The sequence below is a fragment of the Salmo trutta genome, chromosome 27 (assembly GCF_901001165.1).
Source record: "Salmo trutta chromosome 27, fSalTru1.1, whole genome shotgun sequence".
Lineage (NCBI taxonomy): Eukaryota > Metazoa > Chordata > Actinopteri > Salmoniformes > Salmonidae > Salmo > Salmo trutta.
Window position 1 is genome coordinate 30,899,522 of NC_042983.1, and position 72,089 is coordinate 30,971,610.

A 72,089-nucleotide genomic window follows, 5' to 3' on the forward strand; every position below is an offset into this window, starting at 1 on the left:
TTTATCAACCCATGGAGGTCTGGATTTGGAGTCACACTCAAAATTAAAGTGGAAAACCACACTACAGGCTGATCCAACATTGATGTAATGTCCTTAAAACAAGTCAAAATGAGGCTCAGTAGTGTGTGTGGCCTCCACGTGCCTGTATGACCTCCCTACAACGCCTGGGCATGCTCCTGATGAGGTGGCGGATGGTCTCCTGAGGGATCTCCTCCCAGACCTGGACTAAAGCATCCGCCAACTCCTGGACAGTCTGTGGTGCAACGTGGCGTTGGTGGATGGAGCGAGACATGATGTCCCAGATGTGCTCAATTGGATTCAGGTCTGGGGAACGGGCGGGCCAGTCCATAGCATCAATGCCTTCCTCTTGCAGGAATTGCTGACACACTCCAGCCACATGAGGTCTAGCATTGTCTTGCATTAGGAGGAACCCAGGGCCAACCGCACCAGCATATGGTCTCACAAGGGGTCTGAGGATCTCATCTCGGTACCTAATGGCAGTCAGGCTACCTCTGGCGAGCACATGGAGGGCTGTGCGGCCCCCCAAAGAAATGCCACCCCACACCATGACTGACCCACCACCAAACCGGTCATGCTGGAGGATGTTGCAGGCAGCAGAACGTTCTCCACGGCGTCTCCAGACTCTGTCACGTGCTCAGTGTGAACCTGCTTTCATCTGTGAAGAGCACAGGGCGCCAGTGGCGAATTTGCCAATCTTGGTGTTCTCTGGCAAATGCCAAACGTCCTGCACGGTGTTGGGCTGTAAGCACAACCCCCACCTGTGGACGTCGGGCCCTCATACCACCCTCATGGAGTCTGTTTCTGACCGTTTGAGCAGACACATGCACATTTGTGGCCTGCTGGAGGTCATTTTGCAGGGCTCTGGCAGTGCTCCTCCTTGCACAAAGGTGGAGGTAGCGGTCCTGCTGCTGGGTTGTTGCCCTCCTACGGCCTCCTCCACGTCTCCTGATTTACTGGCCTGTCTCCTGGTAGCGCCTCCATGCTCTGGACACTACGCTGACAGACACAGCAAACCTTCTTGCCACAGCTCGCATTGATGTGCCATCCTGGATGAGCTGCACTACCTGAGCCACTTGTGTGGGTTGTAGACTCCGTCTCATGCTACCACTAGAGTGAAAGCACAGCCAGCATTCAAAAGTGACCAAAACATCAGCCAGGAAGCATAGGATCTGAGAAGTGGTCTGTGGTCTCCACCTGCAGAACCACTCCTTTATTGGGGGTGTCTTGCTTATTGCCTATAATTTCCACCTGTTGTCTATTCCATTTGCACAACAGCATGTGAAATTTATTTTCAATCAGTGTTGCTTCCTAAGTGGACAGTTTGATTTCACAAAAGTGTGATTGACTTGTGTTGTTTAAGTGTTCCCTTTATTTTTTTGAGCAGTATATGTCTATCCAGTTCTTTAAAACATGATTTTGCTATAAAGAAGGGAATAGTCTAAAACAGATACAGGAATCTTGGCATGATGACCATCTTGACCGAGTTGACTCTGCCAGCGAGTGATATGGGGAGTGTCGATCAGCGATTGAGGTCTTGCTTAGCCTTCTCCAAGGCTGGCTTGAAATTATAATTTAACAGGTCTTTGAATTTCCGAGTCACACAGACCCCCAAATATGTCAAAGTATTGAGAGCTACAATAAAAGGAAATTAATCCAACGATAGATCTATTGCTTGCTTATTGAGCAGAAAGAATAAGCTTTTAGTGAAATTGATTTTGTAACCTGAAACATTGCCAAATTTGGAGATGATATCAATAGCGATCGGGATAGATGTGATGGGGTCTGAGATATACAGTAGAAGTTCGTCAGCATACAGAGACAGTTTGTAGACTGTCATCCCCGCGCCGCCTCTCAGGGAGATGGCTACGGGTTCGATGGCTATATCAAACAGGACAGGACACAGTGGACAGCCCTGCCGATTTCCTCTATGCAGGGAGAAATATTGTGAGAGAGTGCTGTTAGTACGAACAGATGCTTGAGGACATGAATACAGGGCCTTTATCCAAGAGACAAAAGTAGGGCCAAATCCAAATCTTCAAGTGCAGTAAAAAGGTATTCAAATTCAATGCGGTCAAAGGCCTTCTTGGCATCCAGAGAGATCAGGGCTTCTGGAGTGGGGGAAGAATTTGGTGAGTAAAGAATATTGAATAGGTTACCGAATTAATGTCTGCCTGTGATAAAGCCTGTCTGATTGGGGTGAATAATTGTGGGCATAACCGCTTCTAATCGGATAACCAGAGCCTCAGTAAGTATCTTATAGTCACAGCAAAGCAGGCTAATGGGTCGATAGAACTCACATTTCAGCGGGTCTTTCCCCTTTTTCAGGACGACTGATATTACAGCTTGTGACATGGTTGGGGGTAGTGACCCCTGCTTGAGTGCCTCAGCATAAACATCGTATAAAAAAGGTGTCAGCTTAGATCATCTTTTGTAAAACTCAATTGGGTAACCATCGGGACCCGGGGCCTTACCGCTTTTCATTGATTTTATTGCCAGGTCAATCTGCTACAGAGAAAGGCTTCTCAATATCTGATTTGTTTTCCGGATCTAGTTCAGGAATCCCAAGATCGTAAAAAAATTGTGTGGTTAGAGATCTATCATTTGTTTCTGATGAGTAAAGGTCCTCGTAGAAATGTCTGAATTGATCATTAATATACTTTTGGTCTGAGGTGGTCACACCTGCCGAGGTTGTGATTTCAGGTATTAGGCCAACTGCTGCCGATTGACTCAGTTGATGGCAAAGAAGTTTACTGGCCCGTTCACCACATTCATAGTGGTTTTGTCTGGATTTTAAGTGGAGGTCCTCTGCTAAACCGGTCGATTTAATATCAAATTCAGTCTGTAATGTAATTCTCTCCTTATAGAAGTCTGCAGATGGCGTGGTTGAGTGCCTCTGATCAGTCGTTTATAAGGTCTGTAAGACGCGCTGATCTCTTCTTATTCACTCCGGCATTATATGATATGATCTGGCCACGTAGGTATGCTTTCACGTAGGTATGCTTTCAGAGATTCCCATAGAATGCACACACTTGTCTCTGGTAGCCGATTGATCTCAAGGAAAAAATCGATTTGGGCCGTTTATATGTGTTAAATTCTTCATCTGAGAAGAGACGTGGATTGAGTCGCCAAGTGCGTTGTGGGAGAACGTTATCAGTAAAACACAGTACCATTACCACTGGGCTGAGGTCTGAGATGACAATACCCTCATAATCAGTGGACTTTAGTATCGGGAGCAACTTGTTGTCTAGGAGAAAAATATTGATTCTGGAGTATGTCTGATGGTCTGGGGAAAATAAAGAATATTGTTTAGATGTCTGATTTTTAAATCTCCAGGGGTCTGTTACACCATATGCCTGATTAAAATAATTAATAACATGTGCTGATTTAGAAAGGGACCCTAATACCGCTTTAGAGCGGTCTAATGTGGGTGAAGGACACAGTTCAAATCCCCTGCTAGTATAAGTTGGTGAGTGTTCAGATCTGGGAGGAGTGAGAAAAACTCAGAGAAAAACTGGTCATTGTCCCAAATAGCGGCATAAATATTGGCTAATACCACTGGCATGTTGAATAGTTTGCCCTACACAATAACAAAACGACTATTTCTGTCCTATATCACCTTCGGCTCTACGAACTGAACATCTCTGTGAATCAAAGTAGCAGAGCCACGGCATTTAGCATGAAACTTGGAATGGAATATATGTGAGAATCCTCCCCGTTTTAGTCTAGAATGATCCGTAATGCAAAAATGTGTTTCCTGGAGATACACTATACCTGCCTTTAATTTCTGTAAATGGGAAAATACCTTACTACATTTGACTGGGTGGTTCAAACCGCACGTGTTCCAACTGACAAATGCAGTTACTGCCCTGCCTAGCCTATTTGGCATTGCCATAGTTAAGGGTAAGGACATTTAAAACCTTTGAAAACCTCTGCAAGGGGGACAGGGAGGTGGGGAGGGGAAGAAAAAAAAGAAAAAAGTAATTATAATAAAAAAATACAATTAAAAACATACATTCACATTGAGGAGAACTAGTATGAACAGTAACACCCCAGTACTGTCCTCTCCCCAAATAAGAGGCTGCACTAACCCCTAGTACATATTTACACCACATACCGATAACAGCTTACATAGAGAGACTGAGCCTCACCAGAACGTGTCCAAATACACACGCACACACGCAGTGATTAGTGAATTCCTTGCCAGACGGCATAACATACAAACTTTCAATGTACATTTTTATGTAATTTATAATGTCTGAGTCTGAGAGTAAATATCTCAGCATGGTTACCCTGTTACTTTTGTGTTCTGTACCACTTCAATTATGTATGTTAATTTAAGATAGCCTGCTGACTGTGTAATTTGAGGTTATTAAAAGGAGAGGAAGCAAAACTCCCTTAAAAATATAACAATAACACACATATTTGGGTATAGTGTAACGTGCCGCAATTCACAATAGCCCCTTTCAAATCACCCAGTTCAACCCGCTCTTATTGCTAAAATAGCAGGGCTATGCAGGTCAATAATCATACCGTTAACTGGTATGCCCTCTAGTGAATTTAGTTGGTATGACATGTAATGCGAAGATTTGTATAAATGCGGAGGGGAATTACGAACTCGAACTAAACCAATGAAAGTAGAGATCCCATGATCTACAATGATAGCTTAAGCAAAAGACCAGCATTAAACCAAAAAAATGGAAACCCTTTGCTGTAAATTATACGTCAACTAATGGTTGCCTCAAAAAATGACAGCTAAACAAACTAGTGAGATCCTTAGATGTACATAATTTTCAATATATACTCTACTAGGTAGCCATCTAAGCAAAATAACAAGATTACTAAAGTATTATTTCACTTTTGGTCTAAGCATCATGAATATTAATGCTGATATGCTCTAGTCTGAATTATCTGAGATTGAGAACAAGTGCTGTCAGCTAACGTTAGCTTAAAAGGTCAGATCTGTAACATAAATGTTAGCTAACAAACTAATCTGGCATTAACATGGGCCGTCATAATAAAAAATAATGATTACTGGAAAAATTCACATAAGTCATAGCTAGTTACCCATCTTCTCCAGGTGGAGTTACAGTCCCTTGCAGCACAAGTAACCAGTCCATTAACAGATCAACAACAGTAACGTCCATGCAGCTGGATGGCCCGGTTCAGCCCTTAAACTGGCTAGCATAGTTTACCTCCAGATTGCCAAATAGCCCATTGCTTCCTAGCTTGGTTTGTTAGGCTAGAATTTCACCCAACATTGGAAAGAGAACTGAATTACTGTTGTGTTTGATCTTCACTTGTGTCAAATTCTTCAGAATTAAATCCTTAGCTAGCACTGGTTCTGAGATGCTTTTCCGAACGCCATTTGGGGTTGTTATCCTCAAATCCGCAGGGTACCACAGGCCATAACGGATTCCCTCACAGCCCCTAATCATAGCCCTCACCTCCCCGAAGGCAGCCATCAGCTTGGTAACCACCCGAGTGTAGTCAGGGTAGATTCGTATCCTAGTGTGGATATCACTTGTTTGACCTCGGCTGCTTTGCGGAGGATTGCTTCTTTCTCTTGGTAGTAGTGGCATCTTATCACGAATGCTTGTGGTGGCTGGTCACCCCCCGGTCTCTCTCGTAGAGTGCGATGTGCGTGGTCTAGCAGTGGGGGTTTATCCAGGCCGAGTGCCTGTTGTAGCATCTCTGCCATGAACTCTGTAATGCGCTTGCCATCCTCTTGTCTCGCTCTCACACCCGCCACACGTAAATTCGTACGACGGGATCTAGCCTCCAAATTTTAGTTATTCTCTTTAAGTTCCTTAATTTCCTTTTTCATTTGGAGAACATTCCTTTGCAGTGTGGTGATCGAGTCTGAGTGGCCATTAGCCGCGGTCTCCAGGCTGGTCATGCGGATGTCCAGTGCCTCATGGTTGGATCTAGCCTGTTCAGTGGCAGTTTTCAGCTCCTCTCTCAGCTGGCTAACCTGAATTTGTAACTCTGCCAACTGCATCTCTGCCTTTTTGTCCATTTTGTCAATTAATTCCTGCTTCATTTCAGTTAATACCTGTAGAATAGCTTCTTGTCCAGTCACCTCGGATGTGTATTGTTCAGCCGTTGGTGTAGCCTCATGGTCCTTGGCTAGGATAGCTGGTCTGTTAGCATTAGCCTTGGGCTGATTCTTGCGGTTGGTGCCTGGCATCGTCAACAAAAATGACAAAGATGTGACAGTAAGGCATTTTGATCAAAATTACAATATGCCCATATGTTTTGGAACAAACCAATCAAATATTTAAATGTTCTGGTGAGGAGCTCCACCCTTGAGCCTTTGGAAAGCAAATATTGCCCTGATTTTGTTGACTTTGTTAACTTAGGGACTGAACATTAGCTTGTAAAATACAGTACTCGGAAGCGGTGGGTGGTGGGCACGCATCCGAAGCCTCACTAGAAGACCGGTCCGGCACCCTCTCCTCCGGCGGCGTTGTTTTGGGTCGGCCTCTGGAATCAGTTCAAATGGGTCCGCTTCGGGAAAGTCATATTCCTGGTCATTGTGATGGTAAGTTGCGTCTCTAATATTCAATAGTTCTTCCCGACTGTATGTAATAACACGTAAGGTCATCTGGGCTAACAATGTAAGAAATAATACACAAAAAAACAAAGTACTGCAGTTTCCTAAAGATTAGAAGCGATGCTGCCATCTCTATCGGCGCCATCTTGGTAGTAGTGTATATGAGTATTCAGACCCTTTCCCTTTTTCCATATTTTGTTACATTACAGTCTTATTCTAAATTGGATTAAATTACTTTATTTCCCCTCATCAATGTACACATAATACCCCTTAATAACAAAGTAATGTATTTGTTCCTTGTTCTTTCAGTAAATAACCAGAAATGTATATTCCCATCCAGAACACGTGTACATAGTTTACATACCCGACTGTTGAGGGGACTGCTGACACCATGATGCTCAACTTCCGGCCAATCAGGTCATTCAGAAGCATGGCACCAAGTCCTCCTGCTGCAGCCCCCAGTGTGAAAATAGACTAATAAAAGAAAGAGTCACTGCACAGTCAAATAGGGACATGCTTAAAACTAAAGAGGAATGTTTCAGGACATAGTGCTACTTACACTTACATCTTACACTTTATACTGAATGGGTCAAGTATATGGATTGTCTGATTGACTTTTATTTTAAAAAAGAATGCATTATCATTGAGGTAAGGCATTATCTTATTGGCTGTCATCTGACAACATTCTCTTATTGAAGGAGACACTGAATGAATGAGAAGACATCTGTTGTTTTTCCCACTCTGTCTCACTCACCCCAAACCAGGCTATCTGTTCTGTGTCCATCCTCAATTGAGGGTTATCACTGTTTTTGAGTTGAGGGATCACTGGGGAGGGGAACACCAAGGAATAGCCGAAATTGAAATTCCCCAAAACAGCAGAAAAAACAGCGAGGTATAGCCTGGCATTGCTGTGAATGAAAAAAAGGAAGTGATACGATTAAACAACATATTTATATTAAATAGCATTTGGTCAGAATCTCTGATGCCTTTGATAGAAAGCAGCACATAAATTATATGATTGTAGCCTACCTTGTGCGCGATGTGGGCTTGATTATTAGCGGTGTTTTCTCGTCCATTTTCCTTGTAGCAACCTGTCCGAATAAGTCTTAAACTAGTTCTAATGCTATTGTCATTTAACAAGCTGAAAGTGAAACTAGAGTTTTGTAATCACAACCAATTCCATTGGGTCGTCATAAGAAGGAAGGAGAACATAAATCCCCAGTCTGTGGCAAGCTGTACAATTGTGTGTCATATGATCATAATTCCTTTGTTGAGCAACAGAACTTAACGTGTGAAAGGTTGTCCTATCTCATATAGCACACACATTGTTCAGTCATTACAGACTTGTCATTTACCAACAAATTATTTTTGTTTTAGTTTTAGGGGGTAGATCAGCTTTAATATAGCAGATATATTATAGCTTCCATCAATGTAATTGTCTGCATCATATATTTTCTTTGTAAATATATATATATATATTATTTGTAAATAATACTAATACGGGGCACTAGTGAGCACCACATGGAGTAGACGCTTCTCCGACTACCTTCTCCTCACCCTTGCTTAAATTGGATTTAAATTCTACTTTTGCCCGACCAAAATGCTACAATGAGCAACTCCATGAGAAACAAGGCCAAGGGGAAACTAATTAATCCAAAAACAGAAATGAAAGACGGCAAAGTCCCCACCACAGCACAAGACGATGATGGCGATGCTTGCGTTAGCCTGGCCGTAAAGGCTAGCATGGCTAACCCCGACTCGGAGCCCTCACCGACTATTATATTAGCAGCTATCAAGAAAATCGAAGAGGACATGAACACTCGATTTAATCATCTCGACTCAGCCTTACAGTCAGTGCAAGCCTCCCTAGCTGAACATACAATCCGCCTTATTGATCTGGAAGGAAACGCAGGTGACCACGAGACACGCATCGCCACTCTCGAGGGACAATAGGAAGAGTTACTAACAGCAAACAAAGCTATGAAACTCAAGCTAATTGACCTTGAGGGATGTTCAAGGCGTTCAAATATCAAAATCACAGGCTTGGAAGAAAAAATGAGAAGGGCAGACCAACGCAGTATTTATACCAAAACTGTTAGGGATTGACCATTTCCCCCAAGGCCGAAAGTAGCTCTCCGCTGCGCTGCCCGCGTCATGATTGCCAAAATACACCACGACCCCGAGGGGAAAAGATTCTGCGCCTGTCCCGCCAGCAATTCCCCATGTCCTTCAACGGAGCTCGGGTTAACGTGTACCCAGACTACACTGCTGAGGTAACCAAGTAGCGCCAGGCCTTTGATGGAGCTCGGAAGAAACTCAGAGAAGCAGGAATCAATCCTCTTCCCTGCTCGGCTGATTCTTACCCATGGTACGGTAGAGAAGGTGTTTTAAAAACCACAGGATGCCGAGTCTTTCATTGACAGGATTACTACTATAGCCACCAACGCCTAGAACCGTTAGGGCCGGCCAGAGCAGCTGTTCACAGTGATCAGTAGGCCGGTTTATCCCGCCGTTTTCAGATATGACAGCCCTGTCATAGTCCTACAGCGGGTAAACTGCACCTGACCGATTTCCCTGTTCCAGTTGGGACATATTGACAACATTGTTTGGCTCAATTCAGTTATTTTATAAGAGCAATTGTTATAGACATAAGGGTGAGGGGGCCCAGTCGGACCACCTGAAGGTACGCTAATTTAGTTTCACTATACATTGGTTAGCAAACCTATGTATCCCTGTAGTGTCCAGCTGTTCCACAGTGTTTATGTGGGAATTTATATTCCACTTCGTTTGGGGAAGTGGCTCAATTCTTGCGGTTGGTACCTGGCATCGTCAACAAAAATGACAAAGATGTGACAGTAAGGCATTTTGATCAAAATTACAATATGCACATATGTTTGCTCTTTACATGTTGCACCAACCCTACTGTTACAATTATAATGTATTTGAGGACCTAATAATTATTTCTTATGACTACTGATAACTCTACTTCTTCGCCACGTTGTGGCGACGTTACCCTTCTTTCGTGGAATCTACAAGGTTTGAGAACGAATTTGAAAAGAGGAAAAGTTTTCTCACATTTGAAATCTTTATCTGGAGATATTGTGTTTCTACGAGAAACTCACATAAAGCATACAGAGCAATGGAGATTAAAATGTAGTTGAGTATCACAGATTTATCAATCAACTTTTTCATCCAAGGCTAGAGGTGTAGCCATATTATTTCGAAAAACTGTCCCATTCAAACATATTCCAACTATAAGCGACCCCAATGGTCGCTTTATTATAGTAATAGGCCATATTCTATCACAACATGTAACATTTTTAAATCTTTATGCACCGGACCTCGATGACCCAGGGTTCTTTCGGAATGTCTTCAGTCTCTTACCAGATTTATCAACCACACATTTAATTACAGGCAGAGATTTTAACTGCATTTTGGATCCTTATATGGATAGGCTTCCTACTCGCCCTACCACTTCACTGAATTCCACTACTCTCTTGGATGATTTCATTGGAACAATGAACTTTGTCGATATGTGGAGATTACAACACCCTACGGATAAGGATTATTCTTTCTTCTCACAAGTGCATAAATCATACACAAGAATTGACTACTTTTTAACAGGCTCTAAATTGACATCTAACGTCACCTCTATAATATAATAACTTCCCGATCACAGTCCCATTTTATTACAAATGGATTTCGGCAGAACAAGGCCTCAGTTCAGTTGGCGATTTAATCCAACATTACTTAATGATGAATCCATTTAGAATCCCACCGTACCTTCTCCGCTCTGCAATCTGGTTTCCCGAGCTGGTCATGGGTGCACCTCAGCCACGCTCAAGGTCATAAACGATATCATAACCGCCATCGATAAGAGACAATACTGTGCAGCTGTATTCATCGACCTGGCCAAGGCTTTTCGACTCTGTCAATCACCACATTCTTATCGGCAGACTCAACAGCCTTGGTTTCTCAAATGACTGCCTCGCCTGGTTCACCAACGACTTCTCAGACAGAGTTCAGTGTGTCAAATCAGAGGGCCTGTTGTCCGGACCTCTGGAAGTCTCTATGGGGGTGCCACAGGATTCAATTCTCGGGCCGACTCTTTTCTCTGTATACGTCAATGATGTCACTCTTGCTGCTGGTGATTCTCTGATCCACCTCTATGCAGATGACACCATTTTGTATACTTCTGGCCCTTCTTTTGACACTGTGTTAACTAACCTCTAGATGAGCTTCAATGCCATACAACTCTCCTTCCGTGGCCTCCAACTGCTCTTAAATGCAAGTAAAACTAAATGCTTGCTCTTCAACCAATCGCTGCCCACACCTGCCCGCCCGCCCGTCCAGCATCACTACTCTGGATGGTTCTGAATTAGAATATGTGGACAACTACAAATACGTAGGTGTCTGGTTAGACTGTAAACCCTCCTTCCAGACTCATATTAAGCATCTCCAATCCAAAATTAAATCTAGAATCGGCTTCCTATTTCACAACAAAGTGTAACCGATGTGAAATGGCTAGTTAGTTAGCGGTGGTGCGCGCTAATAGCGTTTCAATCGGGTGACGTCACTCACTCTGTGACCTGTAGTAGTTGTTCCCCTTGCTTTGCAAGGGCCGTGGCTTTTGTGGTGCGATGGGTAACGATGCTTCGAGGGTGGCTGTTGTCGATGTGTGCAGAGGGTCCCTGGTTCGAGCCCAGGTAGGGGCGAGGAGAGGGACTGAAGCGAAACTGTTACAAAAGCATAATTCACTCATGCTGCCAAACATACCCTCGTAAAACTGACTATCCTACCGATCCTTGATTTCGGCAATGTCATTTACAAAATAGCCTCCAACACTCTACTCAGCAAATTGGATACAGTCTATCACAGTGCCGTCCGTTTTGTCACCAAAGCCCCATATACTACCCAGCACTGCGACCTGTATGCTCTCATTGGCTGGCCCTCGCTTCATATTTGTCGCCAAACCCACTGGCTCCAGGTCATCTATAAGTCTTTGCTAGGTAAAGCCCCGCCTTATCTCAGCTTACTGGTCACCTTAGCAGCACCCACCCGTAGCACGCGCTCCAGCAGGTATATCTCACTGGTCACCCCCAAAGCCAATTCCTCCTTTGGCCGCCTTTCCTTTCAGTTCTCTGCGGCCAATGACTGCAATGAACTGCAAAAATCACTGAAGCTGGAGACTCATATCTCCCTCACTAACTTTAAGCACCAGCTGTCAGAGCAGCTCACAGATCACTGCACCTGTACATAGCCCATCTATAAATAGCCCATCCAACTACCTCATCCCCCATACTGTTATTTATTTTATTTATTTTGTTCCTTTGCATCCCATCATCTCTACCTGCACACTCATCTTCTGCACATCTATCACTCCAGTGTTTAATTGCTATATTGTAATTATTTCGCCACTGTGGCCTATTTATTGCCTTACCTCCCTTATCCTACCTCATTTGCACACACTGTATATAGACTTTTTCTAATGTATTATTGACTGCGTGTTTGTTTATTCCATGTGTAACTCCGTGTTGTTGTTTGTGTCACACTGCTTTGCTTTATCTTGGCCAGGTCGCAGTTGTAAATGAGAACTTGTTCTCAACTAGCCTACCTGGTTAAATAATGGTGAAATAAATAAATAAAAATGTTCCTTCCCTAATGGAAAAGCGGCTGGCCCTGACGGCTTTGGTATCGAGTTTTACAAAGCTTATTCAGAAAAGGTTACTCCTCTTATGTTGAGAATGTTTAAACACTCTATTGAAACTCGCAGGCTCCCAGAATCTTTATACTCCGCTAATATCTCCCTAATATTAAAGAAAGATAAAGATGAAACAGATCCATCTTCATATCGTCCTATTGCCCTCCTCGGATGCGATCTCAAGGTTTTTACTAAAATACTCGCGAACAGACTAAATAAATGCATTTCGACTATAATTCATCATGACCAAACTGGTTTTATCGCAGGCAGATTTTCATTTTCCAACGTTAGGCGACTGATGAATATCATGTATTCCAAACATGACAAAGATTCTAAAGTTGCAATACTTTTAAATGAGTTTGGTCTGGGCGAGAGTTTTGTCTCTTGGGTTGAAGTACTATATGCGTGCCCGATGGCTTCAGTTCTCACTAATTACAATAAATCACCTCCGTTTTCACTTCAACGTTCCTGCCACCAGGGATGCCCCTTGAGTCCGTTGCTATTCGCCGTTGCTATGGAACCCCTGGCTATCAGTATCAGAATCCATTCTGCCATTGCTCCGCTAAACATAGGCAAGGTTGATCACAGCATCTCGCTCTATGCGGATGATAGCATCTTGTTTGTCTCACGCCCCAAAGAGTCACTTCCACCGCTGTCGGGGCTCATCGAATCATTTGGAGAACTCTATGGGTACACCATAAACTGGGATAAAAGTGATTTTATGCCTCTTAAACCCAGAGTTCCTTAAAATTATTCATTTTAAAGTCACAGGAGACAAAATTAAATATTTAGGGGTTGTCATCCCTAAGGACCCTAAATTGATTTATAAATTGAACTACCTCGACATGATAGGGAAGTTGAAGCGCAACATTGAGATCTGGAGAGTGTTGCCTCTATCTATGATAGGCCGTGTTAATGCTATTAAAATGGTTACACTCCCTAGATTCTTTTATCTCTTTCAAAATCTGCCTATATTTTTTAAGTAAAGCTTTTTTCAAATCCTTGGATTCTATTATCTTGCCTTTTGTGTGGGGATGCAAAGTACACCGTATCTCTAAAAAACAAAATCAAGCCCAAAGAATTAAGGGGCCTGAGTCTGCCAAATGTTCAGCATTATTATTGGGCAGCAAATGCTAGAGCACTGGTTTATTGGCAGGATGCATACTCTGGTGTGGTGGATCCCTTCACCCCTTCATGGCTCGCTACTGAACAAGATATACAGAACACCTCTCTTCCAGCACTTCTCTTTTCATCAGCTAAATCCCCTACATGTATTCCTGGCAATAACTTTATGCAAAAAATGGATAAAATATTAGGTATCAAATAAGGAAAATATTTGGTCTCCCGGAGACTGCTGTCTGTACACCTATTTGCCATAACCATGCTTTCCCCCCCTCACTAACAATTTTTTATGCTGGAAGAGAAAGGGCATTATTACTATTGCAGACCTTTACATCAATAACATTTTTTGCCACATTCACACAGTTGAGGGAAATGTACGATCTCCCGCATCTAACTTCTTCCGATATCTTTAGATAAGAAACTACTTTTGCTTAAATATACCACATTGAGGCAATTACACCAGCCAGCGAATTGTATATTTTCATGAACCTCGCCCCTGGCTCCAAGAGTTTGATCTCCAGATTTGTAGATCACTTTACAGCATATTACTCTGTATGCACACAACATTTGAAGTAGACCTGGAAGGAAGACCTTGGTATGGAGATTACTGATGACTGTTGGGCTGGTTGCCTTCGAGATATTCACTTGTGCTCGATAAACTTCCGACACCGATTTAGTGATTCACAGACTACAATATTCCTGTACCAAATTACACTCGTTCTACCCCTCGGTCTCTCCGATATGCCCTACATGCACATCTGCAGAGGGTACCCTGGGTCACCTCTTCTGGTCATGCCCCAAACTGCACACACTCTGACAGGATATTTTTAAGTGTTTCTCACGTGTATACAGGTTTAACATCAAACCAGCCCTGGACACTGCAGTTTTAGGCAGACCACATCATCTAACAACTTTAACCAACTGGGAACAGAAGACTGTACAATATGGCATGGTTATTGCAAAAATAAACATTTTAAGCCTTTGTAATAAGGAGACAGTACCTGTTTTTAAAACCTGGTTAGCTGAAATCCCCAGCTTGCTACATATAGAAAGGATTCAACATGATATCTCTGGCAGATATAATACAGTTGAAGTCAGATGTTTACATACACCTCAGCCAAATACATTTAAATTCAATTAGTATTTGGTAGCATTGCTTTTAAATTGTTTAACTTGGGTCAAATGTTTCGGGTAGCCTTCCACAAGCTTCCCACAATAGGTTGGGTGAATTTTGGCCCATTCCTCCTGACAGAGCTGGTGTAACTGAGTGAGGTTTTTAGGCCTCCTTGCTCGCACAGGCTTTTTCAGTTCTGCCCACAAATGTTCTATGGGATTGAGGTCAGGGCTTTGTGATAGCCACTCCAATATTTTTACTTTGTGTTCCTTAAGCCATTTTGCCACAACTTTGGAAAAAAAAAAAAATACTTGGTGTCAATGTCCATTCGGAAGACCCATTTGTGACCAAGCTTTAACTTCCTGACTGATGTCTTGAGATGTTGCTTCAATATATCCACATAATCCTTCCTCATGATGTCATCTATTTTGTGAAGTGCACCAGTCCCTCCTGCAGCAAAGCACCCCCACAACATGATGCTGCCACTCCCGTGCTTCACGGTGGGAATGCTGTTCTTTGGCTTGCAAGCCTCCCCTTTTTTCCTCCAAACATACCGATGGTCATTATGGCCACACAGTTCTATTTTTGTTTGATCAGACCAGAGGACATTTCTCCAAAAAGTACGATCTTTGTCTCTATGTGCAGTTGCAAACCGTAGTCATGCTTTTTATGGCGGTTTTGGAGCAGTGGCTTCTTCCTTGCTGGGCAGCCTTTCAGGTTATGTTGATATAGGACTCGTTTTACTGTGGATATATATACTTTCATACATGTTTCCTCCAGCATCTTCACAAGGTCCTTTGCTGTTGTTCTGGGATTGATTTGCACTTTTCGCACCAAAGTGCGTTCATCTAGTTGCATTGTCGGAACTAGAAGCACAAGCATTTCGCTACACTCGCATTAACATCTGCTAACCATGTGTATGTGACAAATAAAATTTGATTTGATCTCCAGGAGACAGAACAAGTCTTCTTCCTGAGCGGTATGACGGCTGCGTGGTCCCATGGTGTTTATACTTGGGTACGATTGCTTGTACAGATGAACGTGGTACCTTCAGGCGTTTGGAAATTGCTCCCAAGGATGAACCAGACTTGTGGAGGTCTACAATTTTTTTCTGAGGTCTTGGCTGATTTCTTTTGATTTTCCCACAATGTCAAGCAAGAGGCACTGAGTTTGAAGGTAGGCCTTGAAATACATCCACAGGCACACTTCCAATTGACTAAAATTATGTCAATTAGCCTATCAGAAGCTTCTAAAGCCATGACATAATTTTCTGGAATTTTTCAAGCTGTTTAAAGGCACAGTCAACTAAGTGTATGTAAAATTCTGACCCACTGGAATTGTGATACAGTCAATTATAAGTGAAATAATCTGTCTGTAAACAATTGTTGGAAAAATTTCTTGTGTTATGCACAAAGTAGATGTCCTAACCGACTTGCCAAAACTATAGTTTGTTAACAAGAAATTTGTGGAGTGGTTGAAAAACAAGTTTTAATGACTCCAACCTAAGTATGTAAACTTCCGACTTCAACTGTACATTTGTTAGGATATGGCAGCCCTTTATCGTGTGTTTCCCATCATCATGTGAAAGATACAACACACAACCTGCAACCAACCCTGAACCACAGTAATTATTTTTAATGCCGAGCATAGTCCTTATGCTGTACAGTAGGTCAAATATCAATGAAGCAAGGTGCCAATTCCTTATTTTTATTTTTTTCAGGTAAGTGGGTATTCTCAATGTATTGTTTTCTGTCATTATCTGTATGTTTGTAAAACCGAAAATTCATTAATAAAATATTTATATATATATATAAAAATAATAATAATAATCCGAAAAATATATATAATAATACAAAATGTGCATTCGGAAAGTATTCAGACCCCTTCCCCTTTTCCACATTTTGTAACGTTACAGCCTTATTCTAAAAGGGATTAAATTACTTTTTCCCCCTCATCAATCTACACATAATACCCCATAATGACAAAGCAAAAAGAGTTTTTAAATGTTTGCAAAATCATTACAAATAAAAAACAGATATACCTCATTTACATAAGTATTTAGACCCTTTGCTATGAGTCTAGAAATTGAGATCAGGTGCATCCTGTTTCCATTGATCATCCTTGAGATGTTTCTACAACTTGATTGGAGTCCACCTGTGATACATTCAATTGATTGGACATGATTTGGAAAGGCCGGGTTTGGCTGGGGTAGGCCGTCATTGTAAATAAGAATTTGTTCTTAACTGACTTGCCTAGATAAATAAAGGTTTAATAAAAATAAATAGAAGGCACACACCTGTCTATATAAGGTCCCATAGTTACCAGCGCCTGTCAGAGCAAAAACCAAACCATGAGGTCGAAGGGTTCGGAACAAGTCTCTGAATGTTCTTGAGTGGTCCAGCCAGAGCCCAGACTTGAACCTGATCAAACATCTCTGGAGAGACTTGAAAATAGCTGTGCAGCGATGTTCCCCATCCAACCTGACAGAGGTTGAGAGGATCTGCAGAGAAGAATGGGAGAAACTCCTCAAATACAGGTGTGCCAAGCTTGTAGCGTCATACCCAAGAAGAGGCTGTAATCGCTGCCAAAGGTCTTCAACAAAGTAGAACTAGAATAAGAAATGAAAACAATTCCTTCTAATTCTATGGGTTCTATGGATTTCAGGTCCAGGCGAGGTGTTGTCTGTCTGTCTGTCTGCCTGTCTGTCGCTGCCATGGGGTAGCCTTAACATTCCAAGGAGGGTCATGTGACCCCCTGAGTAGCATTATGGGTAATTATTAGCACTGTGTCTGTCATCCAACCTCATCCGAAGTTATGTCTCGCAATCGCCAGCGGAAAAGTAAAACAAACAAAAAACATTACTTAGTTTTAGTTTTTTGCAAGGCAAGATATGGTGTTCTTAACATTTACTGTATCTTAAGCAAAACAACCGCAAACCCTTCCAAAAAAACATTTGAAGAAGGTTTTGAAGTTTACAGTCTTAACAGAAAGCAAAACTCTTCAGGTCTATATCTTAAAGGACTGGCTTTTTGGAAGAAGAAAAAACATGACTTATTTTTGGTAATTTGTTATTTTTTATGGAAGAGAACTAATCTGAAAGCTCACTGGGTTTTTCCACCACTATAATCATACAAGAAATCATGAGAGAACTACAAATCATATTTACTGTGTCTTCACTTCTTATTACGTGCCTTCTAATCTAATGTGTTCATAAAGGTTTTAGACAGCGTTTGAAATGGCTCCCTATCCCCTAAATGGTGCACCATATCCCCTACTTTACAGTAGTGCACCATTTAGAGAATAGGGTGCAATTTCAGATGCAGACAATATCTTATGTACTATCTAGTGGGATTGGTGAAAGGGTTGATTTAATTCACTTTTTCATGTAGACAAATGTAGATGTGTTTCTTCATGTGGGGGTCGACTGTATTATATGGTCTTTTGACATGGAAGTTAATGTTTGGTGCTTTGAGTGCACTTAGAGAAATGGACAGGTAACTGAAATGACACAGTGCGTACTGTGGGCCTCTACATCCCTGTGTGTGTGTGTGTGTGTGTGTGTGTGTGTGTGTGTGTGTGTGTGTGTGTCGAATTCCATCACACAAACACATACTTTTAACACATTCATCAGAAGGATGAAGAAGAATGAAAAGTTGGAAGACTTATTCACTCTTCTTTACTTATTTGGAAATGATGATCTGTTGTTACTGGCTTTAGATTCTCACCTTCTAAACCGTTCTACAGCACCATCTTCAGAACTGATGCCATGATGATCTGTTGTTACTGGCTTTAGATTCTCACCTTCTAAACCGTTCTACAGCACCATCTTCAGAACTGATGCCATGACGATCTGTTGTTACTGGCTTTAGATTCTCACCTTCTAAACCGTTCTAAAGCACCATCTTCAGAACTGATGCCATGACGATCTGTTGTTACTGGCTTTAGATTCTCACCTTCTAAACCGTTCTACAGCACCATCTTCAGAACTGATGCCATGACGATCTGTTGTTACTGGCTTTAGATTCTCACCTTCTAAACCGTTCTAAAGCACCATCTTCAGAACTGATGCCATGATGATCTGTTGTTACTGGCTTTAGATTCTCACCTTCTAAACCGTTCTACAGCACCATCTTCAGAACTGATGCCATGACGATCTGTTGTTACTGGCTTTAGATTCTCACCTTCTAAACCGTTCTACAGCACCATCTTCAGAACTGATGCCATGACGATCTGTTGTTACTGGCTTTAGATTCTCACCTTCTAAACCGTTCTACAGCACCATCTTCAGAACTGATGCCGTGATGATCTGTTGTTACTGGCTTTAGATTCTCACCTTCTAAACCATTCTACAGCACCATCTTCAGAACTTTTGATGCAGAATGTAGCTCAGTTAAATTTTTTTAAACAATCTATTTAAGTCAGTACTGACTGACTCCTGCTTAGCAAATCTGATTAATAATAATAATAATAAAATAAATAATACTTTACCAGCTAAAAATATTGTAATCAGATTACAGAGGATTACTTCTTGGATTACTTTTACATTCAGAAAGGATGTTTGTGAAAAACATACATTATGACCAATGTTCCCAACATTTTTTGGGGGGCACTGAGCTATTTTCACATCTGCTGAGCACAAACTTGAACGTTGTGAAAATCCTGTGCAACTTCCAGCACGCATTTAATGTGAACACTGAGGCTGTACCCGCTTTAAGTTACAGTTTTAACTGTGGCCAAGTAGGCTACTGTGGCTATTTGATCCTAATGTAGGCCTACCAGAGTGGCCTACCATCAAACACAATGGAGAAAATGCATCCCATAACATTTTAACATGGAAATAGCTGTTATATCATTCAGCCTACAGTAGCAGCCAACATAGGCCTACATTCCATGAAACTTGAAAAAAACCATACAGGGCTTGACATTAAGGGGGTGGCAGGTAGCCTAGTGGTTAGAGCATTGGGCCAGTAACCGAAAGGTTGCTAGATTGAATCCCCGAGCTGACAAGGTGAAAATCTGTCATTCTGCCCCTGAACAAGGCAGTTAACCCACTGTTCCTAGGCTGTCATTGTAAAGAAAAATGGGTTCTTAACTGACTTGCCTAGTTAAATAAAAGTAAAATAAAAAATGTACCGGTTTATCCACTTGTCCTTCAGACAAGGAGGTGACTGAAAATGTTGTGTTGTTTGGGCTCCCGAGTGGCGCATCTATCTCAGTACAGGTGACACCTGGTTTGAATCCAGGCTGAATCAAATCTGGCTGTGATTGGGAGTCCCATAGGGTGGTGCACAATTGGCCCAGCGTCGTCTGGGTTTGGCCGGGGTAGGCCGTCATTGTAAATAAGAATTTGATCTTAACTGACTAGTAAAATAAAAAGTCCTGAGTAAAGGGTCAGAATACTTATGTACATTTCATATTTCTGTTTTTTATTTGTAATACGTTTGCAAAAATTTCTAAAAACCTGTTTTTGGTTTGTCATTATGGGGAAAAAAACTGTCATCCATTTTAGAATAAGGTTGTAACATAACAAAATGTGGAAAAAGTCAAGGGGTCTGAATACTTTGAATACACTGTGTATAATGATGTTATAATTTTTGTGACAAATTCATCTTTCAGCAGGACAATAACCTAAAACACAAGGCCAAATCCCGGATCAAATACCTAGCTTACCAAGATGACTTTGAATATACCTGAGTTGCCTAGTTACAGTTTTGACTTAAATATGCTTGAAAATCTATGGCAAGACTTGGAAATGGCTGTCTAGCAATGATCAACAACCAACTTGACAGAGCATGCATAATTTTCTAAGAATAATGTGCAATATTGTACAATTCAGGTGTACAACGCTCTTAGAGACCTACACAGAAAGACACAGCTGTAATTGCTGCCTAAGATGATTCTAAAATGTATTGACTCAGGGGTGTGAATACTTATGTAAATTAGATATTTACGTTTGTCATTTTCAATAAATTAGCTACAATTTATAAAAACATGTTTTCACTTTGTTATTATGGGGTATTGTGTGTAGAAAATAAGTATATTAATATATTTTGAATTCAGGCTGTAACACAAAATGTGGAATAAGTCAAGGGGTATGAATACTTTCTGAAGGCACTGTAGATTCGGGGTGGCAGGTAGACTAGTGGTTAGAGTGTTGGGCCAGTAACCGAAAGGTTGCCATCAAATCCCTGACAAGGTAAAAATCTGTTGTTCTGCCCCTGAACAAGGCAGTTAACCCACTGTTCCCCAGTAAGTGGTCATTGTAAAAAAGAATTTAAGAACTGACTAGCCTAGTTCTTTTTCAAATTCAATAGTTTCAGTTGGGTTCCTCCAAGAACCCCACCAACTATTGGGGTCTGTTCAATAAGAAAAACCATTAAAGGCATTTTTTTATTGCAAGAACCCATATGGTTTTAGAAGAACACATTGTTGAACCCATAATTTAGATATACAGCTCTGGAAAAAAAATTAAGAGACCACTGCAAAATTATCAGTTTCTCTGGTTTTACTATTTATAGGCATGTGTTTGGGTAAAATTCAAATGTTTGTTTTAATCTATAAACTACTGACAACATTTCTCCCAAATTCCAAATAAAAATATTGTCATTTAGAGCATTTATTTGCAGAAAATGACAACTGGTCAAAATAACAAAAAAGATGCAGTGTTGTCAGACCTCAAATAATGCAAAGAAAATATGTTCATATTCATTTTTAAACAACACAATACTAATGTTTTAACTTAAAGTAGGAAGAGTTCAGAAATCAATATTTGGTGGAATAACCCTGATTTTCAATCACAACTTTCATGCGTCTTGGCATGCTCTCCACCAGTCTTTCACATTGATGTTGGGTAACTTTATGTCACTCCTGGCGCCAAAAAAATCAAGCAGATCGTCTTTGTTTGATGGGTTGTGACCATCCACCTTCCTCTTGATCAAATTACAGAGGTTTTCAATGGGGTTCAGGTCTGGAGATTGGGCTGGCCATGACAAGGTCTTGATCTGGTGGTCCTCCATCCACACCTTGATTGACCTGGCTGTGTGGCATGGAGCATTGTCCTGCTGGGAAAAACATCCTCAGAGTTGGGGAACATTGTAAGAGCAGAAGGAAGCAAGTTTTCTTCCAGGACAACCTTGTACGTGGCTTGATTTATGCGTCCTTCACAAAGACAAATCTGCCTGATTCCAGCCTTGCTGAAGTACCCCCAGATCATCACTGATCCTCTACCAAATTTCACAGTGAGTGCGAGACCTGGGGAGGCCTACAAGCCACAGCGTCTCGCACCCACTGTGAAATTTGGTGGAGGATCGTAATAGTAAAACCAGAGAAACTGATCATTTTGCAGTGGTCTCTTCATTTTTTCCCCAGTGTAGAACTACATGTGAAAATGTAACAACAAGGTTCATTCAAGGTTCCTTTAAGATGTTCAAGAGTGGCCTGAAGTGTTTTTCTAACCTAAATGAATCACTCAGTCCGGGTGAGCAGTCTGCCTTTCAGTGACTTGCTCAACGCTCTTAACGCCTAGGCTACCTGCCGTCATCTGCGCCACCTGCGGCAGCAAGTCTAACGCACACATACAGGAATAAATATGAAAAAAGTGGAACTAAGGTGGTGTGCCATGCATGGCCAGCCCTTAGATATATATATTTTTTAAATACCCAATATATCATACACAAGAATTACCTTTATTGGCAGTCTCCAAGTCCAGTAAAAGACATGGTGCACACCACAAAAAAAAGATAATAGCAGTGCTGACTACCTGTAAAAGGCTATACAATAAAGAGAGTAGCAAACTTTATATATTCCAGAAATGTACTGGGTAAACCACCAACGTGTCGGCCATCACGCTGCCTTCTTCCGTCTCCAAGTCCACACAGCCACCAACTCAAATTGTACTCAAAATACTTACAATGAACAGTGTGTGCCTGCAACCAATCACACGCTCGCAGCCGGCAGGTCACAATCACATGACTACCGCCGTACGTTAATTTTATCTCAACCTATAGCCTCGCTGCCAACCTTCGCTCACGTTTTTTAAAAATTGTTACCAACATAATGGCAACATTAACATTTCTGAAGATGAGCTGAAAGTCTGTGGCAGAGGCTAAACTGAATGTGATGTATCCTGAACGGTTAAACATAATTGTGGAGTTGCATTGTGTCCCAGGCTGAGACGTTACATTGATTCATATCTGAATACGCGTGTGCGCAATTGAGCATGCGCATATGCAATCCCCTCATAACCGTCACAGCCTTGTTTCTATGCACATATTCGAAACACAACACCGAACACTGCTGTCAAAGCAGCGCACAGATTTCTACATCTTGAACACACTGCACCATGGACGATTATATGGTAAATATGTATATTTTCATGGTTCAAGTTTCTGCCTCAACAATTAACCTCAATGTAGTTTTCTGACAGACGTAATGTCAAGGGGCCTGCAATGGTTACATTAAAACGTGCCCATTTGTTACAGCATAATTAGTAGCTTATGTTTTTGTTTATTTATTCACTCGCTCATTTGCATTACTGTAACATGTAAAGTAAACATTGTTTTTAAGATTTTGGATGCAATGTGCCCCGGATGCTTTGGGACAGTTATATTTGTGAAGGAAAGAACGTCAAATCTGGAGTTTACACTAAAGAAGGTAACGTTATACTGTAGTGTAGTGGGCACACATTTGATAAGGATTTGCATTGGTTCTTTTTAGAATAGATGCTGACATGCTGATATAATTATGTCCGCCACAGGTTGAGTGTTTCGATGAAGGCAGAGCCAACCAAGCATACCAGGAGGTGAGATCCTGTAGACCTCTCACAAAACTAGTATTGATACTATGCAAAGTTACTTAATAATCTACCGTGTAATAGTACAGTAGTAAGCCTAGTATATGTCAGCTACTTGATCCACATGTCACAATCTGGCTATTCCATCTGATAGGCCTATCAGTTAACATTTTGGTACACACTGTCGCTGTCCATCAAAGTCATGTGTTCTTTCCATCAGGCTCATTGTCTGCTGAATGTGAGACATCCCAACATTGTCACGTATAAGAAGTTATTCATTTTTTGGGATGAAAGTGTAAGTTTGTTATTTACAGATGAAGTATATGTTCTGTATATCACACATAGGGCAGCAGGTAGACTAGCGGTTAAGAGTGTTGGGCCAGTAACTGAAAGGTTGCTGGTTTGAATCCCAGAGCTGACTAGTTGAAAAATGGATAAGAGTGTCTGCTAAATGACTAAAATGAACATTTATAAATGTAAAATCATGAATGTCAGTCTCATTAAATAATTTTGCCTTCTCAGGTATCTTCTGTCTTTCTTTCAATGGTAATGGACTGCCCATACATGACCACCCTGTCCACTGTGGTCACTTATCACAGACAGGAGGAAAAGAAGATCAACAAAAAGGTCATCAACAACTCAATAGATTTTTCCATCACTAGTTGAACAAGTATTAACACGTACTGTATGTTATCAACCCCTTAACATTGAGGGCAATGAGTGTTGTTTTCCAACCAGGTCATCAAGACATTTTTGGGACAAATGGTGGATGCTTTGGCCTACTTGCACAAACGGAGTATTGCTCACAGGTAACCTGCCTCTCACATTGAAATGTATTGCCAGGCAAGCCTGTATAGTTTGCGTGAATGAATAGCCTATGGTTTCTAAAAATTATAATTTCAGAGTACAATTTCTCTGTAGGAATTTGAAGCCATCAAATATTCTGATGACAAAAGAGGCCAAGTTTGTCATATTTGATTTTGGAACTGCCTCCATCACAGGAGATAGAGTAAAGTTACAGAAAAGAGTAAAGGCCTGTATGTATAGAATATTTCTTTACTTTTTTTATTAAATTGAATTATGTAGTAATTAATAACAGTACAGTTGACTTTGTTTGCTATTTACTGTATCTCTATAGGTGCCAAACGATGGATGGCTCCAGAGAGCCTGACCCATCATCAGATGCCTGAGAAGTCCGACATTTGGTCCCTGGGGTGTGTCCTTCTCGACATGCTGACCTGTCACATGCTTGATGTACGTCTATCACTTACTAGTTACTCCTCATTTACCATAGAGGTAGGATTGATTTGTAGATCAGCATTTCCCAAATCGCTCTCCTCGAGTATCCCACCTATGTACTGTAAATCATTTAATCTAGTCCAGTACTATCAGGGGCGGTAAGTAGCCTAGCGATTAGAGCATAGTAACCGTAAAGTTGCTTGTTTGGATCCCCGAGCTGGCAAGGTGGAAAAATTGGCCTTTCTGCCTTTGAGCAAGGCAGTTAACCGACACAACAACTGCTCCCCAGGCGCCGGTGACGTCAATTTAGGCAGCCCCCCGCACCTCTCTGATTCAGGGGTTGGGGGTTGGGTTAAATGCGGAAGACACATTTCGGTTGAATGCATTCAGTTGTGCAACTTCCTCAACTTCCCCTACTAGCACACCTGCTTTGACTAGTTGAATAAGGTGTGCTGAAATGGATCAAAGAAGTGGGAAGGCTGAGGCTACTGGAAGAGAGGTTTGAGAAACACTACTGACGGTTGTAGTCACTAGGCACCAGTCCCCCCCCCGAAAAAATCCTTGTTTTCCGTTGCAAAACATTTTGCTCCAGTGTGGACTAATGAATAAGACCCTGATCTCCCATCCACAGCCAGAGGGATCTATCTCTCAGCTGCTGAGGATCAGAGAAGACCAGACATCACTGGACGTCATCGTCCTCAAGGGCCTCCACCAAGTCCTCACTATGATGTTGGACCGCAACCCAAAGACCAGGACCAGCGTGTGGTGAGCAATGTAGTCGCCCTTGACCAGGGGTGTCAAGCTTATTCCACTAAGGGCTGAGTGTCTGCGGGTTTGTTTTTTGCCATTCAATTAAGACTTCTATAACCAGCCGAGGGGAGTTCCTTAATAATTAGTGACCTTAATTCATCAATCAAGTACAAGGGTGGAGCGAAAACCCGCAGATACTCGGCCCTTCATGCAATGAAGGGTCGAGTATCTGTCAGCTGTCACAGTTTGGTTAAAATCTGGTTGAGCTCTTATCACAGAGACATTCCAAGGTTGAAGTCTGGTTGAGCTCTCATCACAGAGACATTCCAAGGTTGAAGTCTGGTTGAGCTCTCACCACAGAGACATTCCAAGGTTGAAGTCTGGTTGAGCTCTCACCACAGAGACATTCAAAGGTTGAAGTCTGGTTGAGCTCTCACTACAGTGACATTCCAAGGTTGAAGTCTGGTTGAGCTCTCACCACAGTGACATTCCAAGGTTGAAGTCTGGTTGAGCTCTCACCACAGTGACATTCCAAGGTTGAAGTCTGGTTGAGCTCTCACCACAGTGACATTCCAAGGTTGAAGTCTGGTTGAGCTCTCACCACAGTGACATTCCAAGGTTGAAGTCTGGTTGAGCTCTCACCACAGAGACATTCCAAGGTTGAAGTCTGGTTGAGCTCTCATCAGAGACATTTCAATGTATGTATTGTACTTATTAATGGCAATATAAATTAAACTTGAACTTTAGTTATAGATACAGGGGGATAGGATGAACTAGTGTTATGCTATCCCTTCACTAATGTCTCGTGAACAGACTACGTAAACATAAATGGTACCATCTGACAAAACTACACAAGATTCTAGTTCTGGGTCAACTGAGATTATCTCTCCAATAAAGGGAACTGGTGAATGAGGATCTGGTGAAGCAGTGTCTGCTTTTGTGTGGCTCCCCTTTACACACCATGAAGAAAACACTGCCCCCTGGTGTCCATGGGCTGCCATTCCACCAAGGCTTTGACGGTGTGCTCGGTCGGTACTTCCTTTTACTGTCCTCCGTTCCCTAATAGTTTTATTAAAATTGTGTATGTTTTTGTACAATACTGTGCGAATGAAAATACGTGTCCAAATTACTGCAGAGGTTAATAACTATAGCCTACTTGTCCTTAAGAGTTTGCAGTTGTGTTCTGACGAATAGTGGTCAATTGTAATTTGCAGAGTTCATGCAGACCTACAGAGATGTGGAATCTGTCCAGATGTCAGCTCTGTCATACCTGCTGTCTGAGGAAAGGAACGGTAAGGCTGTTTAATTTGCTCATTATGGGTGATATGATCTTTAAAATTCTTATCATACAAATCTAGCCTGGTCCCAGATCTGTTTGTGCTATATAGGTTGGGCTCCCGAGTGGCGCAGTGGTCTAAGGCACTGCATATCAGTGCAAAAGGCGTCACTACAGTCCCTGGTTTGATTCCAGGCTGTATCACATCCGCACATGATTGGGAGTCTCATAGGGAGAGCACAATTGGCCCAGCATTGTCTGTGTTTGGCCTGGGGGGGCCGTCATTGTAAATAAGAATTTGTTCTTCGCTGACTTGCCAAGTTAAATAAAGGTTAAATAAAAAATAAAAATAGGTAACTCATGGTCCTTGTCATGCCAAACAATCAGATCTAGGACCAAGATATTACAAATGTTCCTCTAGAAAAACATGCCCTCTAGTTTAACTTTAAATTGTTATGGTAGTATTCTACAGGGTAACTGACGTTGTTATAGCCGTCACCACTGCCATGCAAAGTCACATGGACTGTGCAGGTGTTCAGCAAAATGGTTGCCAGGTCCTACACCAGCGTTTAATTGCAGGTAGGTGAACACTTGGGGTGGGTTGCATGAATGTGGGTTAGATTCCTCTGCCATGTTGGTATTAGGTTTGGTTGTATAGACAACAAGGTTATCATCTCTCTGCAATACCCTTGAAGTGCTGGGCCAAGCTGGGGATGGCTCCTGTCTGCTTACCAAGGAAGTGATCACCTGTGTCCTGAACGCCGTGCACATTCACCCTGAGAAAGCACCACTGCTCTCTCATGCCTTTCAGCTTCTCTTCTGTATCTCCGGGGATGGTCAGTAATACTTTAATAATAGGCCATCTACCATTTTAGATTCAGGTTACCTGGATTTTCCCAAATGCACAGTGTGCTAATACATTCTTTACGTGGGGGTGCACAGTCTGTTTAGCTATCATTCCACTCCTGTCCACTCCTTGTCATGCTAAACATGAATTTGGCATATGTCACAGAGTACTATGAGTGAAATATTAGCTAAACAGTCTGGTACCCAGGCTAGTGCAAATGGGGGTGCTAAGCCTATTGTTGAGGGTACTTCAGCACTGGCAAGCCCCTCTCTATATTATTACTGACATGCCTCCCTTTCATCAGAGCAGGCAGCCAGAGAAGTGCTGGACCTGGACGGTATCAGAGAGGTGCTGAACACACTGAGGAAGTTTCCAGAGGATTGTGACATTGTCGTGTCCTGTTGCAAATGCTTATGGAGCGTACTGGCACAAAGTGAGAGCTGTCGTTGTGTAAATGGAATGATCTGCAATTTCTTGATAATTTGCACACGACATGAGCTCTACCACCAGCCAAAGTGTTGTATGTGTGAACAGCATATTGTGCTTTTCCAGGACTTTGCCTTGGAGTTGTACCTTTGAAAGATGCTGTGGAGGCTGTGTGTGTGGCAGCAGAGGCACACATGCAGGACAGCACAGTGATGGAGTCTGTGTGTGCAGCCCTGTCGTCCCTGACCCGACAAGGTAGGCTAAGACCTTCAGAATATTAAGGGCGCTTTCACATATCCCCTTATGGCCCAGATCCATGCTATAAAGCATGTGTGAAATGCAAACGAACCCTGGCTTAAACAAATCCTGGACCTGCTTGAGTAGCGGGTCCAAGATCCAGGACCCGAGTACCAGGTATTGTGACACGGTAATGTGAGTTGCATTTTTTTTTTTGCCCGTTGTAAATAAGCTAGCTCGCTAGCATCATGTAGAATGTGCTTCTTGCTGATTGCACCCTGAAACTGTTATTTTCAGATATTGTGAAAGCAAAACATGTTCTGTAGAATTCTCACAAATGCTCCAGGAAACCGAACCAGGGTACCGAACCAGGGTACTACATTTTGTATGTGAAAACACCCTAAGTCAAATTATACAAATTTGTCAGAAATGTAGTTTCCACAGCTTGTCTTTGCACACCAGCACACCCAAATGATTGATTCATCACCAGATTGATCGATTGATTGATTGGCGGATTCTCCACTGATAGGTTTATCTGAAGACCAGGACATTGAGGATTCTACCCTTCTGTTGATGCACGCACTCCAAGCACATTTAAAGCATAGCTATGTGGTGAAGTATGCTTTCCTTGCTCTGGACAGTCTTGTCAAAAGCTCAGGTGAGTCAACATAAACATTGAAACTTTATATCAGAACATATGAGAACTGTCCCTGTTCCTCTATTCCTTTTAGAGTTGGCTGCTTTCAGGCTTCTCACCCCCAATGGAGGAAGTGGATTAGTTATTGTCAAGGAAGCAGAACTCGAACACCATGACAACCCAGAGATCGTAGGGAACTTTTGTAGCCTCCTCAGTGCTATGGCCCGTTATGGTTAGTGTACACTCCTCACCTTGAATGTAGTGCTATAATTTTCCCTTCAGAAAATCATAGCCCCTGTATGTGACTGTTTTCCCAGGTGATGTTATACCCGAGTTAGTTGCTGAGAAGATACCAGATGTCTTGGAGCAGATTGAGAGGGAGTTTTCATCAAATAAGGTAAGTCATTGACTGTGCCTAAAATGCAGTTAATGTAGACTAAGATTGATTTTAAGGTATTTATAATCTGGGTGGTACGAGTCCTGAATGGTGATCAGCTGAAAGCCATGGTATGTAAGACCTTATACCATGGGTATAACAAAATATAACTTTTTACTGTTTTTAATTACGTTGGTAAGCAGTTTATAATAGCAATACGGCACCTCGGGGGTTTGTGGTATATGGCCAATATACTACGGCTAATGGCTGTATCCAGGCACTCTGTGTTGCGTCATGCTTAAGAACAGCCCTTAGCCGTGGTATATTGGCCATATACCACACCCCCTCGGGCTTCATTGCTTAATTATATACTGGGTGGTTCAAGCCCTGAATGCTGATTGGCTGACAGCCATGGTATGTAAGACCTTATACCACGGGTATGACAAAATATAACTTTAAAAAAAAAAATGACGTTGGTAACCAGTTTGTAATAGCAATAAGGCACCACAGGGGTTTGTGGTATATGGCCACTTCATGTTCCGTTGTGCATAAGAACAGCCCTTAACCGCGGTATATAGGCTGTATACCACACTCTCTCGTGCCTTATTGATTAAATATAACAAAAGTTACGTTTTTGGGGGGGGCTCAGATGTAAGTCTACTACACGTCTGATTCTTATTGCTTTATTGTATAGGTCAGCGCTCTCCAGGTAATTGATCAGCTAAACCTCTGAACAACCTCTCTCTGATCCCACAGGAGATAGCTCAATTGGCAAAACATGCCCTCCACAGCACAACAAGCTTTGGAAGAGTCAACATGACAAGCTCAACATAATTCAAAGTGTCACGTTGTGTTTCATGGATTGCTATAGTGACAGTCAAAATGGTGGTTATTTCAGTTGTTTGTTTTTATTATCAGCTGTACTAGTTGCTATACTGTATAGGCCTACATGTCCAAAGAGTAAGCTGTTGGTTATTAAACTTACCCAGAAAAACATATCACCTTATCTGTTCAACTGTTTTATTGCCTTATCTAGGTGATTTAGCTGTCACATTATCCTATAAAATTAAAAACATTATTACATTATTAAAATGATTAAATGTTATTACATTAGCCAATGTTATTACATACTGTACCAGTTGAAGATCTTACAGTATAGAGACACATAGGCCCAGTGGTGGGAAAAAGTACTCATTGTCAAACTTGAGTAAACATAAGGATACCTTACATAGAAAATAACTCAAGTAAAAGTCACCCAGTAAAATACTAAAAGTATAAATGTATTTGGTTTAAAATATACTTAACTATCAAAAGTAAATGTAATTTCTAGAATATACTTAAGTAAAAGTATACATTTCTAATTCATTATATTGAGCAAAACAGATGGCACAATTTTTTTGTTTTTTATTTAAGGATAGCCAGGGTCACACAAAAAAAATACAGACAAGATGTACGAACAAAGCATTTGTTTAGTGAGTCCACCAGATCAGAGGCGGTACGGATGACCAGAAATGTTCTCTTGATAAGTGTGTGAATTGGACCATTTTCCTGACCTGCTAAGCATTACAATGTAATATGCACTTTTGGTTGTAAGGGAAAATGTATTGAGTAAAAAGTGCATTCTTTTCTTTAGGAATGTAGTGATATAAAAGTGGTCAAAATATAAATAGTAAAGTAGAGACCCAAAAAACGACTTAAGTAGTACTTTAAAGTATTTTTACTTAAGTACTTTACACCATTGCATAGGCCTGTATGTATCATGTTTATTTTGTAATTATGTTCTTCTGTATTTGCAGTCTCCAGCGGCAACTTCTGCAAAGTGCAATCGGAAAGTATTCAGACTCCTTGACTTTTTCCACATTGTTATGTTACAGCCTTATTCTAAACTTGATTATTGTTTTTTTCTCCCTCAATCTATACACAATACCCCATAATGACAAAGAAAAAACAGGTTTTTAGCAATGTTTGCAAATTTATAAAAACGTATATTACATTTACATAAGTATCCAGACCTTTTACTGAGTACTTTGTTGAAGCACCTTTGGCAGCGATAGCCTCAAGTCTGTATTTGGGGCGTTTCTCCCATTTCATCTCTGCAGATCCTCGCAAACTCTGTCAGGTTGGATGGGGAGCATTGCTGCACAGCTATTTTCAGGTCTCTCCAGAGATGTTAGATTGGGCTCAAGTCCGAGCTCTGGCTGGGCCACTCAAGGACATTCAGAGACTTGTCTTGAAGCCTCTCCTGCATTGTCTTGGCTGTGTGCTTAAGGTCGTTGTCCTGTTGGAATGTGAACCTTCGCCCCAGTCTGAGGTCCAGAGAGCTCTGGACCAGGTTTTCATCAAGGATCTCTCTGTCCTTTGCTCCGTTCATCTTTCCCTCGATCCTGACTAGTCTCCCAGTCACTGCAGCTGAAAAACATCCCCACAGCATGATGCTGCCACCAACATGCTTCACTGTAGGAATGGTGCCAGGTTTCCTCCAGACGTGACAATTGGCATTCAGGCCAAAGAGTTCAATCTTTGTTTCATCAGACCAGAGAATCTTGTTTCTCATGCTCTGAGAGTCCTTTAGGTGCCTTTTGGCAAACTCCAAGCGGACTGTCATGTGCCTTTTACTGAGGAGTGGCTTCCGTCTAGCCACTCTACCATAAAGGCCTGATTGGTGGAGTGTTGCAGAGATGATTGTCCTTCTGGAAGGTTCTCCCATCTCCACAGAGGAACTCTGGAGCTCTGTCAGAGTGACCATCGGGTTCTTGGTCAGCTCCCTGACCAAGGCCCTTCTCCCCCGATTGCTCAGTTTGGCCGGGCGGCCAGCTCTAGGAAGAGTCTTGGTGGTTCCAAACTTCTTCCATTTAAGAATGATGGAGGCCACTGTGTTCTTGGGGACCTTCCATGCTGCAGACATTTTTTGGCACCCTACCCTGGATCTGTGCCTCGACACAATCCTGTTTTGGAGCTCAATGGACAATTCCTTTGACCTCATGGCTTTTGCTCTGACATGCACTGTCAACTGTGGGACCTTATGTAGGCAGATCTGTGCCTTTCCAAATCACATCCAATCAATTTAATTTACCATAGGTGGACTCCAATCAAGTTATAGAAACATCTCAATGATGATTAATGGAAACAGGATGCACCTGAGTTCAATTTTGAGTCTCATAGCAAAGGGTCTGAAAACGTATGTATGTGTTTTTTTATTAATTTGCTAAACATTCTAAAAACTTGTTTTCGCTCTGTCATTATGGGCTATTGTGTGTAGATTGCGGGAAAAAATAATTTAATCATTTTGAGAATAAGGCTGTAACGTAACAAAATGTGGAAAAGGGAAGGGGTCCTTTCCCGAATGCACTGTAGTAGGCTATGGGTTGAATAGGCTTTGAATAGTTTCACGTTTAAATAATATTCACAGTTTAAATAACAAATATTCACCGTTTTGAGTATCACAACGTCTATCCATTCATTATACATCACAACAAGCGCTCGATACGACCGGTGAGCAGCAGCTTGGAGAGATTCCCCAGTGAAGCGCGCGGCCGCGTGCTGTTATCGGGCATGGCGGATGGATGCCCCACATGTAGGAGCAGCAATCAACCCGATATCTGACGGCAAATCACCATTTGTAATGACAGGATGTGTCGGTGAAAAGCTACACAAACCTTTGTACTCAGATATAGTTCTGAACAATACCATTGGGCGCATGCTTAGAAATCGTGGATCATTTGGAAGAAATTGCTCTGAGACCATGAGTTGCAGATGGGGGACGGAGCTGTGGGTACGTAGAACTGCGCAAATATTTCCGTTAATGAAAGTTGTTCTTGCTTTTAGCTGATGGTCAACCTTATGATCTGTTGAGGTACAAAGTATTTGTGTATGTCTTTGCAACAAAATAGCGAGCGAGCATAACCCTCATGCTGCCATGATGCTTCTCTGCGCGTGCATGCAGGCTTCATTATCGGAGGTATAGGCTAGTAACAGTGGCGGATTCTATACTGGGTCGACTGTTGCGCTGTTAGCTACAGAACCGGGTTTTAGTCACGGTGATGGATATACGTATTTTTATTTCTTATGAACCTCAATATCTATCCCCCATGTTGTCTACGTGTAAAGCTAGAGTTGCTTACACTATAATTCCCTATGGACCTATTCCAATCACTAAGTCATTGCAAATGGGGTCCATACCACGGGTCTATACTCTGCAGATACAGGAGCTACGCTACAGCGTGTAGCCTACAGCTGCATTGAGATACAGCTACATAGTAGCGACTCTGGCAACATGTTTCATTTGTAACATTGTAGCGAGCGCGGTATTGTAGGCAACGCATTTGGGAATGTGTTTATTCCGAGTTGTCTGTCTCATTTCACCTTATTATAATAATTATGATAATAATAATAATAAGAAGAAGAAGAATAAATGAAAAGACTATTGAGACTAGAACAGCGAACACGACGTTTTTGCGCTCACAAAAGGGCATATTGCAAATCTCGGAGAGGGTGAAGTCCAACATGACGAATTCAATATTTGCAACGATTGTTTTCTTTTGGAAAATGGAATCTAGCCTATAGTTCGATAGGATTGTTCTTGTATTTTATTAAGTTGTTTAGATGTGCCAGCCTACGCGTGTGCACAAATAGGCAATTGAATGCATTGCATAGATGCAAAAGTACATTGTTCATTTGAGTGCACAACATATAATACATATCCCACCGCACTGACTGAACCCCAATAGTCCTATTATGTTCACAATTTGCCTCCTGTATCTTATGTTGTAGGCCTACATACAGTTGTAGCTGTACAACAGCAGAAAGTAAAGTAGCAGCAGAATGACAGACCTAGTGTTGCAACAAAGACTGATGTACACTATCCCTATCTAATTTAATCATTATAGCTCAAAGACTGATGTACACTATCCCTATCTAATTTAATTATTATAGCTCAAAGACTGATGTACACTATCCCTATCTAATTTAATCATTATAGCTCAAAGACTGATGTACACTATCCCTATCTAATTTAATCATTATAGCTCAAATACTGATGTACACTATCCCTATCTAATTTAATCATTATAGCTCAAAGACTGATGTACACTATCCCTATCTAATTTAATCATTATAGCTCAAAGACTGATGTACACTATCCCTATCTAATTTAATCAAAGACTGATGTACACTATCCCTATCTAATTTAATCATTATAGCTCATTGCTATTCATTTTTCATAAACATTGCCTCAAGCCTGCAAAATAAAATAATGTTCTTTAGAAAGAAAAGCCACAGATAATTTACGTAATTTAGCAGACACTCTGGGGCGATTTACAGGAGCAATTAGAGTTAAGTGCCATGCTCACATCGGCAGTATTGTCACCTAGGGGATTCGAACCGGCAGCCTTTCGGTTACTGGCCCAACGCTCTTAACTACTAGGCTACATGCCGCTTCAGAGCCAGTTTTGCCAGGGCTAGTTATTTGTTGTGAGTTTGAGAATTAACTTATTGCTTTGTTTTATAATTTATTCTCATTTCTCTCTTTTCTTACAGGACCAGTTTGACAACTTGGAAAGACACACCCACTGGGGCATTGAGTTTGTGGAGAAGTATACAAAATTTGTCAAAGAGAGATCTGAAATTGAAATCAGCTATGCAAAGCAAATCAGGTGAGGGCTGGGGAAACATTACCCTCATCACTCCCCATTTTGATACTGTCTGTCTCTCATGGCAGAGGTGTGACCCCTTGAGTACAGGACTACTAAAACATGTTTTGGTATGTTTTGTTGATTTGAGTAACTTTGATAAAACACTACAGAGCCTGTATCACTAATGTCGTCTAAGTCATGTTACAATCAAGTGCAATGTCACGAGGTAATGCTCTCGAAGAGTGACAAAATGATCTGTGGGATTCAGATTTTGTTTCAACATTTCTGACATGCATACACCAGGCCAACAGGGCCCTGTGGTAAAGTAATATTACTTTGCTCTAGTCTATCACTGCACATTACAATGTTGTAGTTGAAAGAGAATACCTTCTCAATAACCTACCTGCTTAAATAAAGGGCAAAAATACATGTATAAATATCAGCCCACTTCAAAGTGATGTTCTAAATTCAGAGGTGAATGTAGGCCTACCTAATGGTGGTAGTTAATGTAACAACAAAGTGAGATGGATTAGAAACAGATACAGGTCTTTAACTTGATGCAACCGGAAGTGTAGGTTGCGTAGGTAACACATTACCATGGTTACTAGGTTATCCATAGCAATGACCCACATTTGTTATCCTCCAATGGTCTTGGGAGCTTCCCACTGTATAATATGGGAGTACTTGCCAGACAGTGATAGTCTCTGACAGAGTAGTCCCCGGGGACAGTGGATGAGTTCCATCGCTGTCTGCCGTTCACTCACCAAGGAAAACACACCAGCAAATTCCTGCATGCATAATGAGCCAACATTAACCTTGTATCTGGAGAACATTATAAGGGGTTATCTGGAGAACATTATAAAGGGTTATCTGGAGAACATTATAAAGGGTTATCTGGAGAACATTATAAAGGGTTATCTGGAGAACATTATGAGGGGTTATCTGGAGAACATTATAAGGGGTTCTCTGGAGAACATTATAAGGGGTTCTCTGGAGAAAATTATAAAGGGTTATCTGGAGAACATTATAAAGGGTTATCTGGAGAACATTATAAAGGGTTCTCTGGAGAACATTATAAGGGGTTATCTGGAGAACATTATAAAGGGTTCTCTGGAGAACATTATAAGGGGTTTTCTGTGCCTCAGCAATAGTGCTGCAATCAGCTCTGAACTGGATTGTCCTATCGGTGTGTTTTGTTCTCCCGCCAATATCATTAATGGCACCATTTTAGATTGCATATGAGGTGTCTTGTTAAATTGTGGCTTTTCAACACCAACCATAATAGATTTGAATTCTTTACATATGTTGATGGTACAGTTGATAGTATATTGATTTAGGAAACCATAGACTAAACACATCAGAATATGGACAGCACGGATTGGACACTGAATGGAGGAATTAAGCCTTTATAAATTAGGCAAAAAGCTCCAAAAGAAAAGCAGGGGTTTAAACTGGCCAGAGAAGACAGACTAGGGTCTTATGAGTCATTTTATTTCCAACGGGTTAATGTGAATCTGGGCGTATGGAATTTGCACCATGTGCTGTTGTGTCAGGATCCAGATTTGTCATGTGGCTGCAAGCAGACAAAAAGAGGTGGCTGGCACGTCTGGCAATCTGCTTAGCAACACATAAGAATAGATGGTCTGGAGCAGAGCACAGTGAGTGGAGGCTACCAGTGATTCATGGGGAGAAATGTATTCTGGAATTCTTGCCGCTGTGTCATTTCATGGTAGCCTCTGTATCTGCTTTCAATAGTCCACTCAGAGGATGCATATTATATTACATGATGTGAAATATCTTACATTTTTCTTTTGAACCATAAGTGTCATTGTACAGATAGTATGATGATATTTCAAGATGAATCTTGCACATCCAGTCGTGCTTTCACAGGAAGGCTCTATCCTCGGTTGGATGAATCATCCTGAGATTCACGTTAAAGCTAAGGGATGACTTCCCCTCTCATGCTGCTCTTTCTTGTCCAATCACGCTGTTGTTCATAGAGATGTGTATATATGAGACCCAGATGCAGAAGTACACAGAGGATAATCTGTCACTTGTCAGGATCAAAATTCTAGTTGCCCATTAAATATATTAGTAGGCCTCTGGATTACCCCTCTCTGTTAGGGGTCACCATAAAGCAGGATTTAGCATCGTGAGAGACCTTCTCCTGAGCCCCGTCCATTCATCAACAGATTTTGACATCCTGTCACTGGGCGTCCCTTCCCCATGAGTACACAAATATACTATATTTTTGTTTACATGTGTTCCTCTTTATCTCTCCACAGTGACCTCATTTACAGTGTATTGCATGTTTTCTACACCTGTACTGAATTTTGTTTCCATTCCGTAACAGAAACCTGTCGAAAAAATATCAGCCCAAGAAAAACTCAAGAGAGGAAGACGAATACAAGTGAGTGAAATGTAAATACATCAAGGATTAATGTTCACTATATCAGGTTGACCGTGCACATTAATGTGACTATTCTTTTTGTGATGAATTCATGAAGTCATGTAATTAATTAGCTGATTTCCCATCTCCACTCGTTACCGGCTGTTAGTGGGTAAAAATAGCTGTTTCAGATTAACATGGCTAGACTTTCATGGCTTGCAGTGAAACACTCCATATCTGCCCTGGAGGTTACTGTGTAGCTAAAGCCAAGGTTATTTCCAGATGGATACATTTTTTTCATCAAGAAGTTATCCTTCGTTGTATGTGCTAAACAGTTGGACAATTCCAAGACACATGTGCATAGTGACTGTTTGAGAGAAAATTAGAGACATTTCTTAAGGCAAGGGAGGAAGCCTTTGAAGAAAGTAGTGCCAGATGAGGGGGGAAGGGCTGTACGGACTCCCATGACGCTTAAACCGACTAGCCACCCTTAACCCTGACCCTAATCCTTACCCTAACCTTGACCTAATTTTAACCAATTCTGAAGTGAAATATCGGTTTAAGCATCAGGGGTGTCCATTTAACCTTTTCCAAATGAGGGTGTTATCCGTGTCTTATTTCCCCTCCTTAGTCACTAAATCACAAAAACCCAAATTCTAAGTAAGTCCTGTCGTTCAAAGACCCTGTCAAAGTGGTCTGTAAATTCTATCATTTTGAATATTATATAGTCCATAATATACAGTACTTATACATTTTTTCTTATGATATTATATGACCAAATATATTCCTCTCTGATAGTGGAATGTGCTGATAATCTTCTGTAGAAGTATGACATTAATATTTCTCAGGATGTATAATAATAAAGCTGTCGTGATTAAATGTGAAAAAAGTTTTTAAACCCATTTCATGGTCACGTCTCGTCTTGTTACCAGGTACACGTCCTGTCGGGCCTTCCTGATGACCCTGAACGAGCTGAACGACTATGCGGGACAACACGAGGTCATGGCTGAGGATCTCACCACTCACATCATCTGTGAGCTGACGCGATACATCCAGGAGTTGAAAGCAGAGAGGAAATCGGTAAAACATCCCTTTTCCTGTGTATCGCTCGTTCGGACATGACTTGAATTCTCCCAGATCGTGATCATTGGCAGCTCAACCATTTTGTAGTGAGGCTATCCAGAGATTATGGATGTCACATGATCTGAACCAAACCAGCCAATCCCAGGTCAACCAGTGCATGGTGCTTTGGAAACCATAATCAGATCAACAAATGTGCAAAATCAATTGCTGGAGCAGATACAAAAATGCTATTATGTCATTGGTGATTGTCATTGCTCTGGCCGACACAGCCAGGGATCAAGCTGATAATCTGTCATGGTGTTGATCATCATTTTACACCAGCCCATCCAGTAAATCCCGGGGTTAGAACTGGGTCAAGTATCCAGGTCAATGGATTGGGAGCAGGTTGACACTAGTGCCCCCACCCATCCATAGTAGCCTCCACTGCTGATAAGTGGACCAGGCCTCTGTCTGGAGCTGGGTGGCTGGAACTAATATGACATGGGGGGAGGGGTGTGTATGATAAGAGCAATGTATAACACACACACACACACACACACACACACTTTTGTAAGGCTTTGGTTTTGGCCTCTTGTCTGACAGCATGTCTTTGACCATGGCTCAGCTCAGAGAGTTAGTTCTTTTTAGTTTTTTGAAACCAGCTTATTTCAGGCTTGCCATTCCTGTTGCATTATTTCGATTTTCTAACCTGTAGTAAAGATAGATTTGATCAATAGCTCACTCCGACGTATGTTTTTTCATTTATAAAATTCCCAACTGGAACATGGTGTAGTTAAATAAGGTCCTGATACCAGGCATTGAACATTAGCTTTGAAAGCCACACCAATGGTTTACGTCTCCTACCATTTAAATTCAACTCACAACAAAAGCAGAAGTGCCTTTAGAGCCTTCAGTGAGATTCCGTAAGTGCCCTTGGAGGTGGTTGCATATGCTGTGAGGAGCATTAAATTAGTGAAGAATAAACACATCAGCAAATCTCTTTAGTCAGTTTAGTTTTGGCTCAGTAGTTTTGATTCCATGGAATGGCTAAGGAGTAGATGTGTCTTTTTGGTGGGGATGTTGTGTGCTTGTAGTCTACACTGCGTAGCTCTTCCATTCATCATAAGGAGTGTCATAAGATATTTCATAAGAGATGTAGAAGTCTCTTGACTGTCTAGTTCTAGATACTAAACTGTTCAGGGTTCAAACCACAAATGATTCTACTGCTGTTTATGCGTCTTTTAACAGATTAACATATACCATTTTTTTTGCAGCATTTCCATGATGGCCGCAGAGCTCAGCAACACATTGAGAATTCTTGGAAACAACTAGAATCCGTAAGTGTCCTCCTGAGGTAGGAGTAATTGAAGAGATACACGACTGAACCATTCCAACTTGACATGTGAATTGCTTCTTTTCAGAGTAAACGGAGATTTGAGAGAGACTGTAAGGAGGCGGATAGAGCCCAGCAGTACTTCGACAAGATTGATGCTGACATCAACGTGACTAAAGCGGACGTCGAAAAGGTAAGTTATAGACTGACGTAGAAATGTTCACTCCTACACACAACTGACTTGAGCTCATCACGTGTGTGTGTGCGTGCATGCGTGGGCCCACACACATGCGTGTGTGCGTTTGGCGCTTGTGTGTGTGTGTGTGTGAGAATGTGCAGCTACTCTTAGTCGCCACTCCACTCCACTCCTACTCATAAAGCTGTGAACATGGTTTGCGTGGCAACAGCTGCACTGACAAGAGAATGCTGTGGCCCTCTTTGAAGTGGGGTAGGAGCCAAATATGAATCACTGCTGGTAGACAATGGTATAGTGCTTCATGGCGCTCCAGCAATGGGCTTTTGTCATTGTTCGCTCTAAACTCAGTTCCTCAGATGCAAACCGAGCCGTGTTACTGTACCAGTGCAATGCCGATTCCAAAAAACATTGCTATTATTGATTAGATAACAGTGCTATTTCAGTATTGATTGCAAAAAGTTTACCATGTCTATCAGGTATCTGATCTGTCTAACGTAGACACAAAGCTATCTCAATGTACAGTAGTGGCAACAAGATTGAGTTTAAACAGCCACTGCTAATTCCAGTTAACATAAACCACCACTAACCAAAAATCAATGGTAGGGATGGGGGCAAATGTGCAGTGTTGAAAACATTTGGCCAAATCACCTGTAACTTTAAACCAAGTCAAAGAGTTGATTTCAGTTGATTTAGCCATGACATTGCACGGTTGCCTACAACTGTACAAAGATGCAAACAGTTTGCAAACCTTCTCAGACACTATTGACATCACGCAGTGAAATGTACCACCTAAATGTACAAGTCAAGAATCTCAGAAAGCTAACACGGACTAACCAAACAGAATAAGTTATCATTAAACGTTAATATACATTTTGCGTGTCAGTTATTGTTGTACAAAGTCACCTTCCCTATGAAATTCGTTGAAAACGATACAAGCAATGCCATAGTCAAAGTATAAAAAACTATATTCCACATTAGGTACCAGTCAAAAGTTTGGACACACCTACTCATTCAAGGGTTTTTCTTTATTTTTACTATATTCTACATTGTAGAATAATAGTGAAGACATCAAAACTATGAAAGAACACATATGGAATCATGTAGTAACCAAAAAACGATTAAACAAATCAAAATATATTGTACATTTTAGATTATTCAAAGTAGCCACCCTTTGCCATTGACAGCTTTGCACACTCTTGGCATTCTCTCAACCAGCTTCTTTCCTTCTTAATGCCTTTCAGCCAATCAGTTGTGTTGTGACAAGGTAGGGGTGGTATACAGAAGATAGCCCTATTTGGTAAAATATCAAGTCCATATTATGGCAAGAACAGCTCAAATAAGCAAAGACAAATCACAGTCCATCATTACTTTAAGACATGAAGGTCAGTCAATCCAGAAAATGTCAAGAACTTTGAATATTCCTTCAAGTGCAGTCGCAAAAACCATCAAGCGCTATGATGAAACTGGCTCTCATGTGGACCACCACAGGAAAGGAAGACCCAGACTTACCTCTGCTGAAGAGGATACGTTCATTAGAGTTAACTGCACCTCAGATTGCAGCCCAAATATATGCTTCAGAGTTTAAGTAACAGACACATCTCAACATCAACTGTTCAGAGACTGCGTGAATCAGGCCTTCATGGTCGAATTGCTGCAAAGAAACCACTACTAAAGGACACCAATAATAAGAAGAGCCATGCTTGTGCCAAGAAATACGAGCAATGGACATTAGACCGGTGGAAATCTGTCCTTTGGTCTGATGAGTCCAAATTTGAGATTTTCGGTTCCATCCACCATGTCTTTGTGAGATGCAGAGTAGGTGAACAAATGATCTCCGCATGTGTGGTTCCCACCGTGAAGCATGGAGGAGGAAGTGTGGGGGTGCTTTGCTGGTGACACTGTCAGTGATTTATTTAGAATTCAAGGCACACTTAACCAGCATGGCTACCACAGCAATCTGCAGCGATACGCCATCCCATCTGGTTTGCGCTTAGTGGGACTATCATTTGTTTTTCAACAGGACAATGACCCAAAACAGACCTCCAGGCTGTGCAAGGGCTATTTTACCAAGGAGAGAGTTGGAGTGCTGCATCAGATGACCTGGCCTCCACAAAATCACCTGACCTCAACCCAATTGAGATGGTTTGGGATGAGTTGGACCGCAGGGTGAAGGAAAAGCAGCCAACAAGTGATCAGCATAATATGCAGTCCAACTCATCCCAAACCATCTCAATGTGTGGGAACTCATTCAAGACTTTTGGAAAAGCATTCCTCATTAAGCTGGTTGAGAGAATGCAAAGAGTGTGCAAAGCTGTCATCAAGGCAAAGGGTGGCTACTTTGAAGAATCTCAAATATAAAATATAGTTTGATTTGTTTAACACTTTTTTGGTTACTACATGATTCCAGATGTGTTATTTCATTGTTTTGATGTCTTCATTTTTCTACAATGTAGAAAATAGTAAATATAAAGAAAAACCCTTGAATGATTAGGTGTGGCCAAACTTTTGACTGGTACTGTAGTTCAAGTCTTTTTGCAGTCTAGATGTTCATTAGTAGTTCATTCAGTACATTACTAATAAATTAATACAACTTTCACATAATTAGGACGTCTAAAACCTGTCTGTAGTGCTCTGAAACTAACACTGTTTTTGTTTTCCATCACGTCTTATAGCGGTGCTATCTCAAGGTAGGTTTACCAGGCGTCTGTATGTCTTTAAGGATCTGTCTCTATGTTCAATGTACACCCGTAGACATACACTACATGGCCAAAAGTATGTGGACCCCTGCTTTTGAACATCTCAATCCAAAATTATGGGCATTAATATGGAGTTGGTCCCCCCTTTGCTGCTATAACAGCCTCCACTCTTCTGGGAAAACTTTCCACTAGATGTTAGAACATTGCTGTAGTGACTAGCTTCCATTCAGCCACAAGATCATTAATGAAGTCGGGCACTGATGTTGGTCAATTAGTCCTGGCTCGCAGTCGGCATTCCAATTCATCCCAAAAGTGTTCGATGTGGTTGAGGTCAGGGCTCTGTGCAGGCCAGTCAAGTTCTTCCACAACGATCTCAACAAACCATTTCTGTATGGACCTCCCTTTGTGCACAGGAGCATTCTCATGCTGAAACAGGAAAGGGCCTTCCACAAACTGTTGCCACAAAGTTGGAAGCACAGAATTGTCTAGAATGTCATTGTATGCTGTAGCGTTAAGATGTCCCTTCACTGGAACTAAGGGGCCTAACCCGAACCAATGAAAACAGCCTCAGGCCATTATTCCTTCTCCACCAAACTTTACAGTTGGCACTATGCATTCAGGCAGGTAGCATTCTCCTGGCATCACCACACCCAGATTTGTCCGACGGACTGCCAGATGGTGAAGTGTGATTCATCACTCCAGAGAACGTGTTTCCACTGCTCCAGAGTATAATGGCGGCGAGCTTTACACCACTCCAGCTGATGCTTGGTATTGCGCATGGTGATCTTAGGCTTGTGTGCGGGTGCTCGGCCGTGGAAACCCATTTTGTGAATCTCCCGACAAACAGTTCTTGCTTCCAGAGGCAGTTTGGAACTCAGTAGTGAGTGTTGCAACTGAGGACAGACAATTTTTACACACTATGCGCTTCAGCACTTGGAGGTCCTGTTCTGTGAGTTTGTGTGGTTTGTCACTTCGCAGCTGAGCTGTTGTTGCTCCTAGACGTTTCCACTTCACAATAACAGCACTTCCAATTGGCCGGGGCAGCACATTTGACTGACTGACTTTTTGGAAAGGTGGCATCCTATCACCTTGCCACGTTGAAAGTCACTGAGCTCTTCGGTATAGCCATTCTACTTCCAATGTTTGAGATTGCATGTTTGTGTGCTCGATTTTATACACTTGTCAGCAATGGGTGTGTCAGAAATAGCCAAAGGGGTGTCCACATACTTTTGTATATATAGTGTACTATTGCTGGTTTCACTCGGAACGTCATTTCAAAATAAGATCTCCAAAGACTTGGAAGGGACACAGTTATTGGAATGGGTATTTAAAGTAAGAAACTGCTGTGGTCAGTTAGTGGGTACATTATTCCTAAATGGTAATTGAATGACACTACAGTGAAGAGACGCATTTATAAACATATTAATATGTAAACACGTAATAAATATAGGTACAAATAAAATGCATCATTGTTTAGATTGCAAAGTATAATGTCATGCATACAAAATGTTTTGTTTTGTTTTCTGTGAGTCCTGTTATGCTATGGATACAGTTCTCAACAGTCTGCTGAAACAACTTCCAGATCTTGTCCTGTCAGTGTACAGTTTGTCTGTGCTCATCCTGTATCTTTGTGGAGTATGTGCATGCTAAATTAACCTGCTTTCTTTTGTTATTGTTGTTTGTTATGGTCAATGTTTCCGTCATCTGGTCATCATAAACATTACATGTGAATTGAGGAGCTGCGTTACATGACATTAACCAATGGTCTTGACTTCCTGGCATGGTAAAATACACATTCTTGACACTATAGGGGAGGCCCACTCCCAGCAAAGTAACACCGCATAGTTCAGCTTTGACACACATACAAATGATGACCTGAGGGTTAGTATAACTCTACTATGCTTTACCATATCCACTATCAACACTCCTCTCTCCCTCCAAGAGGAAAGGAAAGCCACAGAATTCTAGTTTCCTGCCACTAATGTATCTATGGCCTGAGCACTTCCCTTAGCCATCCTTCCTTGTCTTGTTCGACGTGGCAGAGGAGGTTTAAAGCCATATGAAATATTAATTGACACTGTTAAGATCCTGGAATGTCAGATGCATAAATGCAACTGTAATAAGAGGATAAAGGTGGGTTGGTTCTACTCTCTCGTGATCATTTGATGAAAATATCTTTTTTGGGGGTGAATAAAGTCTCCACACTGTATACAGTCCTAGGCCACGCTTGGTTATTTTTTTTACAACACGCTGTGGACCATATCGACAGTGGTACTTATATAATGTGTGGTTTTGAGATTTGTGTTGTTTTTGTGCTTTAACTCAAGCATACTATATTTCTGTATGGGGGTTTCAGTTCCATATTATTCACATTCTGTTTATCATTTTTTAAATATTGACTTTGCTTTGTTCAATGTTATGCGTGTTAACACACAATGTACTGTGTCAATGTTCTGTGGAAGTACGCAAGGTTTACAGTCCCACTTGTTGGCGTGCGTGCAAATCTTTAAACCCTCTCTGAACTCCCTCTCGGTATACAGGCCAGACAGCAGGCCCAGATGAAACACCAAGTGGCAGAGGACAGCAAGAATGAATACCTCACCTTCCTGCAGAAGTTCAACAAGGAGCAGAATGCACATTATCATACCCTCATACCTCACATCTTTCAGGTAGTTCACCTCACTCACAGTACCGGTTGATTGGAAGCGCTTCGGGGAGAAACTCACTGCATTCACCGGTGCTCAGTGCTTGACTTGGGCAGGAGCTCACTGGAGCTCCTCAACATTTCTACTGCTTGAGCACCTGCACCTCATAGAATATTTGCTAAAAAATATTATGGAGCTCCTGCACCAATACATCAACAGTACAGGCACCCAAAATGAGTACCGGCACCTATTTCAGTACTAGTAAAGTACTGCCAGTACTCACATCCACCCTGTTCACAATATAACTAATTTGTATGTGATTGGCAACTCACAATCCTATTTTAATCAAAGAATGTCTTCTTTACTGCAGAAACTACAGGAGATGGAAGAAAAACGTATAGAGAGAGTGGGAGAGTCTATGAAGACTTACGCAGAGGTCGATCGGAAAGTGTTACCTATTGTTGGCAAATGTTTAGATGGCATGACTAACGCAGCAGAATCCATAGAGCCAAAAATGGTTAGTAGGGCTACTGCATGTTTATAACATGGTTCTTGTTATGTACAGTCATTTTACATAGTGACAAACTGCGAGGAAAGTGCATAGAAAAATCAGTTATACATTTCAGTGACATCATTTGACTGGATTTCTATATAAAAGAGCGGAGAGAATATTATTGCAGTTCTATTCGCTGAAGCGGTAAAGGGTTAGCAGCCCACTAAATATAGGAGGAGAAGATAAATTATTCACACCATCAAAACGCTGACTTTGGTGCTTATTTAATGGCTGTCCCACTTTCACATTAATGAAATGTGATTGTTGCTAGGCAAAGTCAACACGGATGTCGTCACCGATAGTGACCAGTTTTATTCTATATCTCAAAGGAATCCAGTTTTGGGGCATTTGTTGACATACACATTAACTAACGGTAAAAAAATACAAATAAATACAGTAGCGTGAACTCAGTTTTACTATGTATCTGAGATCAGTGTTGGTCTAGGATCAGCCCCCCCAACCCCCATTCATTTATTATTGTGAAGATAAAACTCATCCTAGATCAGCACTTGTACTCTAAAATGCTTTCTGTGGTGTGTTTGAAGAGCCATGGCTTTGCTGTAATTGTGTCTCCCTGCGCCAGATAAGAGTTTAAAATGCCGTAGTTTTGAAGTTGGCTTCCGTGAGGAATACTTGTACTTTAAAGTGCAAATGAGTTTCTGCAATTTGGTTCATTTTGGTGCCCTCAAGCTGAAATGCATTTGGCAAATATTCATAATATTCTGTCTGTTATACATTAATGAACTCACTATCCCCAACAGGACACCAAGCATGTGGTGGAATCCTACAAGTCTGGCTTCGAGCCACCTGGCGACGTAGAGGTTGAGGACTATAGTCTGTCTATGAGGCGAACAGTGTCAGAGTCCAGCTATCTAAACTCGCAAGGGGAGAGCAAGCCCAGCCGCAGCAACAGCAGGGGAAAACTGTGGCCTTTCATCAAGAGAAACAAGGTAAGGACAACACCATCAGTCCACAAGACTGTCCTCTACCTACTGTACTAGCCAGGGCCGCGTTCGACAGGGCACCACGCTGTGGAATGTTCAGGCACAAATATATGTTGACGAACACATGCACATCTCTGACATGAAGAATAAGGAATCCTATCCACTCTCGTCATTGAATTTCTATTTGAAATGTTCCACAATGTTTCTACAACTGCACGTGGCCCAAGTGTCCGACTGAACGCGGCCCTGGTGTCCGACTCAAAGCGGCCCTGGTGTCCGACTCAATGTGGCCCTGGTGTCCGACTCAACGCGGCCCTGGTGTCTGACGGAATGCGGCCCAGGTGTCCAACTCAACGCGGCCCAGGTGTCCGACTCAACGCGGCCCAGGTGTCCGACTCAACGCGGCCCAGGTGTCCAACTCAACGCGGCCCAGGTGTCCGACTCAACGCGGCCCAGGTGTCCGACTCAACGCGGCCCAGGTGTCCGACTCAACGCGGCCCAGGTGTCCGGCGGAATGCGGCCCAGGTGTCCGACTCAATGCGGCCCAGGTGTCCGACTTAATGCGACCCAGGTGTCCGACTTAATGTGGACCAGGTGTCCGACTGGACTGCAGAGGGATTCTTTTTTTTGTATTATGAAATAAATGCTTGTTGGAAACACTATTTCTCTAAATGTTCAACTTGTGCTGGACACAGTGTCTTAACCGCTGCCGTCTTAAGTGTTGGTAACCAGATTCTTTCTGTTGTTCTTCCATCATTTCTGGTGTTACTTTTCCTGATTTCATTCTGTTATTGTTTTGTTCCATACCACTCCATGACCCTTACCCATAGCTTATGTCTTTGTTAGCTTCCCCACGCCAACCACCCCCTCCCCCCCCATCACCTGGTGCCGTGCACAACGGCCCCCAGTCTCCCCAGCAACCCAGTGAGCCCCTCTCCCACCGCCTCAACGAGTTCATGACCTCCAAACATAAAATGCAATGCTTAAGGAGTCTGAAGCGTGGGGTAAGTTGATTGTGTACAGGGAGATTGACTCTGTGCTTATGACATTGACGTGGTGCCTATGGGCTACTGATAGTGGCTCCTACTGTTGCTCGTTCCCTTTGAATGGCATCTGACCTGGCCTACCACCTGCAGACAATCTTATGGAAGTTGTGTTTATTCAGGCACTGTGTCCAAATTTCCAATTTACGATTGGTGTGCGTGTGTGTGTCATGTTGTTTAAGATTTGTTTATACTGTAGGTGGACAAAATGCTGCAAATGGCGAATTAACTGTTCAGACTGACATGCCATGTATCTTAATATCCACAACCCTTCATTGCTGCTTGTACGGTGTCATACTTCCGTCTCAAAGTTTCAAGCGTATGTTGACATTGTGTCTTTTTCGTCCCATTGTCTCCCCTCACTTGGAAAGCTTTCTCTCAAGCTGGTAAGCACGACTGTTTTCATAACTCTTCAGATGGTTGATGATTGTGGTTTTGTAATGCACACATTACAAATCTAATCTACAATCACTATAGAGGAATCTAAAGGGTGTACTTTCAACTAAATATGCTCATCTCAGATCTCATTGTTGCTGACAACAATAAAGTGCAGTGAAAAAGTATTTGCCCCCAAATTCCCCTGTGTGAAAACATTATTGCCCCCTTACACGCAATAACTGGTTGTGCCACCTTTAGCTGCAATGACTGCAACCAAATGCTTCCCGTAGTTGTTGATCAGTCTCTCACATCCCTGTGGAGGAATGTTGGCCCACTCTTGCATGCAGAACTCCTTTAACTCAGCGACATTTGTCGGTTTTCAAGTATACTGCTCAAAAAAATAAAGGGAACACTTAAACAACACATCCTAGATCTGAATGAAAGAAATAATCTTATTAAATACTTTTTTCTTTACATAGTTGAATGTGCTGACAACAAAATCACACAAAAATAATCAATGGAAATCCAATTTATCAACCCATGGAGGTCTGGATTTGGAGTCACACTCAAAATTAAAGTGGAAAACCACACTACAGGCTGATCCAACTTTGATGTAATGTCCTTAAAACAAGTCAAAATGAGGCTCAGTAGTGTGTGTGGCCTCCACGTGCCTGTATGACCTCCCTACAACGCCTGGGCATGCTCCTGATGAGGTGGCGGATGGTCTCCTGAGGGATCTCCTCCCAGACCTGGACTAAAGCATCCACCAACTCCTGGACAGTCTGTGGTGCAACGTGGCGTTGGTGGATGGAGCGAAACATAATGTCCCAGATGTGCTCAATTGGATTCAGGTCTGGGGAATGGGCGGGCCAGTCCATAGCATCAATGCCTTCCTCTTGCAGGAACTGCTGACACACTCCAGCCACATGAGGTCTAGCATTGTCTTGCATTAGGAGGAACCCAGGGCCAACCGCACCAGCATATGGTCTCACAAGGGGTCTGAGGAGCTCATCTCGGTACCCAATGGCAGTCAGGCTACCTCTGGCGAGCACATGGAGGGCTGTGCGGCCCCCCAAAGAAATGCCACCCCACACCATGACTGACCCACCGCCAAACCGGTCATGCTGGAGGATGTTGCAGGCAGCAGAACGTTCTCCACGGCGTCTCCAGACTCTGTCACGTCTGTCACGTGCTCAGTGTGAACCTGCTTTCATCTGTGAAGAGCACGGGGCGCCAGTGGCAAATTTGCCAATCTTGGTGTTCTCTGGCAAATGCCAAACGTCCTGCAAGGTGTTGGGCTGTAAGCACAACCCCCACCTGTGGACGTCGGGCCCTCATACCACCCTCGTGGAGTCTGTTTCTGACCGTTTGAGCAGACACATGCACATTTGTGGCCTGCTGGAGGTCATTTTGCAGGGCTCTGGCAGTGCTTCTCCTGCTCCTCCTTGCACAAAGGCGGAGGTAGCGGTCCTGCTGTTGGGTTGTTGCCCTCCTACGGCCTCCTCCACGTCTCCTGATGTACTGGCCTGTCTCCTGGTAGCGCCTCCATGCTCTGGACACTACGCTGACAGACACAGCAAACCTTCTTGCCACAGCTCGCATTGATGTGCCATCCTGGATGAGCTGCACTACCTGAGCCACTTGTGTGGGTTGTAGACTCCGTCTCATGCTACCACTAGAGTGAAAGCACCGCCAGTATTCAAAAGTGACCAAAACATCAGCCAGGAAGCATAGGAACTGAGAAGTGGTCTGTGGTCCCCACCTGCAGAACCACTCCATTATTGGGGGTGTCTTGCTAATTGCCTATAATTTCCACCTGTTGTCTATTCCATTTGCACAACAGCATGTGAAATTTATTGTCAATCAGTGTTGCTTCCTAAGTGGACAGTTTGATTTCACAGAAGTGTGATTGACTTGGAGTTACATTGTGTTGTTTAAGTGTTCCCTTTATTTTTTTGAGCAGTGTATATTAATTGTTGTGATATTTGTTCACTCAGGTTCCCTTTATCTAATATTAGGTTTTGGTTGAAGATCTGATAACATTCAGTATAAAAAAATATGCAAAAGTAGAGAAAATTAGAAAGGGGGCAAAAACCTTTTCACAGCAAGGTAGATAAAGACATTAAACATATATAAAACAATATAAAAGTCACTGCTCCATGGCGTTAGGCTTCTTTTAGTAGGAGTATGTCTGGGTGTTTATTTGGTGGTTTGTTTTTTCATAGGGTTCTGGCCCTGAAGATTGTAGTCACCTGCCTCCTGAACAGAGGAGGAAGAAGCTCCAGGCCAAAATCAATGACATCAACAAGGAAATACAAAAAGAGATGGATCAGAGGTAGAGTACATGTGTGAAAGTCCAATTGTGAATCTAGATAAGGAGTTTTAAACTAACTCTGGTCTATTTAAAAACGAGAACAATTCTTCAATATGAATGTATGAATGCATTGTAGGGATGCTCTGTCTAAAATGAAGGACGTGTACATAAAGAACCCACACATGGGGGACCCCAACAGTGTGGACCCACGATTAGAGGAGATCTGCCAAAATATTGACAAGTTACAACTGGATGCAAGGAAATATGAAGTAAGTTGAAATGTTACAAAGGATCCATGTCAATGCATGTTAGATATTTTATGTTTGCCAGAGTATGTTCTGACGACTTCAGACCACACACTAAGATCTGGGTTTGAATCCTGTGTCTGAGTCTTTCACCGCTGACCTTCCCCTCATTTTCCCCACACCGATCCAAAATAAAGAAAAAGGGAGTGGTAGTTCATGTATGTCCGTATTGTTATATTCGTATTCTTATCTTTTATTGTTGTTGTTGCATTGTCGAGAAGGTAAGCATTTTGTTGGACGATTAATAAACCTTGAAATGTATCATCAAGTACAAATCAAGTATTGTTGAGTCTAAACCTTTTGATGTCTGTCTGCAGGCCTGGCTGGTAGAGGTGGAGACCAGGTTAGCAGAGAAGAGTGACCCACACAGACCACCAAGTGGATTGTACAACTCCCAGACTACTACACCAGTCAACAACAACTGTGCACATGTCAACCGAGAGAGGTAGAACCTATGTGCCCCTTACTATATCTCAGAAACAGTGGACTAGCAGACGGGGAAAAAAACACAGCCAAACCTTGCGCTAGCTAGCTAACAATGTCTGTCACAAGAGATTACCATATGTTTTGACTAAAACTTGTTTGTGGGCTTGTTGCACATGATCTATTATGCTCTAAATATTACTGACAAGGACTGTCTATTGACTCAATGTATGCGTATTAATACTGCTTTAAATGTATGGGTTTATGGATTTGACAAATCTCACCAGGGCCATATGTGCAACCTTGAATGATATATTTGGGTTTGCACCAGTGGAGGCTGGTGACTTGAAAAATGACACATATAGTATCCATGTTGTTGGTCTTTACTGTTGCTCTTCATGTGGTTAGCCCGGACGGAAGCTACACAGAGGATCATAGCACAGAGCATCCCCTCAAATCTCGGAGCACCGACTTTGATGACGACTTTGATTACGAGGACCCACTCCCCACTATCGGAACCTGCAAATCACTCTACCCTTTCGAAGGTATGCCAAGGCCCCTTCTGGAAATATGTGTTGTTGTTAGATTGGGGTTTGATGTATTTTTCAGAACAGATGTCTCGCCTGGGTCAAATAACAGGGAAGCGGCTTCTTCCGTCATGTAAAAACAAAAGGTCTGCAAAGAGGATTTCAATCGTCAGGGCATATTCAGAAATGTAAACTTTATGTCATTACATAGGTTATTGTTAAATGATTGCAAATGAACTTGGTGCTTCGCATCACCCTGCGAGAGTTTTTCACATGAACGATCTACTGTTGGTGCAGCATAGGCATTTTGGAAGTAAGTAACATTTTAACACAGTCAGCTGTAAAATAACAGTAACTTGCTGTTTTCTCTTTCCTGTCTCCCCTTCTCAGGTCAGAATGAAGGCACCATTTCCATGACCGAGGGGGAGCTGCTGTATGTCATAGAGGAGGATAAGGGTGACGGGTGGACGCGGGTGCGCAGGAACGAGGACGAAGAGGGATACGTGCCCACATCTTACATCAAGGTCTTTTTCGACACAAATGCCAAAGGTGCTATGACATACATATAATTGTCATTGTTTGAGAGAGGGGAAAACAAATATCCTGACATTTCAACCCCCCTGAACTCTGGTGTTTCAGAAATATCACAGAATCATTTGAGACGGAACTCTCAGAACAACGGACTGTATTTACATTTGTACTTGGGCTTTTTACGTTCTACCATTTTGCACCCGTTGAAACTAATTTTGGAGAAGTGTTTGTTCGTGTGTATGAAGACGTGTGGATGTGATAAGTTGTCAGAACCAAGTTAAGTTGTCTCAACCCCACTGTCGATATCAGCTACGCCTTGCTTCTAGCACTAATAATAATAACCAATGTCAATTTATTGATTTATTTGACCAACAAAACACAGTTTCTCATATTAGAGAGCATTGCATCTAAACATATCAATTCCTATTTGGAATGGCTATTATTGCATGCCTGAAGTGAGACTCGTTATGCTCTGCACGCCTCCACTGCATGTCAGCTATGCCTTGCTTCTAGCACTAATAATAATAACCAATGTCAATTTCTTGATTTATTTGACCAACAAAATATGGTTTCCCATAGAGCATTGCATCTAAACATATCAATTCCTATTTGGAATAGCTATTATTGCATGCCTAAAGGGAGACTCGTTATGCTCTGCCAGCCTCGACTGCATTGCATTAACAGTACATCGCATATCTGCACTTGAGCAGCAACCATCATTGGCAGGGGATTACTGTAAGATTGCCTCTCTGCTTCGCAAATTAAATCAGTTGTTGCATGTGGCATGTTTCAAAGAGGACATGCCTGTTTACACAGTAAAGAAAAAGAACATGGCTTGCATGATATCTTGATTAGGGTGGTACAACAGACTAGTAATGTATTCTCTTCTTCAAACTGTTGTTGACTCCTCCAAAATCTGACAAAGGGGCTTCATTGAAGCTCCTAAATGACTGAATGTGGTGCTAGGTTTACAGTGGTGTTCTCGACAGACAAACGTTCATTTCATTCTGAGACACGTGGTAACGCACCCACCACCATTCTATCATTGGCATGTGATTCATTTGTTTTTTAGAATGAATAATATCCCTGCTTTGCTTTTTTTATTTGATACGGAGTTGTTCTGCATGCTTGAGCCAATGGATAAGTCAAAGTAAGTCAAATCAGATGAATGAACATAGTATTGCAACCAGGTGATATTCCTCTGTTTGGAAAATGATTAGCATGTAGACTCAAGTTTTCTGTATGTTGATTTGCCATTGACGGTCAGAAACATGCTCTCGTGCAGCATAGACTCAACTCTAGGGAAACGTAATCTGCCACAATAATTGTCAGAATGTGAAGGAATGTCATGGAATGACTTTCCTCGTGTCTTGATGCATCACCTCTAACATGTCGTGTCATTTTTGTTTGTTTGCTTTTTTTGTTTGCTTTTTTTCTTATTGCAGATTCCTAAAAGTCTTTGGCTCGCACAGGGATGGCAGGGCACAGGTCCTTCAAAAAGCGCCCTCCTCTTAAAACTGTAGTCAGAGAGACGACAGACTAAAGGGACAAGTTGCAAGGCAGTCCAATTTGCGACCCAGTACAGAAATCCATTGTGAGGTTCTGTTGAATGGAGCAAAAACAACACACATTGCGGGGCAACCACCATTTCTAGTCATTTTCCTATTGATTGTTTCTGCAAGCTTGCTTGTTGTTTTTCTAACTGCAGATGAGTATGTTCATGTTGTGGCTGCTTGCTATTCTACTGTACCTTGAGCCCAGGGGCGGTACCTGTTTAAGGGGAGGGGGGAGTCTGAGACGGCCTTGTTACATATTGACTATTCCAAACCTGCCTTCAAGCTACACCTTAGGAAAATACCCATGGAAAACACCACTACACTTGGGCTGGGATTTAATTGCTTAATCCCCATGGCAAAGAAAAAAAAGCCACTGTGTCTGCGCCACAAAACAACATGTTTACAGTAATGTCAATTAGATAAAACAGAATACATCTAAGTCTTTCTTAGCACTGGAACAATGTTGCTGATTTTCCAGGGGAATTCAATTCCAGCTCTTATTCAACACAGTAATGCCTCACGATTACTGTACACACCCACATATCTATTTTGGGGTATATAGGTTATATACCGATCATACTTAAATGACACTGATTGTTGGCTTGCAACAAATCTGCACAAATTTGTTTTGGCACCAATTTTACTTTTGAGTTTTAGTTGGAAACTTTGACAAATGAGTGCATTGTGTTATAGTCTGACTCAAGCACTCAGTGCAGGTCTACTGGTAAGCATACAATCTGAGCGTAGATGACGGATCTCTCATTTTGCTTTCTCCTATTGCCTTTCAATATGAGTGACAGCTGCTCTCTCTGCTACACCGCCATACAGGCAGTAACTACGGTGATTGTCTCACGACTCTTTCTCCGTCTCTCACACTTTGTGTTTCCTTTTCTCTCTCTTTCTGGCTACTTGTGGTGGCGGTAGCTACTCTTCGGATGGTGCTGTGTTTCTCTACGCATGCATGCTTGCCCTGTCATGCCTGTGCCAGTCCTATAGGGGGTCTGACTATCTATTACGTTAACTCATCACTTATGGGATCCCACCTTATTCCTTTCTTACCCTGTGTTTGTGCCTGTGGTTTTGTAATTTTAACAAAACGTGTTTGTAATTTCTTTTGTCAATGCAAGCATGACCATTTTGCTTTCTCAATGAATTATTGATATGTCCATGCAGTTTTGCCATCTTCCAGAGAGACACTGACAGTTTCATATCTCACTTCTGTTTTAAAGCTTATTTTCGCTGAAGTTATTCTGGGAGCTGCAGCTCTTTGCATTAGCTGATTACCAACCCAAACTGACAAATGGCAGTATTTGTATGTCTACTGATAGAGATGCGAACTGAAGTTTCAGTGTATTCTAGAAGTATTTTGTGCTTTGAATTCACTGTGTACTGTTCCTTATACTGTACAGAACTGGTGTGAAAGCAAGGTTTGTTTCTTGACTGTTGACAGTAATGATTATATACTCTGGTGTGTGATATGTGATAACTATATGCTAAAGCTTGGATTCATGTCTTTATTTTAAGTTTATTTATTTTATAGTCAAATAATGTCAGTTTTATTTATTTTGAGAAGAATAATACCTCTGTTCCACGTTGGGATTTGTTTCACCTAGAAATGTTTTCTGAAATTTAATATACTATGTTGGAGTTTGGAAATAAATGACACTATGAAATGGAATTAAGGGATGTATTATATTCTTTAGAAAAGCCAAATGATGAATACATACTGTTATATACAGTTAAAGTTGGAAGTTTACATTAGGTTGGAGTCATTAAAACTCGTTTTTCAACCACTCCACAAATGTATTGTTAACAAGCTATAGTTTTGGCAAGTTGGTTAGGACATCTACAATGTGCATGAAACAAGTAATTTTTCCAACAATTGTTTACAGACAGATTATTTCACTTATAATTCACTGTATCACAATTCCAGTGGGTCAGAAGTTTACATACACTAAGTTGACTGTGCCTTTAAACAGCTTGGAAAATTCCAGAAAATTATGTAATGGCTTTAGAAGCTTCTGATAGGCTAATTGACATCATTTGAGTCATTTGGAGGTGTACCTGTGGATGTATTTCAAGGCCTACCTTCAAAATCAGTGCCTCTTTGCTTGACATCATGGGAAAATCAAAAGAAATCAGCCAAGACCTCAGAAAAAAAATTGTAGTCCTCCACAAGTCTAGTTCATCCTTGGGAGCAATTTCCAAACGCCTGAAGGTACCACGTTCATCTGCACAAACAATAGTACGCAAGTATAAACACCATGGGACCACGCAGCCGTCATACCGCTCAGGAAGGAAACGCGTTCTGTCTCCTAGAGATGAAAGTACTTTGGTGCAAAAAGTGCAAATCAATCCCAGAACAACAGCAAAGGACCTTGTGAAGATGCTGGAAGAAACAGGTACAAAAGTATCTATATCCACAGTAAAACGAGTCCTATATCAACATAACCTGAAAGGCCGCTCAGCAAGGAAGAAGACACTGCTCCAAAACCGCCATTAAAAAAGCATGACTACGGTTTACAACTGCACATGGGGACAAAGATCGTACTTTTTGGAGAAATGTCCTCTGGTCTGATGAAACAAAAATAGAGCTGTTTGGCCATAATGACCATCATTATGTTTGAAGGAAAAAGGGGGAGGCTTGCAAGCCGAAGAACACCATCCACACTGCAAAGCATGGAGGTGGCAGCATCATGTTGTGGGGGTTCTTTGCTGCAGGATGGACTGGTGCACTTCACAAAATAGATGGCATCATGAGGGAGGAAAATTATATGGATATATTGAAGCAACATCTCAAGACATCAATCAGGAAGTTAAAGCTTGGTCGCAAATGGGTCTTCCAAATGAACAATGACCCCAAGCATACTTCCAAAGTTGTGGCAAAATGGCTTAAGGACAACAAAGTCAAGGTACTGGAGTGGCCATCACAAAGCCCTGACCTCAATCCTATAGAACATTTGTGTGCAGAACTGAAAAAGCGTGTGCGAGCAAGGAGGCCTACAAACCTGACCCAGTTACAGCAGCTCTGTCAGGAGGAATGGGTCAAAATTCACCCAACTTATTGTGGGAAGCTTGTGGAAGGCTACCCAAAACATTTGACCCAAGTTAAACAATTTAAAGGCAATGCTACCAAATACTAATTGAGTGTATTTAAACTTCTGACCCACTGGGAATGTGATGAAAGAAATAAAAGCTGAAATAAAATCACTCTACTATTATTCTGACATTTCGCATTCTTAAAATAAAGTGATGATCCTAACTGACCTAATAGTGAATTTTTACTAGGATTAAATGTCAGGAATTGTGAAAAACTGAGTTTAAATGTATTTGGCTAAGGTGTATGTAAACTTCCGACTTCAACTGTATCTTTGTAGGTACAACTTGTCCTAACACTTATTCAACCCACTAGATGGCATATTTGTCCCAGCAAATCCTGGTTGCTGGTTCTTTCCCAGAGAGATAGTATGTGTGTGTGGTGTGTATGTGTGCATGCTAGCTTGAATACTTACTTTAATCTTTAGATGGATTATTTCACCACAATAATATTATTTGCTCAACATGCACGTCACATACACTGAGCTCCAAAATTATTGGGACAGTGACAATTATGTTTTTTTTTTTGGCTATGTACTCCAGCACTTTGGAGTGATAGAATGTCTATGAGGTTAAAGTGCAGACTGTCATCTTTAATTTGAGGGTATTTTCATCCATATCATGTGAACCATTCAGAAATGATAGCACTTTTTGTACATAGTCCCCCCATTTTATGGAACCAAAAGTATTGGGACAAATACTTGTGTATTAAAGTAGTCCAAAGTTTAGTATTTGGTCCAATATTCCTTGCATGTATTGATTACTTCAAGCTTGTGACTCTAGCTTGTGTTTCAGATTATTTTGTGCCCAATAGAATGTAATGGTAAATAATGTATTGTGTCATTTTGGAGTCACTTTTATTGTAAATAAGAATAGAATGTGTTTCCAAACACTTCTACATTAATGTGGATGCTATTATGACTACAGATAGTCCTGAATGCGTCATGACTAATGATGAGTGAGAAAGTTAGAAACACAAATCATGCCCCCAAGCCATGTTAACCTCTCACCAGTACATTAACAGAGAAGGTTCGCATTTTGGTGGAGGTATGATATTTAGGCCTCTAACTTTCTCACTCATTATTCACAGGATTATCGGTAATCATGGTAGCATCCACATTAATTTAGAAGTGTTTAGAAACATTCTATGCTTATTCTTACAAAATGACACAATACATTATTTACCATTCATTTCTATTGGGCACAAAATAATCTGATCCAACCAAAACAAACAGCAAATGCATCCAACAAGTTTGTAGAGTCACAAGCTTGATGTAATCATTGCGTGCCATGAATATGGGACCAAATACTACATTTTTGACTACTTTAATACACAAGTGAATTAGTCAGAATACTTTTGGTCCCCTAAAATGGGAGGGCTATGTACAAAAAGTGCTGTAATTTCTAAACGGTTCACCTGATATGGATGCAAATACCCTCAAATAAAAGCTCAGTCTGCACTTTAACCTCATAGTCATTTCACCATTTCAAAGTGCTGGAGCACACCACAAAAAAATGTTTTATTGTCACTGTCCCAATATGTTTGGAGCTCACTGTAGATAGGACAGAATCTTATGGTGACTGATACACAGATAGTCCTCATCATGTGTCAATTCCCTCGTTGGATACCCTTTTCACACTATTGTGCCAGAAGAACCATACTGTACTGGCTTGGATATTTCCTTTCCAGCATGGCTCCAACAACTATGGGCGATGCATAACCAGGCCTGTGCAGTATGGCTTGGCTTGATTTGACTGGGCTCAGTACTGTGTAAAGGGTATTAGATGAGGTAGGCCCTTGAGCCCTCAACGCTGAACGGTGAGGGGGTAATTAGTTTTGCAGGTGAAGACTGCTAGGCCACGATAAAGTTAGGAACTTCTTACATCACTTCCTTCATTTGTTCTCGATTTGATCTTCAAGTTGTAGAATGCAATGGGCCTCAGTACTGCGAGCAAAGGAATTCAAAATTAGTTTAGTAACTATGCTTTACCCAGTAGCCCTGGCGTTTTGTTTGTGTGTGAGAATTAGGTAGTGTCTGCACCACACCCATCATACATCCTGTGCTGCTCCTGCCTTTCCCTCTTGTCCATTATGAACTCAAGTCTTTTTCGGTCCTTGGCTACATGGATCATTCATACAGACAGCAGACCCTTCTAGAATGGCTGCTTGTTCTACTAATGTACGATCTCGGAGCATGAATGAGCCATCCTAACACAAGCTGTACTATTGAGCTTGTCTAATTTAAATACTCAAGCAGATGCAGCCCTGGGGCAAGAATCCCCCTTCTGAAGACTGAACTGTGTGTGTTGAAGGTGATTTGGGGATCAAAATGATGGACAGATTAGGCTCATTGTGTTCCTAATTATGAGTCCCAAATTGCACAATGATGCCGTTACTGCTGCTTTAGATGAGCTGAGGAATGTGCAGCCACCCCCCTACAAGGTCGCTCTGTGTTCTCTGAAGAGGAAGCGGAGACTTGCTATGGGGAGCCAGGAATTCCTGTTTGGCTCCTAGCGCTGGAAATCATGTCACAGCTCTGGATTGAGACCCCACCCCCCTTTATTTGAAAGAGGTGATTTACACCACCCTCATACACATCTTTGTGTCTAATTTTTTTTAAACGTCTTCAACTGTGCTGATCTAGGCTCAAAATTAAGGCCATGCAAGACAATGTATTGAAACATTCTGTAGTTGATCATTAAAATGTGGGAACCATTTATGCTGGACTTGGACTTTAGTTATACTGTAGCCTTAACGCTTGCACACGTATTTAGACTCCTATGGATTTATGCGTTGGAGATGTGTCTGTGCAGTCAAGGAATGTCTTTACATTCCTTGTGTGCTGTTAGTTAAAAAGACCAAGAGCCTTCCATTTAGACCAAGACCACTCCCAGAGACTAGTTGTCATGTTACTAAGATTACAGGCTGAATATACAGTGCCTTCGGAAAGTATTCAGACCCCTTGACTTTTCCCACTTTGTTAGTTACATGTGAAGGTTCACCTTCCAACAGGACAACTACCCTAAGCACACAGCCAAGACAACGCAGGAGTCTCTGAATGTCCTTGAGTGGCCCAGCCAGAGCCCAGACTTAAACCCAATCGAACATCTCTGGAGAGACCTGAAAATAGCTGTGCAGCGACGCTCCCCATCCAACCTGACAGAGCTTGAGAGGATCTGCAGAGAAGAATGCGAGAAACTCCCCAACCACTGGTGCGCCAAGCTTCTAGCGTCCTACCCAAGAAGACTCGAGGCTGTAATCGCTGCAAAAGCTGCTTCAACAAAGTAGTGAGTAAAGGGTCTGAATACTTATGTAAATATAATATTTCCGTTTCTTTTAAAATACATTTGGTAAAAATGCATTATGGGGTACTGTGTGTAGATTGATGAGTAGAAAAAAACAAATTCAATCAATTTTAGAATAAGACTGTAAGGTAACAAAATGTGTTAAGTCAAGGGGTCTGAATATTTTCCGACTGCACTGTATCAAGCTAGAGTGTACATGAAGTGTCATGGTTTAGCCTTCATTTTGTTGTTTATTCCTTGCTGAACACTTAGTAAATCTGACCCAGGCCTAGGTGTATTAACACACCAATGCTTACAATGGGAGACTCCTTCACCATTTAACGGTCAATAGGTTTACAGATCCTCTCCTTAATATTTGGAATTTAAATCTGGATCATTGGTGGAAAATAGCAATGCAGCATTTCCTGGTTGAGAGGAAGCGGGAAGTGACTGGAGGATGGTGATACTGCATGGTGGGCCCTCAGAACAATACAAAGTCTCCTTCACACAGGAAACGGATCTGCGTCAAAGAGGGGGCCTGACAGAGTTTTATAAAGACCAATGGCACATACCCTAAGGAAACAGGATAAATCACTGTTTTCATCCACACACTCACTTATACCCCAGACTTGTAGTAAAAACATCCTTTAGAAAAAATGACTTAGCAGCTAACTATATGTTAACTAGGCCTTTATAGTGTACAGTGAAATTCCTTTCTTGCAAACTCAAAATACTTAATGTTCTATACAACACAAGTAGACGACTTACTACACTATTATACTACTGTGCTAGTGGATAAAAAGCTAAATAGTCCACGTTGGTGGTAACAATCACGGTCGTGCCTTATTAGATTTAGGGTCATTAAATTGGTTTAGATCAATGCTACAGTAGGCTATGGCATGTATGACCGTACATGTATTTTAATGTACAGGAAGTAATTTCAGTTGACACATTAAGTTGCCTTTATATGCCTTCATAATCATCTTTAGGCCTAATTAATGGCAATATGCAATGGGATGAATTACAGTAATTCTGGTCTAATTAATTGATTTTTACAAACACAAACAATGGATTTTATAACTCAAGCTGCTTTACACATGGACGCTAAGAAAGCACGTATTTCTTTGAAGATGTCATTCGTGAAGCATTTTCAGCAGGATGGAGGGTGTTTGCGCTTTACAACTTATTTTATCAGTTGGAAACACACACAGGAATTCCGGCTTGGGAATGACCGTCCAGTTCCCGGCCGCAACAGGAAGGTATGCATAAAAAGCACTTCCAAAACGGGCAGGCTATACCATTCCTCTCCATTCGGCAGCGACGGAACAGAAGGGAAATACACATTTGTAGCCCATACTGTGATGAAACCAATATTGGGAGATGGTCGCGATGGCAAAATAGCCCAACAAGTCAGTCAAGTGAATAGAGGTGATGTGGCAGCTGCAACCAGGTAGACTCAAGAGGCTTGGCATTGTGTTCTCCATTCTATGGTAAGTAGGGAGGACATTTCACCATTATAGATTATACTTTATTTTTCCCAGAGAAAACGTAAGAGTCAGTATTATCATGATGCAGTTGTGATATACAAAAGGTAACATATATTCAAAACTCTACTTTTTGTGAATCCAATCAGTTTTCCACGTTGATTTTGTTCAAATGACAACATTGATTCAACCAGTGTTTGCCCGGTGGATAATGATGTTTGCATTTTCAAGGTATTATTGCAATAGTGGGAAGTCATTAGTGGGACATTTGTGTTTGAGGGTAGGCTTGAAACCACTGGCCTAATAAACCAAGAAACTTGTTAGACCATTGATAAGCACAAGATATTGAACATTTAAAGCTTAAAAGCATCAACAAATTCAGGTCCTACGCTATTATTAGACATTACAATGATCATCCATTGACCTTGCAATAAGACCTTGAAAATGCAAACATCATTATCCACCGGGCAAACACTGGTTGAATCAATGTTGTCATTTGAACAAAATCAACGTGGAAAACTGATTGGATTTGCAAAAAGTAATCAATTTAAGGGCATTTCGTGTTTTTTTTCTGCCAACTTTTAACCTAAACCCAATGACTTGTTGATTTTTTTTTTCACGTTGAATTCACATGAGTTGAAAACTCATTCAAATGTAACTCCAAACTAGACGAACATGGAACATGACATGAACAGTGGGCAGGCTTCATGGAGAAGGATCCCTGGCGGTTCTTGGCCTATCCACAGGGGGTACTTGAGAAGACTTATGAGACCATATGCCTAATGGTAAAATGCACATGAGGGGGTACTTCAGAGGTACTCTGGGCAGAGCAAAATACCGTTGGTGGTACAGTAGTAGAAAAGTTTGGGAACCACTGTATTAGGCTATGCATGCTGCCCTCTAGGCCTGATTATTGTTCTGCTATTCAAAATGCAGCCCTATAATATAGGCTAGATATTGGTAAAGCTCATGTACCTTTGACATCAAATTCCAAATGGGCACAGATGTCAATTCAACATCTATTCCACGTTGGCTCAACGTCATTTCATTGAAATGAATTGGAAACAACGTTGATTCAACCAGTATGTACCCAGTGGGTTGTGTCGGCTGATATTACATTTTTTTCTTCTCTTGTTTCAGATAGATGGAAGCTACAATCTCACACCCCAACCTCAATGCCCAATGGAATTTTACAATATTGTACAATGGGATGTAGAGGATAGTTGGCTTCTCATAGCCAGATCAAACCTGGGATCCCCCCCCAGATAAACCGAAGATAAGAGTTTCTGCCTGCTTCACGGTCCATTATTACTTTTGGTACGCGCTCGGCCAGTCTCAAACTCGTACCGTGAGTAATAATGCACTGTGGCTGTCACTGCCAACGAGAGACGGACAGCACCACAGTTCTCCATAATCCTATGCATCTCATCGTTGTATAGCCAGTTGTGAAGCAAGAAATGTGATGAAAACTCAGCCCTTGTCTCAGAATGACAGCATTTGAATATAATAATTTAGGATACTTTCATATCCAGTGAAGAAATTGACTAGCCAGTTAAATATTATTGTTGAATTATTTACTTTAAATATGTTGTTGAATGTAACACTGACATTTGAAAATTATAACTCTAAATGGTAAATCTTATTTATACTTGCAAAATAAATTCCCTATGCCTTGTGACTGTTATATTTATGTTGACTGCATATGTCTTGTTTCAGTACAATGAAACAGTCAAATTAGGCTATAGCCTATTATTATGTCTTAATTTTTTGTAGGGAATTTTTTTTTGTTCTTCTCAAATATCAAAAAATGTGCCTATAATTGAATAATGTTCAGAAACATTATAGCCAACTCTCCTAGTTGGACATGTTTTGAAATAGGCACTGTAATGTAAGTGTCTGTTTAATAAATTATCATTACAATTGACAACTTAATTCCACACTAAGAGGTGAAATTGAATACACAATCAGTCTCTGAACAAAGCGACCCATTGACAAGTTTTTTTAACAGAGAGGCTATGTCATTAACCCTCAAAGTTCCAGAATGGGGTGAAAATGGCAGCTATTGTGGTTAGGGAGAAATCCTAACCAATTGGAATGAATGGCAGTAGAGGCAGAGGTGATGCATTACCTGATTTTACTTATGCAGTAAAATAAAAGTAAGGCACGGGATATATCTGAAATTGTGTAATAGAATTATTGTCAACCTACAATATTGTTATATAATCACAAATACAGTTTATATGGGTTTTATACAAATGTTCTGTATAAATAGCCTCTAAAATACAGCATATGTAAACAGACCACAAATGTCTAAATGTTGTATTTTTGTGGAAAGCTGTGAGTGCTATTATATGATACAATATCATTACTTGTTGCATTTACAATTTGTCTAAATCCTTTCATCAAATTATTAAGCCACTGTATGGCTGTGGATTGGCTGCATTTCTTTTTATGGAATGTTGTCATATTGGCAGTTAATTGGAAACATTTACGTTATCATTCTGCTTAAACTGGCTAGCTAGCTAACATACAGTACAGATAATTCTTCAAATATATTGTTTTACACAACATCTTATCACAGCACTGGCAAACCATGGCTGACCAACTCCCTGACTTTTATACTATCATAAGGTTCATGATCATTCTAGTATTCTAATTTCTACTTCTACGGCCCGTAAAATAGGATCTCTATGGTTCCAACCCTCCGACGTCACTTCGTTACAGTTGTGTTGGTAGCAACTCATTTAAACAGCAGCCTACTCCTTGTTGTCGTGTGCATCGGGGCCGGAATCCTTCGTCTCATAATCATGGATTCTGAAAACTATGTGGAAACTCATCCATCAGACGACAATGAAGCAATGAAAACCAGTGACGTTTACAAAGTGGACAAAAATCTTCCTAAGCGTTTTAATAACCCCGATTGCTTTCAAGGCTACAGGTAAATCCTAATTACAGCATGTTAAAGTGCACATTTAAATCGAACCAGCAATGCGGTTATGCACGCTGTGTCCCCCATTGCATTATCACCACTCACAGGGTAGCCTCGATGCTTCCAATTTTCAGGAAAGTTGTGTGTGTGCGCAACATTGAAATTTCACAGCAATTCAGTTGCCTGAAACTAGACATTCACAATAACAAGACTAACCTAATTTTAAATAAGATAGGTTAGTGTATACACTATGAGGTTGGAATAATACTGTGAAAATGATAATGCCCTTTTAGTGTAAATGCTGTTTGGAAAAGACTGCCTGAAATTTCAATATGGTTTGGTGATAAACAATTTTTTTAAACCTACCGCTTTGTACCCAATGTGTAGTTCATACATGCATAATCTATGAGCACAATTATTGTTTTACCTCAATTAGCCATGGTATCCCTAGTTTGAAAGCAGCTGTTTTCTTGAAACTGCTGTGCCATTTTCCACAATGTGGGCCAGCCCCCTAGCAATTCTAGTTCTTGCCAATGAGCTTCAGCCCCTAGCATTTGAGTGACAGCTAGCAAGAGGCCGGCCAAGTATTATCCAATGAGGTTGCAGGGCTAGCCCAACTGCTCAGTGGACACAGCAGAGAGAGGGAGTGTGAGAGAGAGATCCTCCAAGTACGACGTAAAACCAAATAATGCATGCAGAGCAAAAGCTGTTCAATTCTACAACCACCTAACAGGAAGTGATTCCCAAACCTTCCATAACAAAGCCATTACCAACAGAGAGATTAATCTGGAGAAGAGCAAGCTGGTCCTTGGGCTCTGTTCACAAACACAAACAGACCCCACAGAGCCCCAGGACAGCAACACAATTAGACTCAACCAAATCATGAGAAAACAAAAAGATAATTACTTGACATATGGGTAAGAATGAACAAAAAAACAGAGCAAACTAGAATACTATTTCAAATCAAATTTTATTTGTCACTTGCGCCGAACACAACAGGTGTAGACCTTACAGTGAAATGCTTACTTACAAGCCCTTAACCAACAATGCTTTTAGAAGAAAAAGTTTTAAGTAAAAAATAGAAAATTAAAGTAACATAATTAAACAGCAGCAGTAAAATAACAATAGCGAGGCTATATACAGGGGGCAACGGTACAGAGTCAATGTGCGGGGGCACCGATTAGTCGAGGTAATATGTACACTACCGTTCAAAAGTTTGGGGTTACTTAGAAATGTCCTTGTTTTTGAAGGAAAACCACATTTTCTGTCCATTAAAATAACATCAAATTGATCAGATATACAGTGTAGACATTGATAATGTTGTAAATTACTATTGTAGCTGGAAATGGCAGATTCTTTTATGGAATACCTACATAGGCGTGCAGTTACCGGTCCGCGGCCCGGGGCCCGGGGGTTGGGGACCGCTGCTTTAATAGACCAATAACAAAGAGAGATTCAGACATCTCTGCCAATAACAGTGATTTGGAGGCCCCAGGCAGAGGCCAGTCATGTGCCATGAACACAACCAGTCATGTTTTCATATGATGACAAACCACTTCAAAATGTAGGTTACTTTCACATGTTCATCATTGTTGGAAAAATCAATCCCATAGAATATTTGTGGGCAGAACTGAAAAAGCTACAGATGTTTTAGTGAGAAGATTTTCTGAATGTCTCCTGGTCTGACAATCACCCCTGTCACAGATGAAACATTGAGACAGATGTTTCACCGGATGTATAAATCTGAAGCATCCGGTTGGCATTGTATACTCACCACCAAATATGTTGATGAGAGGAAACCCAGTGGCCGGTAGTGGGAGAAGATGATGCAAGATGGTTTTTGGCCAACATTCTGCACATTTTCTCATCGATGAAACATTTGATCTCAATACAGTTATATGTTCCCAAAACTAGAATATGTTACAAACAGATTGAGAAATAAAAAGTTGCATTGGTCCTTTAACCATTTTGCTAATAAATGTTATGCAACAAAAAGGTTGTTTGCTTTTGATGATCAATGCACTGAGACAATATTTGTCTATTTCAGTACGAAGATAAACCACCCATTCTACCAGACATCAAGCCAAATATATGGAAGCAAGAGACCAACCGTTCATGAAATGCCTGTAAGAAAGATGCCATAAACAGTATGAAAATCTAAAACCAAAAAAACATTTGCACTTATTTGCACTGATCTGTCTGAACCTGATTTTGTTTCATTTTTCCTATCCCATCAGACAATGTTTAATGGCAGTTATCGGAAGTTTTCAGAACACATGCTGAAAAGTGGGATGTTCAGAGATAACGGTTTCAACACGTCCATTGAGAAGAGCAAAATTACAGGACACGACACCATCCCCATGTTTCAAGACAGGATCAACTTTAATTATGCATACGACAGTGGGAATGGTCCAAAGAATTGAAAACATTACTCCACCTACCTTAATGTATTTTCATTGCTACATTTGTATGCCATTCATTCTATTTGCCTTTTATAAGGCACAATTCCTATAATGAGTATTTAAACATTATACAGAACATTCACCTTGTTTTATTCGACCCTACCTACCATTGGTGATTGGTTCAATAAAAACCTTACCTCAACATCAGTCTTGGCCACAAGGTGGTGATCTAACAACTTGCTGAGTATTTTGCTGGCATATGCATTGAGGATATACGCTGAGTGTTCAAGACATTAAGAACACCTTCCTAATATTGAGTTTGCCCTCAGAACAGCCTCAATTCGTTGGGGGATGGACTCTACAAGGTGTCGAAAGCGTACAACAGGGATTCTGGCCCATGTTGACTACAATGCTTCCCACAGTTGTGCCAAGTTGGCTGAATGTCCTTTGGGTAGTGGACCATTCTTGATATACACGGGAAACTGCTGAGTGTGAAAAACCCAGCAGCGTTGCAGTTCTTGACACAAAATCGGTGTGCCTGCCACCTACTACCATGCCCCGTTCAAAGGCACTTTTCGTGCCCATTCACCCTCGGAATGGCACACATACACAATCCATGTCTCAATTGCCTCAAGGCTTAAAAATCCTTCTTTAACCTGTCTCCTCCCCTTTATCCATACTGATTGAAGTGGATTTAACAAGTACATCAATAAGGGATCATAGCTTTCACCTGGATTCACTTGGTCAGTCTATGTCATGGAAAGAGCAGGTGTTCATAATGTTTTGTACATTTAGTCTATGTTTTATTACTCTATGATTGTGTAAAGGATAAGAATTGATCTAACTCCTGGTACCTTTCAAACAAGATTTGTACAAGTTTTTGGACTTCAATAGATATTCTATCTACGTTTTAATTGATCCTGCAAATTATATTTAACCACCTTGAATTATTCCAGAAAACTGGGTCATGGTAACACAAGTAACACAAAATATTGTCTTAAAGTGGTTGCTAGGAAACTAGTGAACCCAAGACAAGTATCAGAAGGAAAATAAATCAGTGGCAAATCATCTTAAGGCGATATTAAGACATTTTGTTTGATGAACATGAATTAACTCATGTACATGGTGTAAATGTTAAAATAAGAGAATAGTAGTGAAATGCCCTCCTCACAGGGCTATTTTGAGGAAAGTGTACAACAGCATAGAGTAGGTATATCTGGGCTTTAGCTCCTTTTGAGTAATGCTTGGAGGGGTTGAGGGTAGCTGGCGGATGGAACTAAAAACAAACAAAGGATAACTATTGTAAAATATACATAGTATGTACTGTATAAGCTGGAAATAGATGCCTAAGTGTTGTGTCTAATAGTTTACGCCAATTAAGGGAGGGGTAGTAGGGTTAGGGGAGAGTATGTATGTATGTATGTATGTATGTATGTATGTATGTATGTATGTATGTATGTATGTATGTATGTATGTATGTATGTATGTATGTATGTATGTATGTATGTATGTATGTGGGATTGGAAATGATGTAGACAATTATATTGATGGAACCCACAATCTGAAATATTAAAGCTGATCTAAAAAAATATGCAAAATACAAAAAATGCTTCTACACCCTATACTTTGAATCAATGAAGCCATCTCGTATGTGTGAAGCCATACACAATTAGAAAAACAATTGCTATCTAGAACCTAAAAGGGTTATTCGGCTGTCCCCATAGGAGATTAACCCCGTTTGGTTCCAGCCCACTGGGCACAGACATCAATTCAAAGTCTATTCTACATTGGTTCAACGTCAACATTGATTAAACATGTTTTATATATTTAACCTTTTTTTTAAACTAGGTAAGTCAATTAAGAACAAATTCTTATTTACAATGAAGGCCTACCACGAGGCAAAATGCCTCCTTTTACGCAGATGGGGGCTGGGTTTAAAAATAAAAATGTAGGACAAAAGACACATCATGATGGCAGCAACACATGACGGATTATAATTACATGTAAGTGTCCCAACCAGTATGTGCCCAGTGGGAGGTAGAACCCTTTTGATTCCAGTTAAAACCGTTTTGGGTTACATGCACAATCATTTCCACAGAGGGTTCTACATGGAACCCAAAAGAGTTCTACCTGGAACCAAAAAGGGTTTTACCTGATATCAAAAAAGGGTTATCCTATGGGGAAAGCTGCAGAACCCTTTTGAAAGCCTTTTTTCTAAGCATTATTTAAATGCTAGTATTATTATCTAGCATAATTTAAAGCAACGTTTCCCTTCTGAGGCCCGCTGAATACATCTGGGGATTGATCCCTCATATCATAGATCACATATTTAAGAGTAGAATGTGTGCTCAATATTAATTGTAGACACATATCAATATACACTGAGTATAGAAAACATTAAAGACACCTGTTTTTTCACGCTCAACAGTTTCCTGTGTGTATCAAGAATGGTCTACCACCCAAAGGACCTCCAGCCAACTTGACACAAATGTGGGAAGCATTGGAGTCAACATGGGCCAGCATCCCTGTTGAATGCTTTCGACACCTTGTAGAGTCCTTCCCCCAACACATTTTGGGTGTGAGGGGGAGGGGGGGAGGGTTCCTAATGTTTGGTATACTCAGTGTGCAATACAATATATCACATTGCATAACTAGACTGCACGTCGTTGTCTGCAATTTCTAATAGTAATTTCCCTTACAGTGTAAGATTAAGTTTACAATTGCCATTTCTCCTTATAACTCCTGTTCTCCAAAAGCTTATTTCTGGGCACATTTGAACCATCTCAAATTAAACGCTTCCCCTGTCTGCTACAGATTATAATTAGGTGTAGCACGGAGAGGAAACTGTCCTAAAACCCCTAGCACGGTCACAGACCCATTTTCCTCTGTTTTAGAGTGCAGAGCTCTCTCACTCTCCACGGAGACTAGACCCATTTTCCTCTGTTTTAGAGTGTAGAGCTCTCTCACTCTCCACGGAGACTAGACCCATTTTCCTCTGTTTTAGAGTGCAGAGCTCTCTCACTCTCCACGGAGACTAGACCCATTTTCCTCTGTTTTAGAGTGCAGAGCTCTCTCACTCTCCACGGAGACTAGACCCATTTTCCTCTGTTTTAGAGTGCAGAGCTCTCTCACTCTCCACGGAGACTAGACCCATTTTCCTCTGTTTTAGAGTGCAGTGCTCTCTCACTCTCCACGGAGACTAGTCCCATTTTCCTCTGTTTTAGAGTGCAGAGCTCTCTCACTCTCCACGGAGACTAGACCCATTTTCAGCTCAGTAATGACTGTCAGAAATCTGACAGGCTTGGGTTGGCAATGCTACTGCTATCAGGGACATTATGCACCCCCAAAATTTGAGGGGGCAAAAAGAACATGAGGATGGCTTGAGAATTTAGCCTTTTTCAAATACCTAAAACATAGTCATTATGCTTAATTATATATATATTTTTTTGTTCTGCATATCATAGCTCTTGAGCTGTCTGTATCCTCCTGACTGGTGGTTAAAAAAATGCTTATCTGCATCTCTGCAAAAATCTGTGTAAAAGATTGAAAGGAATGCGAGTCTTATTCAGTACATCCACTGGGCAAAAACAAATTGAATCAATGTTGTTTCCATGTCATTTCAACCCCAAAAATCTATGTGATGACGTTGAATCAATGTGAAACATGTTTGGATTTGCAAAAAGCCATAGACACAAGGGCATTTCATCTTTTTTTTCACCTAACTTTAACTAAATCCAATGACATGGTGACATCTTTTGTTAAGTTCACATTAGTTGACAACTTAACCAAATGTAAATGAAAACTAGACATTGAACTGATGTCTGTGCCCAGTATGATTTAGTTATTGCTTGCTTTTCTAGTCTACCAACCTTGCCAGCAGGCATGCCAGCTAAGATAGTTAGAGAAGCTAGCTACTCTAACTTGAATGATAGCATGAAATGGCTTCTTGGTTGCTAGTTATACAGGGCACACTTATACAAATACTAATCAGTGGGAATAGGGGACAGGTGTGCGTGAGGAAAGATCCGGAGGGATCCGTGACACTCCTTTATTCTGTCTTTGTAATTTTTGTAGGGACAAAAGGTCATGCTAGGAATTGTGGTTAACAGATGTTTGGGATTGCTTTAGATATGATTGCCAGGCAAGCATTGGGAATTTATTGCATTTTAGTTTGTTACTCCATGTACTGTACATACATTCCTCTTCCTGGGTGAACAAGACATGTTAACAATATTCTACGACTCGCATGCTATACAGGATCATAACGAGTTATGTATTATTGAAACATTTTGAAATAGACTTTTCTTAGTGTGCTCAGTATATACGGTGCATGCGAAAAGTATTCAGACCCCTTGACTTTTTCCACATTTAGTTACGTTACAGCCTTATTCTAAAATTGACTAAATCGTTTTTCCCTCATCAATATACACACAATACTCCATAATGACAAAGCAAAAACAGTTTTCTATAAATGTTATCAAATTTATAAAAAACTGAAATATCACATTTGCATAAGTTTTCAGACCCTTTACTCAGTACTTTTGTTGAAGAACCTTTGGCAGCGATTACAGCCTCAAGTCTTCTTGGGTATGACGTTGCAAGCTTGGCACACCAGTATTTGGGGAGTTTCTTCCATTCTTCTATGCAGATCCTCTCAAGCTCTGTCAGGTTGGATGGGGATAAGTAATAAATAAATGTGACTGATCAATTGTGAGTCAGGGGCCCAAGCCCATAGAGGCAAAAAATATATATTTTTTTATCCAACCACAGGAGCCTGCTCTCAATGTTCAAAGTACACCAGAGAGCATAATTTAGCCACAGAGGATCAATAGTTAAAAAAAAACAACTGTGGATAAAATCACAAGCACACACAGGTCACTGACATAATTAAGGAAACACCAACAAAAAGTGTCTTAAAAGGGTGTTTGGCCACCAGAACAGCTTCCATGCGCCTTGGCATAGATTCTAGAAGTGGACATAAACCATGGCAGGAAAATTCACCCCACACCACATATACTTTGTATCCCTTATTTCCTCAAGTGTTTCCTTTATTTTGGCACTTACCGGTTGTCTACAGTCGGGAAGGCCGCAAAATATACAGCTTGTTGCGTTGTGGCCATATCACCTTTTTTTCTAAGAGTGTATGTTTATCTATAACCTAAAAGGGTTCTTCTGCTGTCCCCATAGGAGATCCCTTTGAAGAACCCTTTTTGGTTCCAGGTAGAACCTTTTTGTGTTCCAAGTAGAACCGTTTCCACGGAGGGTTCTTCATGTAACC

At 41.3% G+C, this 72,089-nt stretch overlaps 3 protein-coding genes and 1 long non-coding RNA gene across 9 annotated transcripts in view; 3 read left to right on the forward strand and 1 right to left on the reverse strand.

Moving 5' to 3' along the window:
* slc2a6 (solute carrier family 2 member 6) overlaps positions 1 to 7,745 on the reverse strand; it is a 17,828-nt gene extending 10,083 nt beyond the window's left edge. Inside the window, exons 1-3 of the mRNA XM_029717789.1 lie at positions 7,604 to 7,745; positions 7,329 to 7,482; positions 6,939 to 7,048 (exon numbers count right to left, since the gene is read on the reverse strand). Coding sequence (XP_029573649.1) covers positions 6,939 to 7,048; positions 7,329 to 7,482; positions 7,604 to 7,650 — 311 coding nt within the window. The 5' untranslated portion in view covers positions 7,651 to 7,745. The remainder of the gene's footprint in view (positions 1 to 6,938; positions 7,049 to 7,328; positions 7,483 to 7,603) is intronic.
* A 14,962-nt stretch (positions 7,746 to 22,707) lies between these two features.
* On the forward strand, positions 22,708 to 30,088 carry LOC115164892 (serine/threonine kinase-like domain-containing protein STKLD1). Of its 2 annotated transcripts, XM_029717790.1 has the most exons (19): positions 22,708 to 22,867; positions 23,077 to 23,163; positions 23,267 to 23,311; positions 23,523 to 23,597; positions 23,825 to 23,929; positions 24,041 to 24,111; positions 24,224 to 24,339; positions 24,441 to 24,556; positions 25,173 to 25,306; positions 26,189 to 26,319; positions 26,506 to 26,583; positions 27,030 to 27,146; positions 27,263 to 27,403; positions 27,719 to 27,847; positions 27,967 to 28,095; positions 28,607 to 28,735; positions 28,809 to 28,946; positions 29,032 to 29,111; positions 29,847 to 30,088. In XM_029717790.1, the coding sequence occupies exons 1-19, from the start codon at positions 22,853 to 22,855 to the stop codon at positions 29,922 to 29,924; spliced, it is 1,914 nt and encodes a 637-aa protein (XP_029573650.1). In that variant the 5' UTR covers positions 22,708 to 22,852; the 3' UTR covers positions 29,925 to 30,088. The 2 variants fall into 2 exon arrangements, with proteins under 2 accessions (XP_029573650.1, XP_029573651.1); XM_029717791.1 differs by lacking the exon at positions 23,523 to 23,597.
* A 2,357-nt stretch (positions 30,089 to 32,445) lies between these two features.
* LOC115164893 (formin-binding protein 1) lies at positions 32,446 to 55,293 on the forward strand. 5 transcript variants are annotated; one of them, XM_029717793.1, is made up of 18 exons: positions 32,446 to 32,862; positions 34,626 to 34,741; positions 37,074 to 37,130; positions 38,042 to 38,189; positions 39,446 to 39,508; positions 39,593 to 39,697; positions 42,373 to 42,387; positions 44,937 to 45,065; positions 45,412 to 45,558; positions 46,356 to 46,544; positions 47,369 to 47,542; positions 47,953 to 47,967; positions 50,185 to 50,294; positions 50,410 to 50,542; positions 50,896 to 51,023; positions 51,410 to 51,546; positions 51,919 to 52,077; positions 53,505 to 55,293. In XM_029717793.1, exons 1-18 carry the CDS (start codon positions 32,650 to 32,652, stop codon positions 53,510 to 53,512), a joined length of 2,046 nt encoding a protein of 681 aa, XP_029573653.1. In that variant the 5' UTR covers positions 32,446 to 32,649; the 3' UTR covers positions 53,513 to 55,293. The 5 variants fall into 5 exon arrangements, with proteins under 5 accessions (XP_029573653.1, XP_029573652.1, XP_029573654.1 ...); XM_029717792.1 differs by having other exon boundaries at positions 51,919 to 55,293; XM_029717794.1 differs by lacking the exon at positions 42,373 to 42,387 and having other exon boundaries at positions 51,919 to 55,293.
* A 5,825-nt stretch (positions 55,294 to 61,118) lies between these two features.
* LOC115164894 (uncharacterized) lies at positions 61,119 to 63,660 on the forward strand. Its single transcript, XR_003870013.1, has 2 exons — positions 61,119 to 61,486; positions 62,621 to 63,660. It is a non-coding gene; the product is annotated as an uncharacterized LOC115164894 (long non-coding RNA).
* Positions 63,661 to 72,089: the final 8,429 nt, after the last annotated feature.

What these genes read in the sequence shown, in the direction of transcription:
- LOC115164892 (XM_029717790.1), top strand. An exon ending in TGGAGTTTACACTAAAGAAG is followed by an intron (nt 23,164 to 23,266) that starts GTAACGTTATAC and finishes TGTCCGCCACAG; the next exon opens with GTTGAGTGTTTCGATGAAGG. An exon ending in ACACCAGCGTTTAATTGCAG is followed by an intron (nt 27,147 to 27,262) that starts GTAGGTGAACAC and finishes ATACCCTTGAAG; the next exon opens with TGCTGGGCCAAGCTGGGGAT.
- LOC115164893 (XM_029717792.1), top strand. Translation starts at nt 32,650, where the DNA reads ATGGATGCCCCACATGTAGGAGCAGCAATCAACCCGATATCTGACGGC. An exon ending in CTTGGAAACAACTAGAATCC is followed by an intron (nt 39,509 to 39,592) that starts GTAAGTGTCCTC and finishes GCTTCTTTTCAG; the next exon opens with AGTAAACGGAGATTTGAGAG. An exon ending in TCATACCTCACATCTTTCAG is followed by an intron (nt 45,066 to 45,411) that starts GTAGTTCACCTC and finishes TCTTTACTGCAG; the next exon opens with AAACTACAGGAGATGGAAGA.